This window comes from Bidens hawaiensis, unplaced genomic scaffold, assembly GCF_021521415.1.
Source record: "Bidens hawaiensis isolate Kalapana, Puna unplaced genomic scaffold, B.hawaiensis_p1.1 tig00015891_1, whole genome shotgun sequence".
NCBI lineage: Eukaryota > Viridiplantae > Streptophyta > Magnoliopsida > Asterales > Asteraceae > Bidens > Bidens hawaiensis.
The window spans coordinates 57,449-129,537 of record NW_027492423.1 but is presented as its reverse complement, the minus strand read 5'-3'; the positions used below and the strand labels follow the sequence as shown (position 1 = coordinate 129,537).

General features: G+C 38.1%; 3 protein-coding genes and 1 pseudogene across 4 annotated transcripts; 2 read left to right on the top strand and 2 right to left on the bottom strand.

The window, feature by feature from the left end:
- Nucleotides 1-18,897: 18,897 nt before the first annotated feature.
- LOC143549993 (glycine-rich RNA-binding protein 4, mitochondrial-like) lies at nucleotides 18,898-22,788 on the bottom strand. The gene is made up of 5 exons (XM_077040748.1): nucleotides 22,752-22,788; nucleotides 22,149-22,305; nucleotides 21,996-22,064; nucleotides 20,926-21,032; nucleotides 18,898-19,187 (listed from the first exon to the last, which is right to left on the bottom strand). Exons 2-5 carry the CDS (start codon nucleotides 22,279-22,281, stop codon nucleotides 19,071-19,073), a joined length of 426 nt encoding a protein of 141 aa, XP_076896863.1. The 5' UTR covers nucleotides 22,282-22,305; nucleotides 22,752-22,788; the 3' UTR covers nucleotides 18,898-19,070.
- A 2,438-nt stretch (nucleotides 22,789-25,226) lies between these two features.
- LOC143550000 (uncharacterized) lies at nucleotides 25,227-39,309 on the top strand. The gene is made up of 32 exons (XM_077040751.1): nucleotides 25,227-25,325; nucleotides 25,383-25,524; nucleotides 25,895-25,968; nucleotides 26,093-26,215; nucleotides 26,407-26,564; nucleotides 26,803-26,847; nucleotides 26,960-27,038; nucleotides 27,127-27,200; nucleotides 27,338-27,444; nucleotides 28,041-28,223; nucleotides 28,305-28,508; nucleotides 29,371-29,587; nucleotides 29,669-29,743; nucleotides 29,837-30,394; nucleotides 30,478-30,679; nucleotides 30,767-31,106; nucleotides 31,190-31,370; nucleotides 31,461-31,601; nucleotides 31,688-31,949; nucleotides 32,364-32,759; nucleotides 32,916-33,376; nucleotides 33,459-33,595; nucleotides 33,686-33,867; nucleotides 33,969-34,328; nucleotides 34,416-34,541; nucleotides 34,654-34,719; nucleotides 35,221-36,920; nucleotides 37,271-37,550; nucleotides 37,630-37,863; nucleotides 37,963-38,451; nucleotides 38,678-38,840; nucleotides 38,937-39,309. Exons 3-32 carry the CDS (start codon nucleotides 25,900-25,902, stop codon nucleotides 39,191-39,193), a joined length of 7,869 nt encoding a protein of 2,622 aa, XP_076896866.1. The 5' UTR covers nucleotides 25,227-25,325; nucleotides 25,383-25,524; nucleotides 25,895-25,899; the 3' UTR covers nucleotides 39,194-39,309.
- A 7,350-nt stretch (nucleotides 39,310-46,659) lies between these two features.
- On the bottom strand, nucleotides 46,660-51,372 carry LOC143549999 (uncharacterized; annotated as a pseudogene). The gene is made up of 2 exons (XR_013138244.1): nucleotides 51,301-51,372; nucleotides 46,660-50,527 (listed from the first exon to the last, which is right to left on the bottom strand). The product of XR_013138244.1 is annotated as an uncharacterized LOC143549999 (transcript).
- Nucleotides 51,373-63,645: 12,273 nt separating this feature from the next.
- LOC143549997 (cyclin-dependent kinase inhibitor 4-like) lies at nucleotides 63,646-67,908 on the top strand. The gene is made up of 3 exons (XM_077040750.1): nucleotides 63,646-64,076; nucleotides 66,480-66,683; nucleotides 67,212-67,908. The coding sequence occupies exons 1-3, from the start codon at nucleotides 63,748-63,750 to the stop codon at nucleotides 67,294-67,296; spliced, it is 618 nt and encodes a 205-aa protein (XP_076896865.1). The 5' UTR covers nucleotides 63,646-63,747; the 3' UTR covers nucleotides 67,297-67,908.
- Nucleotides 67,909-72,089: the final 4,181 nt, after the last annotated feature.

Here is a 72,089-nt window from a genome sequence, read left to right as displayed (position 1 = left end):
GGCCCACTCTTAAGATGCGTGGACAACCAGGATGCTGACTACCTCCTAAGGGAGGTACACGAAGGCATCTGTGGAGTACACGCAGGTCCACGCGCTGTTGTAGCTAAGCTAAACAACGCGGGATACTTTTGGCCGGGGATGCATACGGATGCGCTGGCATACATCAGAAAATGCAGGTCTTGCCAGCTCTACGCACCCAACACGCATCGCCCGAAGAATGAACTGGTTCCAGTCACTTCTTCGTGGCCATTTCAGAAGTGGGTCATCGATGTGACAGGCCCATTTCCCACAGCAGCAGGAAATGTTCAGTTCCTAGTGGTAGCCATCGACTACTTCACCAAGTGGATAGAAGCAAAACCTCTAGCCCAAACAACCGCAAAACATATCAAAAAAATTATTTGGGAATTTATTATTTGTCGTTTTGGACTTCCACAGAATTTGGTGAGCGATAATGGCACCAACTTTGCTGACAAGAAGCTACAGCAGTGGCTGAAAGAACTTCAAATCACCCACACCTTTACCTCAGTGGCACACCCGCAAGGTAATGGTGAGGTGGAAAGAGCAAATAAAAGCATCGTCGAAGGCATAAAGAAAAGACTCTTGAAACACAGATCCGGCTGGGTGGATGAGCTTCCGCACGTCCTTTGGGCAAACAGAACGCTGAAGAAGGCCAGTACGGGAGAAACCCCGTTCAGTCTCACTTATGGCACTGAAGCCATGGTCCCAGTCGAAATTGGTTTACCCTCACCAAGGGTCTTGATCCAGCCAGAAGACAATGATGCGGAAAGACGGTTAGACCTTATGCTAACCGAGGAACGCAGAGACTTAGCCGCAGTGCGTGAAGAGAATTACAAACGACAAATGCAAAAGTACTACAACACGCGGGTAAAACTCTGCAACTTCAATGAAGGAGACTACATACTGCGTAACAACGAGGCTTCGAACCAAGAACGCCCAGGAAAGCTGGCCCCGGTCTGGGAAGGGCCATACGTTATCAAACAAGTTCTGGGAAAGGGCGCATACCGGCTCGAAAGGCTCGATGGCACTCCCATCCAAAGAACATGGAATGGAGCTCAATTACGCAAATGTTATATGTAGATCAATTCCAAACTTGTAAAGAAAAGGCCTAAGAGCCACTTCTAATGGAAATGATTCTCCTTTCACAATGTGTTGATAGCCTTACCTTTAACTTATGAACTTCCCATGTGCCGGTATTCACCGCATCAATGTGTGAAGAAGTAAGTAGTTGCGTGTGGAAGGCGGCAAAACCCGCATAAACACAACGCTAAAAATGTTAAAAAGTTCTAAGGAAAACCTACACGCAGGTCAGATGTAAGTAAAGTTTAGCCATCCTTGTAAGTGCAAGTGACGGTCTTACCCGCACAATCACGAACAAGGAAGCAAAACTTCAACCTATCATCTACCACGTTCAAAGGTTAACTTATTCTGAACACTTAGAAAATTTCAAAGGAAAAGATGAGGTAAACTTCCACGCAGGTTAAATGTAAGTTTAGCCATCCTACTAAGTACAAGTGACGGTCCTACCCGCACAATCATGAAAGAGGAAGCAAAATAAACTTATAATTTACCACGTCAAAAAGTTAACTTATCTAAGTACTAAAGAAATTGCTAAGTGTAAACATGCGTAAAATAAACAAAGAAAAGGACAAACACATTCTTTATTCCATCGAAACTCGAATGTTACAAACATTGCTGGGTATATACCCGCATACAAAAGAAATACAAAAGCAAATATCTACGCTAGTGGTGGAAAGGGATCTTCTGGATCATGCTTCAGGACCACTTCCACTTGGACCCGCACCATTAGCAGAGTGTGACGGTTCAAGGAAAGCTCTAAGGACAGCAAGCCCATCATCAGCAGCAGCAATTTCATTCACCTTCTCCACCACCGGATGCGGGAAGGCAGCATACTGGTTCACTGCTTGGTCGTAAATAGTTTCAGTATCCGCATTATACAAAGGGAAGTTGGAAGGCGGGACGCCTTTCTCAGCAAACCCTAGACCAAGCAGGAAGCCGGTCCGCTCCCCATCCTCATGAGAAGCGTTGAGGGCTGCGCTCATAGCATCGTCGTAAGATGTCTCTGAAAAGACCCGATGCACAACCTACAAAGAAAATGTACAAGTGTAAGAAACTTCTGTCGCAAAGGAAAGCGTGAAGACAAAGCTAAAATATCTGAGGCAACGCTTCTCGAATAAGCCATTCCTTGGCAACCAGAGCTTCTTGAAGGGCGGTTTGAGCTTGGGTGCAGGCGCGTTCGGCTTCGCTCTTATTAAGATTGGCAAGAAGCACATCCTTTGCAGCGGCCTCTTCAACGCCCTTAAGCTTCCGCTCGGTGTGCGCAAGCACGCCCCTCTGGTCCAGGATCTCTTGAAGCTTCTTTGCATCCTCCATAGCCAAGGCATCATGAGCCTGTTGAAGAGCCTCTAATTTGGCTTTAAGTTCTTCATTCTCCATGCGGAGAGGCTCAGCAACAGCTTCAGCCTTGGTGGCCCTCTCGGTCGCGTTCCTCGCAGTCTCCTTAGCTAGCCGAAGCTGTTCGTTAACAGCTTGGGCAGCCTTGGAGCGGGCCTCGAGTCGCGCTTGAACCTTAACCTCGAGGGCCTTGAAGGCCTTATCCTTCTCCGCAGCCACTGCGGTTAGTTTTTGGTTCTCCTCCCGGAGAGCACGCGCCTGAGATACTTCTTTAACGCGAGCTGCTTTCAACTTGTCGTTTTCACGACAAAGCAGCTCGACGCGTGGCTGCATCCGGGCCAGGAGAACCCGAAGCTCGTTGGTTAGCCTACCCTCCTGGTAGCTAACCATGGCTTCCCCCAACGCACCATAGGGAGCAGCGTGGCGAGCCCAGTCCACGCACTCCACAGGTGTGCGAAGGGTTGTTCCTCGGCGAATGTTCCATCTTGGAACATACACTTCATTGGAATCCGACACTGCAAAAGAAACAAAGCAGTTAGGAAAAGATGATACAAAAAAAAAAAAAATGTATAAAGGCCAAAAGAACCCTACGCACCTGTAGGGTCGATCACAGGCCGATAGCCACCGAACCCATCACCTGAACCTAAGGGAAATCCATCCAAAAGGTCAGGCAGATGGGAAGGTAACAAAGATTGGCGAGAAGCCTCGCGCGTACCTGAAGGTTCGGCCGTCGAGGCCGATGGCGGAGGCGGCACGGTTTCCGCCGCAGTAGATGGCGGAGGCATGGTATCTGCCGCGGTCGCCGCCGTGGAGGCAGCAGCAACAGTAACCGCCGGCTCCGTGAAGGATGCTGTAAAAATCGCACTCACGGCCGGCGGTGACGTCATCTCGGCTGGAACAGTCGGCTCAAAGGAGTGAGCAACTGGACCAGCGGATGCAGGCGCGGGCGCCTGGGTCGACGCCTCAGGTAGGCTGACAGAGCCTACCATCATTGGCGGAGAGGTACTCCCCTGCGCTCCACCCTGGAATGCGTCAACATCCACGCCTGCACAAGAAGATAAGTTTCAATAAATTTATAGTGATAAATCTACAAAGATAAGGACGTTTGTACTTACGGGTTTTCTTGAGCCTGAACGTACGGACGGGCGGGGACGAGCCCGATGGAGCCGGTCTCTTGATGCCGGTCATCGTCGTCGTCGTTGGTTCTCCGGAGGCAACAGTCGTAGCCTCCGGAGCAGTGGTCTTCTCACCACCGGGGTTCCCCGCCACTTCTTCACTATCTGACTCAGTGTCAGATAGAAGCACTGGATCGGCTGTAGAGGCCACCTTCTCCTTCCCCTTTCCGCCGGCAGCTTTCCTCTTCCGCACCAGCGAAGGACCATCTGCGGATTCCTCAGAAGAAGGGATGTCATGAATTCCGGCAGCGGGTACAGCATTGAGGGATTGAGGATAGAATATCGCCTTACCTGGCCGCCGGTGGCTCAGGATCTCGTGGCCCAACGGATAGACCTCCACAAACCGATCCGCCGTTTGTTCCAGGATGGGCAACTCGCCCTCGTCTAGAGCACGAGTACCCATCCGCGCGGGACCGTCAGCTTCCCGCGGGTACAGGAGCGACTCCAAATCGTTCCCCTCTGAAAGAAAAGAAACAGTTAGAAGACAAACTCGTATCAGCAAAAAAGACAAGACATACCATAAGGAATAGAGTTCAAACCGTATTCGAGAAGGATGGGAACCTGAGACGCCTCCTTCCACACCCGGCTCATCCCCAACATCACCATCCCGGACTCCGCAAACCGGTAAACCGGAGATCGGACCAGGGATATCTTCGAGAACCATTCCGCCTCCTGGTAGTTGGGGGCGTGAAGGCTCGGAATTGCTTGGCCATTTTTAAACTTCATGGCAAGGGGGACGGCGCGGGCGGATATGTAGAAGAACTCCCGCTTCCACGATCGGAGACTGCGCTCGGTCGCGCAAATCTTTAAACCCTTAATACGGGTTGTCAGGGTGTACCACCCCTGGATGCACCTCCAAGTATAGAAGGTCATCAGGCGGTCCACATGGGGCTCGATGCCCAAAATCCGGCACACCCACTCGAAGTGGCGAATCTTGGCGACCGCCATAGGGTGCAGCTCGGTCAAATGAACACCGTGCCTCTCAAGGACACGGTAAACAAACTTTGTCAATGGGAACCTAAGATTCCCATAGACAAAGAATGCTGCATAAACCCCGATCTTGCCTCTGGGGGCATCATACACGGTCTGATGGGGTTCAGGAAACTCAGGCTCGAGAGGATCGAGCATGAACTTCCTAACAACATACCGGTACTGATCGCCGGGCAGAGCACACTAGCACTCGCCAGCAGTACTCCTATCATCGGTTGTAGACTCGAAATCATGTGAAGACATCTTGCAGAAGGAAGAAGAAAACGATTTCAAGGGAATGCTCGACTGAATAGAGGAGTATTCACCGGAAATCGCTGTAAAGATGAAGAGAAAATGTGAAAGTGAGAATTGGAAAGGATCCTCCACCCCCTTTATATACTAATCGCAATTAATGCGGTGAATTTAATGCGGAGGAGAGAGAAATCGAAGGTGCAATGAAACTATGACGCGTGGCAAAAAGCAAGCTGGCAACAGCTGTCAAAAGGACGCGTGCCAGTAATTTTGCGGCCACGCGCCCGAAAAATCGAGCCCACGCGCCTGAAAAAGCGTCTGGAATGACCATGTACTGTCACGTCACCATAACTTCCTGCACGTCCTGACACAGTCAGAAGAAACCGTCGCACGACGTTTCAGATGTTTGGACTGTTCCTATCTTTCCACCAACTCTTCGAATTTCGAAATTCAAAATTCAAAAAGATTCAAAAGTAAGCGGGAAAGTACTTACCTTGGCAACCAAGTAACCATAAGCCGGGTGCGGGTACAGTGCTAAGGCAAAACCCTTCACATACCTAGCACCCGCAGGGAATTGAAGCCAAGAATACCTTGGCAACCAAGTAACCATAAGCCGGGTGCGGGTACAGTGTTAAGGCAAAACCCTTCACATACCTAGCACCCGCAGGGAATTGAAGCCAAGAGTACCTTGGAAGTAAAGTAACCGTAAGACGAGCGCGGGTAGTGTTAAGGCAAAACCCTTCACATACCTAGCGCCCCGCAGGGAATTGAAACCAAGAAGGATCTTCTGGGTAATGCTTGCGGATAGAGGAATAATATCCCCGCATAACGGGAACGTCGAGAATTATATTGTTTGAAACTCCGTGATGGAATTGGTGGTCTTAGCATAATTGATCACTATGTTGAAAACCACCAGAACCCCATGGAGACTATATACAAGTAAGACTCAACGCTCCTGACTTGAGAGAAGGTTACATACTGTGACATCTGCCCTGATCCGACCCGACCCAGGTACCCGTTTCTCTGACCCGATCTCTTTCTTTTATGATTTAATATTTATTTATACTTATATTTTACTTTTAATAATAATAATATACTTTTCCTTCCCGCCTCTTTCTCTCTCTTTCTTTCCGCTGTCCCGTCCCTCTCCTTCTCTCTTTCCGCCTTCTTTTCCCTCTTGTCGCCGTCCCGCCCTTAAGCCTTGTTTCCCTCTTTCTTCTAACTCTTTGCTTGTCCTTTGTTCCTTCCCGCCTAAGGATGTCTGCGCAGCTCCACGCGCCAGACCCCTTACAAGGAATCCTGCGTGAAGACCATCTGTTCCTGCGTTACGCGAGACGAACGCTTCCCGCGACGCGCTAAGGATTTGTAGTTCCCTCGACGCGCGAAGAATTATAGTTCTTCCCGCGGCGCGCTAGGAATCTTAGTTCCTCCCGCGGCGCGCTAAGAAATGTGGTTCTTCCCGCAGTGCGCATGGAAATATAGTTCTTTCCGCGACGCGTTAAGGTTGTTTTTGTCTACCTTCGCGTTCGCGCTCTCTTGACCTTCTGTGTTTGCCTTCGCGCCTTAGCCTTCTCGCGCTGTACCCTTTGAGTTTTCTTGTGTTGAATCTAGCCGTTGCTTTTGTGTTGTCTTATCTTTTGAGCTGTTGACCTAATCTGCTTTATGTCTGAATAGTTACTTTCGGCGCTGCATGCGTACCAACCCCATTGGTTGGTAGATAAAGTGACTGACATTATCTTTTGAGATCTGCTTTTGCCAAGCTTTATCCAGTACCTTTATCTGAACTGCCCATGCCTTTTTACTGTTCGCTGACAGCTTTATCTTGCCCCCTGCAGCTGCCATATCTTTTGATATCTTTTGCTTTTGGAATCTTTTGCTTTTTGAGATCTTTTCCCCTTTTCTAGGATTGTGTTCCCTAGGGTTTCTCTATAAATAATAGCATTATTTTTCCTAACACATCACACACAAACACTTAATCTCTCCTGTTCTCTTGCTCCTTGCTCTCTGCCGTCTTCCTCTCTGCCTCCGTCGTCCTTCCTGTTCTTCCTGCTTTTCCGGTAATATATATTATAATTTACTTATTAATGATGCTAACTTATAATCAAGACTTAAAACAAATCATTAAAACAATAATCTTATTTATAGGTTAACTTGTGCTTGTTTAAAGTTGGTTCTTGCTTTATCTATCACCGCATCGTTTATCATGTGAGTTATCTCGTATCTAATCCCTTTTTATTTTAAATGCTTTGGGATGTTCATGTGTTCATACAAAACTTGAGTCTTAAACTTGTTTATGAACTTTAGTCGCGCAGTATCCCATGTGTTGAGGACGTTTACTTGGCTGTTTATTTGTATGTGTGTATCATTAACCGCTTTGTTCGGCCTATTCCGCAGTTCCGTTGGTACCATTAGTTGAACACGGGAGACCTATCGTTTACGGTTTTCTTTGTTTACACTTGCACAGATGTTTTCTCGTTTTTATGCTCAATTGGGAGCATGGATTGAACTATGATCTATGAACTATCTTAGGCTTGATCACAATCTGATTACACCCTTGTTAAACTCTAGACATACACGTGTTGCGCGCAGATTTACTATGATTATCTATGATTATCTATTAAACTTGATTTCTCACCAACACGCAAGTGTTTGACGTTTATTTTAACACATGTTCAGGTTTGCAGTAGCTGTTTTGGAGCTTGTGGACACGTAGGACGTTTTTACTTTTGGACCTAGAATTAAAATGTATCAAGACAAGTTAATGTTGTTTGAATGTTATAATTTATAATATATTGATTTATGTTTGATTTATGTTCTTTATTTTTCCCGCTGCGAGTGCGCGATAAAATGTGTATTAATAAATATTGACACCAATAGTGTCACGAGTAATGAAACAATATGTGGCGCCCCGATGTATAATCCGCCTTTGGTCGGGGTGTTACAGATTGGTATCAGAGCTCGTTGACTTTAGGATAGGTGGTTAGACGTAACGGCCTAGAATACCTAAGAGTCCCTTCTCGCGCATGAGAGAAATCTCATGTTTGCGCGCTTATTGTTAATTACTCGTTATTTATGAATATGCTCGCGCTTGCGCAGTATATGATTTTATTCCGCGATATTTCGACTTTTGTTGAATTTCGATTTTTATTGATTTTACTTACATATTCGTTTGTTGGGGTTGAAAATCCGAAAAGTCATGGTGATACATGAATAGTTGATTTTCAATTTCCATTTACGATTATGTTCTGAGGTTGGAGACTTGAAAAGTCATGGTGATACATGAATTGTCAACCTCCAATACTCATTTTCTTGTATATTTTATATTGAAGATTGGAAAGTCATGGTGATACATGAATCGTCAATCTCCAATACCCGTTTACTAGCTATTTTAAATTGAGAACTCGGAAAGTCACGGTGATACGTGAATTGTCGGTTCTTGATTCGAATTTGTTACCTTTATTAAGTCTGCATTTAGGATCATTTATTTTACTTTAACTCTTGATAGTATCTAACTCCGTGAAACCAAGCTTTATAAGATTAAAACTTTGCGCTAAAACCAAAATATTAACTAAAATTAAAACTTTTATAGAATGCCTCCGCTATCTCGCCGATTTCAGAGAAGAGAAGCCTCGCGCATGCGCAGACAGCAACGTTCCCAGGAAATGGCCGCCGCAATAGCCCAAGCTTTGAGCCAAAACAATGCTAATACCTCCAGTTATAACATTAAGTCCTTTAATGCGGGTAACCCTCCGAAGTTCACAGGTCTTGAAGGAGCCACCGTGATGCTCCAATGGCTTGAGAAGATTGAAAACACTTTCCTCCATACCCAATGCCCCTCAGAAAGACGAACCCTATATGCTTCCAGTGTCCTGGAATCCAGAGCGCTTACATGGTGGAATGGAGTAGCTCATGCGCGTGGCGCAGAGGCTGCTTCTAGCATGACATGGGAGGAATTCAAGGAAATTCTTACGCGGGAATTCTGCCCTCCCAACGAAGTTAAGCGCCTGGAGGAGGAATTCTGGAACTTGAAGCAATACAGCGGTGAAGCGCGCGAGTACGCGACGCGCTTCCACGAGCTAAGCTTACTGGTCCCTCACCTTGTTACCCCTTCCCGCCGAGCCATCGAGAAATTCCTTGGGGGTCTCCCCATGGAAATTCAAGATTCTGTATGGGCCAGAAACCCAGTAACCCTCCCTGACGCTATTGAGTTGGCCGCTGTGCTCAGCGACAACCATGTCAGAGCAGGAACTCTGTTCCTGCGGGGAACTGAGAAGACCAAAACCACCAAAACTGTCCCTGAACCCGCAGAAACCAAACCAGAACCCTCAAACCGTAACAACCTCAAGCGCAGGCGCAAGGCCTATGCGCTTACCAACCCGCCCATTGTCCAGCAACCCGCTTACCAGCCTCTAGCATACGCCCCTCAACCTCTGTCAGCCTACCCAACACCTCCTATAGGCCACAACTATGCCTTAACCAATCCAGCACTTCCTGCCCCGCCAACTAAGAAACCTTACACAGGAAACCAACCCTTTTGCCCAACCTGTAGACTTCATCACCCACCTCAAGTCCCGTGTCGACAATGTAACCGATGTGGCCGCGTAGGTCACTCCGTTGAGTACTGTAGAACCCCTCCCTCCAATCCGATTGCGCCAACACCACCAGCCTACCCGCAGAACCCACAGCCAACTTACCAAAACCCACGACCCAGATCGTGCTTTAACTGCGGTGATCCAAGTCATTTCCGGAACGCGTGCCCAAGGCTACAAGTGCAAATCACACAAGCGAATCCGGTGAACCAGATTTCAAACCAAGTGACGCGTGGACGAGCTTTTAACATAACCGCGCACCAAGCGCAAGCGAATAATGACGTAGTTAATGGTACATTTTTGCTTAACGGATTTTATGCTTCTATACTTTTTGATACTGGCGCCGATCGAAGTTTTATCTCTCGCGCCTTCGAGCAGAAGCTTGCGCGACCGCGCGATGACTTAAAAGAAGATTTTTCAGTTGAATTGGCTAATGGCGAAACTGTTTTAATAAACTCGGTAATTAAAGATTGCACGCTTAACCTTAACGAAAACGATTTTCTAATCGACCTCATCCCCATGCCTCTTGGAAGCTTTGATGTTATTATTGGTATGGACTGGCTCTCGAAGAATCGCGCCGAAGTTATTTGCGCCAAGAAGTTGATTCGCATTCCTCGAGAAAATGGTGATCTTCATATCTACGGCGAAAAACCCTCCAGTGGTCTTAAACTTATGTCTTGCGCCGAAGCCCAAAGACTCATGCGGAAGAAGTGTATTGCATTTCTAGCCCATGTGGTTAAACCCGATGAAGGAAAGAAGCTTCGCGATATCCCTGTTGTGCGTGATTTTCCTGAAGTTTTTCCTGATGATCTTCCTGGTATCCCTCCCGCTCGTGAAGTCGAGTTCCGTATTGATCTTGTCCCTGGTGCTTCCCCCGTGGCTAAATCTCCTTATCGTCTTGCACCCGCTGAGATGCAAGAATTGGCCAGCCAACTTCAAGAGTTGACTGCTAAAGGATTCATTCGCCCTAGCTCTTCGCCCTGGGGTGCTCCGGTGTTGTTCGTTAAAAAGAAAGATGGATCGTTTCGCATGTGTATTGATTACCGCGAGTTGAACAAACTCACCATTAAAAACCGGTATCCCTTACCGCGTATTGACGACCTCTTTGATCAACTCCAAGGTGCCTCCTGTTTCTCGAAGATCGATCTCCGTTCTGGTTATCATCAGTTGCGTATCCGCGATGAAGATGTTCCGAAGACTGCTTTTCGTACTCGTTATGGCCATTTTGAATTCTTGGTCATGTCCTTCGGTCTAACCAACGCACCCGCCGTTTTCATGGATCTTATGAATCGGGTGTGTAGGCCTTTCTTGGATAAATTCGTGATCGTGTTTATCGATGATGTTCTGGTGTATTCTAAGACCAAGACCGAGCATGAGCAACATCTCCAATTGGTATTGCAAAAGCTTAGAGCCGAGCAACTCTATGCTAAGCTTTCCAAGTGTGAATTTTGGTCCGATGAAGTACAGTTTCTTGGTCATGTTGTAAACAAGATGGGTATTCATGTCGACCCATCCAAGATTGAAGCAATCAAGAACTGGATTACGCCATCCTCTCCTTCTGAGATCCGTTCCTTTCTGGGCTTAGCTGGTTATTACCGGCGTTTCATTTCGCACTTCTCAAAGATCGCTTTGCCTTTAACAGCTCTGACGCACAAAGGTAAACCGTATATTTGGGGCTCGAAGCAAGAAGAAGCCTTTCTAACGCTCAAGCGTTTGTTGTGTGAAGCTCCTGTTCTTGCGCTACCTGAGGGTAATGATGATTTTATCGTGTATTGCGATGCATCCAACCAAGGTCTCGGTTGTGTTCTTATGCAACGAGGCAAGGTTATCGCTTACGCATCAAGGCAACTTAAGGTTCATGAAAAGAATTATACAACTCACGACCTCGAACTTGGTGCAGTTGTTTTTTGCCTTGAAGATCTGGAGACACTACCTTTATGGTACTAAGTGTATCCTCTACACTGACCATAAAAGCCTTCAGCATATCTTTGATCAAAAGGAACTTAACATGAGGCAACGCCGATGGAACGAACTCATCAGCGATTACGATTGTGAGATCCGGTATCATCCTGGTAAGGCTAATGTGGTAGCCGATGCGCTCAGCCGAAAACCCTGCCAACTTAACTGTATCTTGCCGCGCACCCAGCTTCACTTCGCGCCGATTCAAAGCAACCTTGAATCGCGTATTCGTGACGCGCAGCGCGCATCCATCAGTAATGGTAACCTTCGCGCCGAGTTAGCGTGTGGCGCGGAAGCACTCTTTGTCCCTAATCTGAGTGGAATTCTCTGCTATCTTAATCGCATCTGGATCCCTTGCGATGAGAATCTTCGCGCTGATATCCTGAGTGAAGCGCACAAATCTCGGTATTCTATTCATCCCGGCGCTGATAAGATGTACAAGGATTTGCGCATAACTTATTGGTGGCCCGGTATGAAAAAGGATATTGCTGTGTTCGTAGCTAAGTGCCTGACTTGTTCTAAAGTTAAAGCTGAACACCAACGCCCATCTGGTTTGCTCGAGCAACCAGAAATTCCTACGTGGAAATGGGAAGGTATAGCGATGGACTTTATTACCAAGTTACCTTTGACAGCAAGCAAACATGATAGCATCTGGGTAATAGTGGATCGATTGACTAAATCTGCTCACTTTCTGCCCATTCGTGAAAACTACCGTGTTGAGCATCTCGCGCAGCTTTATGTCAAGGAAATCGTCTGCCGCCATGGTACTCCTTTGAGCATCATATCCGATCGCGATGGCCGTTTTATATCTCGCTTTTGGAAATCTCTCCAATCTGCGCTAGGAACTCGCTTGGACATGAGTACTGCATATCATCCTCAGACTGACGGACAGTCTGAGCGAACTATTCAAACTCTTGAGGATATGCTCCGATCTTGTGTTCTTGATTTTGGAGGTAATTGGGATTCACACCTGCCTTTGATCGAGTTCTCTTATAATAACAGCTATCATTCCAGTATCGGTATGGCCCCATTTGAAGCACTTTACGGTCGTAAGTGCCGCTCCCCGATTTGTTGGAGCGAAGTGGGTGAAAACTCAAATCACAGGACCCGAACTTGTTCAAGAGACAACCGATAAAATCGCCAAGATCCGTGATCATCTGCTGACTGCCAGAAGCCGACAGAAGAGTTACGCAGATCGTAGGCGAAAGCCTCTCGAATTTCAAGTTGGTGATCTTGTTCTCCTCAAAGTGTCGCCCTGGAAAGGTGTTGTCCGCTTTGGGAAGAAGGGTAAGCTTGCTCCTCGTTATGTTGGTCCATTCAAGATTCTCGCGCGTGTGGGAAAAGTTGCCTACAGACTTGACCTGCCGCCCGCGCTCAGTAATGTGCATCCAACGTTCCATGTATCCAATCTCAAGAAGTGTTTAGCTGACGAGAACCTTCACATTTCACTCGATGAAGTTCAAGTTGATGAATCTATGCATTTCGTTGAGAAGCCTGTTGAGATTATGGATCGCGAGGTTAAGCAAACCAAGCGCAGTCGTATCCCTATCGTGAAAGTTCGTTGGGAGTCCAAGCGCGGAGCCGAGTTTACATGGGAAAGGGAAGATCAAATGAAGATCAAGTACCCGCACCTGTTCTCTGCGCAACCTACTTCGAGATAAATTTCGGGACGAAATTTCTTAAAGTAGGGGAGACTGTGACATCTGCCCTGATCCGACCCGACCCAGGTACCCGTTTCTCTGACCCGATCTCTTTCTTTTATGATTTAATATTTATTTATACTTATATTTTACTTTTAATAATAATAATATACTTTTCCTTCCCGCCTCTTTCTCTCTCTTTCTTTCCGCTGTCCCGTCCCTCTCCTTCTCTCTTTCCGCCTTCTTTTCCCTCTTGTCGCCGTCCCGCCCTTAAGCCTTGTTTCCCTCTTTCTTCTAACTCTTTGCTTGTCCTTTGTTCCTTCCCGCCTAAGGATGTCTGCGCAGCTCCACGCGCCAGACCCCTTACAAGGAATCCTGCGTGAAGACCATCTGTTCCTGCGTTACGCGAGACGAACGCTTCCCGCGACGCGCTAAGGATTTGTAGTTCCCTCGACGCGCGAAGAATTATAGTTCTTCCCGCGGCGCGCTAGGAATCTTAGTTCCTCCCGCGGCGCGCTAAGAAATGTGGTTCTTCCCGCAGTGCGCATGGAAATATAGTTCTTTCCGCGACGCGTTAAGGTTGTTTTTGTCTACCTTCGCGTTCGCGCTCTCTTGACCTTCTGTGTTTGCCTTCGCGCCTTAGCCTTCTCGCGCTGTACCCTTTGAGTTTTCTTGTGTTGAATCTAGCCGTTGCTTTTGTGTTGTCTTATCTTTTGAGCTGTTGACCTAATCTGCTTTATGTCTGAATAGTTACTTTCGGCGCTGCATGCGTACCAACCCCATTGGTTGGTAGATAAAGTGACTGACATTATCTTTTGAGATCTGCTTTTGCCAAGCTTTATCCAGTACCTTTATCTGAACTGCCCATGCCTTTTTACTGTTCGCTGACAGCTTTATCTTGCCCCCTGCAGCTGCCATATCTTTTGATATCTTTTGCTTTTGGAATCTTTTGCTTTTTGAGATCTTTTCCCCTTTTCTAGGATTGTGTTCCCTAGGGTTTCTCTATAAATAATAGCATTATTTTTCCTAACACATCACACACAAACACTTAATCTCTCCTGTTCTCTTGCTCCTTGCTCTCTGCCGTCTTCCTCTCTGCCTCCGTCGTCCTTCCTGTTCTTCCTGCTTTTCCGGTAATATATATTATAATTTACTTATTAATGATGCTAACTTATAATCAAGACTTAAAACAAATCATTAAAACAATAATCTTATTTATAGGTTAACTTGTGCTTGTTTAAAGTTGGTTCTTGCTTTATCTATCACCGCATCGTTTATCATGTGAGTTATCTCGTATCTAATCCCTTTTTATTTTAAATGCTTTGGGATGTTCATGTGTTCATACAAAACTTGAGTCTTAAACTTGTTTATGAACTTTAGTCGCGCAGTATCCCATGTGTTGAGGACGTTTACTTGGCTGTTTATTTGTATGTGTATCATTAACCGCTTTGTTCGGCCTATTCCGCAGTTCCGTTGGTACCATTAGTTGAACACGGGAGACCTATCGTTTACGGTTTTCTTTGTTTACACTTGCACAGATGTTTTCTCGTTTTTATGCTCAATTGGGAGCATGGATTGAACTATGATCTATGAACTATCTTAGGCTTGATCACAATCTGATTACACCCTTGTTAAACTCTAGACATACACGTGTTGCGCGCAGATTTACTATGATTATCTATGATTATCTATTAAACTTGATTTCTCACCAACACGCAAGTGTTTGACGTTTATTTTAACACATGTTCAGGTTTGCAGTAGCTGTTTTGGAGCTTGTGGACACGTAGGACGTTTTTACTTTTGGACCTAGAATTAAAATATATCAAGACAAGTTAATGTTGTTTGAATGTTATAATTTATAATATATTGATTTATGTTTGATTTATGTTCTTTATTTTTCCCGCTGCGAGTGCGCGATAAAATGTGTATTAATAAATATTGACACCAATAGTGTCACGAGTAATGAAACAATATGTGGCGCCCCGATGTATAATCCGCCTTTGGTCGGGGTGTTACACATACCTACCCGCATCATACCCAAAGATCAAGCAAAAAAATCGGGAATTTTTGCAAGTGACATTAGGAAACCCGCGGGAAGAATCCCCACGGAGAACCTTAAAACTAAAAACCCTTTTCAAAACCCCTTGCTTAAAGTCCAAAAGTTCACCTCACCTTATTAAACATTCATGAGAAGAACATTGGACTGGGGGGACTTGAAGAGGTAGGTCCCAGCAGAGCCCAGTTGGTCCCGCAAGACTCACCTTGAACAGGGACGTTTGCGCAAAGGCCATCTGCTCCCGCAGGACCCACCATGCTCAGAGAACCTTACGCGCAGTACGCAAGCTGTACACGCAGGGAAAGCCTCCCAATGGTGAAGTACCCCGCCTGTTCCCGCAGTTGCGGATACAAGCCATCAGGGAAGGCTACCCGCAGACAGCAGAGCTACACGCACAAGACAATAGATACTTCAGTAGTCACATGAAGGAATGAGCAAGGCGGGAACAATCCCGCCAAAATGAGCCAGTCCGTATGATTCTGAAAGATCTTCTGTACTATACCTACCAAGGTATGGATAGGACAGACAATCTGACCAGAACAGCCCATGAGCCAATCACAGGGTGACAGCTCACCGACAACAGTACGAGGAGGAGCACCCTCTAGTACTGTTTGTCACTATTAGCCGCTGCCTACTCACCAACCCTTACTGTGGGGCATGCGCAGCCTACAGTTGGTGGAATAGTGTTACTGTTGGTCGTAACCTATTCACCAACCAGCATGGCCTGCGAACAATCCACGGTAGGTGGGACGTGCATAATCTACAGTTGGTGGAATAGTGCAGCCGACTTTGTTACTGTTGGCCGTAACCTACCCACCAACCAGTATGGCCTGTGCATAGTCAACTGTTGGTAGAACAGGAATACTATTCAGCCGGCTGTATCTTCTAGGAAACCTACCTTCGGCTATAAATACTCCAACATCTTGGAATGGTAAGATCATCTGCTATCCTGTTATCTAGCAATCTCTTAATATACACTTATATTCAGAGCAATCTAGTCTGATTCTCACGCCGGAGGGTGGTCACAAGGAGGAACCCCCCCTTCTCAGTGACGAGCTTACGGTGTTTGTTTTGCAGGTCCCCTGAAGAACAACTGTCTCTGTTGGACCTCATTCTCGTGGGAAACATTACTTAACCCCCAGATTATCTATAATCTGCACCGGGTCACTTAGTGTTTCTTCAGTTTACTATTATTTCTTTGAAAAAAAAGGAATTATTATTATGTTTTTTAACAATATTGAGTGATCCAATGAAACGAACTATATTAAAATATTACCTTTTCTAGAACGGCATATTGATGTGTTACTAGGGCTTAAAGTTTATTTGTGGTATTTTATAGACTAAGGGATTGCTTATTTCACCTTTTTATACTATAAAAAAAGGTTAAAAGGTATTTGAAAAGGTTAAAAATTATGAAATGACAAGTCATAAGAAGGAGATAAGGGATCCCAAACACCCCTTAAACTATGAATAAAAGTTAAGACTTCGGTTCTTTGGTAGAGACCCGAGTTCGATACTCACTTGTGTCACTTTTGGTAGATGATGACAATAAAGAATTGGAGCTAGGCATTATGAGGTTCTCAGTTTGATTTAACAAATTAAAATTTGAAATTCAGACGACACAACACTCTAAAAGTCTACGTAAATAAAATTTGTTTACGGTAGTTTTTGAAATTCAATTAGAAAGTCTAACAAGGAAAGAAAACAAGAAATAAGAAGACATTAAAGAACATTTAAGTGACATAATTATTTATTTCTTTTTCTAATTTATAACATGAATAGAGTAAGCTTTGCTTGTAATCAAGACTTTAGATAAAGCACAAAATTATGGGAATAATGAGTTGTAAGGTTCTAGTGTGGGTGTGTGACTAATGGAGTAATGTTTAGTGACCCTAAGGTATCTAATAAAACCATTGATGTCGCAATTGCTTAAAGTGGTGGTATGCAATTGCTGCAATTTCTCAATGTGTTTAGCCTTAATTATGTAGTGAAATGAGGAGGAGCCGTGCTTGCTGTGATACCATAACACGTTTAACTTTAAATTATAATACGAAAAAGCTTTGATATCGTAACATGTCTAAATTACATCTTAAATACTTTTACTCATTTTCATTTATATTTATCTTTTTAATTTTTTTTCTGTATTCGATAATAAAGTTACTATGACAGACTATGTATTTTTTTTGTTTCATATACATATCTATCATACCCTCACTTGAACTCATATCTCCATCCTTTGATTTGGCTTTACATAAGTTGAAGCCATGGTTGTAAAAATCTCGCCTAGACGTCGAGCAATCGCTAGTTGGCACCCTACCAACTAGTTGCCAATTAATCGTTATTTGGTCAAACTCGGCCGAAATTGAAAAATTATAATAAAACCTGGTATATATGTGTATATTTAAAAATTACATATAAATTCCAGCCCGATTAATGCATATTATTCCCGATTAATCATTAGTATTTACCTCACCGTCCGAGTAGCGTCTAACGATTTCTAGAACACTCGGAACATAAAAGTTAGAATACATTTTAATGTAACTTGCAAAAGATATAAACCGTTGATAAATGATATAAAAAACAAACAAATGATATATTTTCTTTTAAAAAATACCATAAATATTTTAGATCTGTTAAAACATAGATTTTTTTTTTCTTATCATCCAGCTGTTTTGAGATGGCATCCACATCAAGTTTTAATGTTCTAGTTTTCGGAATTACAATTCTACCCTTTTTGTGTGATAGTAACATGCCAACGACCTATGCATTAATGCCACCCATGTAATGTAACCATCCTATTAACCTTTTCTTTATATAGATTATTATTATTATTATTATTATTATTATTATTAAAAATTTGGTGTTTTAGACTTCTTTTCTTGACTTCCAGGATTTTAAGGCATCAACTTTTATTACTAGACCACTTCTAGCCAATCTCATATCCTTTATTGGAGAAACCTAACAAGGACGATAAGTTTTAACTTTTAAAAGAGGGTGTTTATACTATTTAGACAAATTCACATCAATTACGAATGAACTTGATGAATTTATAAAAATTATCGATGTGTATTTGACGTTTTGCTGAGAATGTGTCAAGAACTTTGAAAAATACCATTTTTAATCAGCCATAATTTGTTCAAACGTTAATATTTAAAATAAAAATTACACCATCAAAATATGAAGTTTTTTCTCTTCAATTGAGTATGATATTATTATATATTATTATAGGAGTCTGGGTTTCCTATTGTCTGTGGCACCTTTATAGTTTTGTAATAAAGCAGCTTTAAGATGCTACTTTTGGTGTTGCTCGTTCTTATCCAGAAGAAGCTTACACTCGGAAGTCAAGTATCAATTAGTTCACTTTAAAGTGACAAATATGTTCCTATATTTTTTTTTATAGACAAAACTTATTATAAAACATTAAAAGACCTATTTGTTTAAACTTATAACTTGAAACTAAACACTTTAAAAGTAGGGAACTTGTTTTATAAACAAAACATATTTAACTACAAAACGACATTGATTTTACCTACTCCACTTCAGTCACCTCATCACTCCTAAACTTGACAAAACCACATTATTCGGTATTTAACAAATTTAATTGTCCTTTTAAAATATCATGTTGCATATAAAAAGTACATATTAATCCCTTTCAAATCATATTTAACAAATTTAATTGTCCTTTTATTATATCTCTAAAGCCTCACTTTATATTCATGTCTATCACCATACTTTCCTTCACATGATTTTAGCACTTTTATCCAACCATTCCTAAAATTATCTCCTATACACCAAACACTCAGCTTTATATTCTTAAATCAAGCACACCATAAGGTGTAATTAAAATTCCCAAACACAAGAAATGACGAAAGAACTCGTATACGAAAGACTTTAGCGCTAATCAGTTCATAAAGTTCTCTACGAGACGTACAAAATCTATAATCTTGTGTTCACATCACGAGAATAAACTTTGTTATGACTTAAAAGCATATTGTACCTAGTACCGCTCATTTCTAGCATCGCCAAAATTACGGTTCGGGCCACGATTAAACCCATCATTACGAGGAGCACGTTCGGTGGCAAGACTCACACGAATGCTTCGGCCATTGAGTTCCTAAACAAGCAAGAAAAAAAGCATGAATCGTTAAGTGTGATGTGAGTATCTTGTTCAAAAAAAGATGCAGAAAAGAAATTGGCATCAAGTTTTATAATTAAATGTAACTAGGTGCCAACTCGCCGCTTTGCGGCGGCAGGCTCGGATTCGGTTGCTATCAGTTAGGTTCGTACCGGTACACGCATTAAACACAAAAAATGAATTGGTAAACACACAGAATAGTAGCGACTCATATAACAATACAAAAAGAAACATCATATTAAAAAAACAACGTTTATTCGGTCAGTAAAATATGATCGTTGCAATGAATCGAGGCAAATTTGGTCAGTATCGGCTATATTTGTTACGGCTCGGAGCTAAACCTAAAAAAATTGTTTCGTCAAGCTATCATATTTAAAACAAAACCCGGGCGTTACGGCTTCGAGTCAACGCAAATTCGATTGGTATCCATTAGGTTCATTACGGGTACAAGAACCAAATTAAAAAAGAGTTGTTTGAGTAGCATATTCTATTTATACCAAAAAAAAGGAAATGAAATAAAACGTAAATGAAAAAAAAAACTAATAATGAAAGCTATTAAAATAACAAACAAAATATTGAATGGCTATCTTGGACTTGGAGGACTCGTTCTTGGGCGGAGGCAGGGATGATCAAATCAAGAAGGTTGGCAAAATTAACAAAGGCCATTGAACCAAATGGACATATTGAATTATCCTTGAAAGCAATTGTATAAAATGTCAAAACAATATCATTAAAACCTTTTGTGGCACCAACATTTGCTTTTTATTTATACTACGTTTAAACCTGTCGCGTTGCGGCGGCGGCTTTATGCAAATTCGGTTGGCATCAGTTAAGTTCATCACAACACATGTACTAAATCAAAAAATTATATATATAGATACCCAAAATAGTGTTAACACATGTACAACTTATGATGAAATTGGCACATGTACAATCAGTATTTGATAGAAAAATATATTAGTAAACGTATAGATTATGATACCCAAAATAATATAAGTAAAAGGACGTTTTTTCGGTTGGAGAATTACAAGAGTTGTGATGAAAATTTGGTCGGCATCTATAGGTTCGCCACAACACTGAAAGTAAACCCAAAAAATAATTTCGAAAAATTGACATATTTAAGAAAAACAAACAAACACGGGCGTTGCAGCAGCGAGTTGACATACATTCGGTCGGTAACGATTAGGTTTGTTATCGTACCAGAAGTAAACATAAAAAGTAATTTCATTATTGGCTAAGTTTGTTACATTACCGAAACTAAATAAACAATAACACGGGTGTTGCGGCGACGATGCGTTGTGTTTTTAGTTGACGTCGCTTAAATTCGTTACTATATCGAAACTAAGTCCTAAACTCAATTTACTAAAATTATTATACTTATAAAAAATCTAGATTGAAAGGACTTTCAAAAATGTGATATCAAATTAAAAGAATAAATAGATAGAAAAATAAATTATGCATATAATGAAACTGTAAAATAATAAATAGATAAAAAAAATAAATGATGTAGTGAAGAGGATTTGAACCCACGCAGCTTAACCACACAAGGAAGTTAGCAAAACATACTTGAGCCAACACACCATCACTAACAAACTTATTAAATGATGAAACTGAATTCCTAAATATTAAAACAGTGGGTTTCTAAAAATGAGTTGTGGCACCAAGATTTGATCTTTGTCTATATATATAAATTGTGTCTCAGATTTCATTTTCTAACCTGGCCATCCATTGCTTTCATAGCCTCGCTTGCTGACTCGTCACTCGTGTAGTTCACAAAACCGAATCCCCTTGACCTCCCAGACTCTCGGTCTGTAATAACTCTTGCTGAATAGTAACAACAAACATACAGTATTAATACCAGAAAGAGCATGAGTTCATTCGATTCAATTATTGGCTAAAATCTAGCATATAACTGAATTTTTGGTTTTAAACCTTATACACCCGGTTGGTTTAGGTCACAAGCAATCCGGTTAATTCAACTGTTAGAAAAGACGGTTTGGTTAAACCGGTAAACCATTAGTTAAGTCCAATTATTCATTTAACTTATAAATGAGAACAAATGACAACTGCTATGTTACTTATATAAAGTTATAACAACACTTTTCTATCAATCACACATTCACATGAACAAAAGACGATTATTTGTATCCAGTAAAAAAATCGGCTATTCATGCACAGATAGCCATAACAGAACCATAGAAATCGATTATCACAAAAACCATAACGAAACAATATGTTTCTCAACTAGTTCAATTATTTCAATTATGAGTTTAAACAATTTTTCCGCTCACCTAAAATCAAATATCAAGAACACCGATATCACAATATGAAAAAAAATCTTAACACAGAGATGCATCATACTAAGGGCTGCAAATGAACTCAGCTGCTCGCAAGCTACTCAAGCTCAGATCGACTATAAACTCGAAACAGGCCGAGCTTTATCGAGCTCGAGCTGATCTGAACCTCAAATAAAGCCTAGTATATTATTAAGTTTTACCTCTTTTGGACTTCTATGTATTAATTTCGCACTGCACTACCGAGCTTAGGATCGTGGTTTTTCTTAAATTTCTTAAAATATATGAAATAATAAAAAACGCATATAAATTAATTCATAAATGATAAACGATCAGAGCCCGGGCTTGAAATAACAACTCACAAACCGAGCTAGAGCTTGAAAAAAAAGAGCTAAAAAAGAGCCAAGCTCGAGCCCATTCAAGCTCAGACTCGGATCATACACTTAAAATTCTGCATATTAGACACCAGATATTAACAGTTCTCAATTCTCACCTTCAACTACATCGCCAAACCCAGAAAACGCCTCCTTCAAGGAGTAGTCATCGGTCTGATAAGAAAGACCTGCAACATTCACCAGTCATCAAATTTCACAATCACATAACAAAAAGCGATTCAGTGATCATTATCTGTAAAACAAGAACGTACCACCAATAAAAAGCTTCGATGACATGCATCGGATAGCATTGAGCATCGATGGTGTCGTTACTTGCACATTTGATACTCCGTTCTGGGAGATAGTTTGCCGCACGAGACCTCCGATTCTGCTGTGGAAAGCCATTCTAACCGTTCGAATTAATATTGCCTGCAAATGAAGAATGAGCATTCAAATACAAATCAGATAATTAATGACTATACTACGTACGGGTTGCAAGTTGCGGTTCAGTTCGATTAATCGGTTATGCAGCTCGGTTATGGTTCGGTTTCAGCTAATTTCGGTTAATTAACAAAGGCAAGTTTGAACTGAAATTCAACTAAATGAACATGGAAAAAAGATCAGTGACATCAAATGAGAATTTCATGCATATTATACATATTCTCAAGGTTTTTCTTTACAAAATTAACACATAAACCAAATCCACATATATACATATACATATATTCATCTCAACACAAACATGACTTGAGTTTTTTCGGTCCGGTTTGGACCGTTTGGTTAAGCTTTTTATAACAGTTAACCGGAAGTAAGTTGCAGTCAAATAAACACACAATTTGTACATGATCTACCGTGATTTCACCGAAATTTCATACCTTGGATAGGATAGGAGGAATAAGAGTTTAGGCGGCTAGGGTTTATGGCAGGCACTCTACTTGTTTATATGATAAACCAAAGAGCAAATATCATTTTCGTCCATATAGTTTGGTCACTTATGCGAGTTTCATCCAAGGTTCCTTTTTCTTTTTTCTTCTACAATTGGGGTTGATGATTTTTGTCATTTTCATCCGGTTTATTTTTCATCGTTAAGTCAGGGTTAAAATAGTCTTATTTTAGAGTCTTTGTTATTTTATTAACTTTTGTATTTCTGGTATCCCAAACCCTTTAATCGATTGTAATTCTTAGATGTTACCTTCCACATGCCTTCCTCTTTATTTTCTCTGTCCATCAAGAACCACTATACCACCCACCCAAAACTTGGGGGGGGGGGGGTATTTGGGTGAGCTTTTATATTTGCTTATTTGTTTTTTTTATTTTGAAGCTTTTGGGGGGAGCTTTGTCAAACATCTTTTGTTTGTTAACAAACAAATAAGTAAATAAACAAGTTTTAGAATATCACCCAAACACCCCCTTAATCACATAACACCAACCACCAACAACAACACACATAGCGGTTCAGCACCACCCCCACCCCGCCATCTCCTCCCCCACTGCCTTACCATCATCACACACTTTCAACTTGATTTTTTTGATCAAACACACATCACACACCACCATCACATCTCAAGATTTGTTCTTCTTGGGCGAGGATGGTAATTGAGTGGTGGCGACTGTAAGTTAGGTTGTCGATTTGGCGGTGTGATTGTAAGATCAAATCTTCTCCAATAATGGATGATAATCGTGAATTTGTCAAAGTATGATTTGCATACTCTATTCATGAGATCCATAGAATAATTAGTGCATTCATTAAACCAAATAACATAACAAGAAATCATAGTGGGTATAAAACGAGTCTGGAATGCAGATTTAGGAATGTAGTTCGCTTGGATTCTCAAACGTTAATACTTTGAGCGTAAATCGATTTTCGAATAAAAGTTTGAATCTTGAAGTTGATCAAATGAATCGTCTATCCTTGGTAACGGATATCATGTGAGTTTGTTAAGCTCATGAAAATCAATGCAAAATTTAAAAGTTCCATATTTCTTTTTGACAAATGAGACCGAAGCTCCCTAAGGCAAGTAGCTTGGTACGATTAATCATCTGTCTAACAACTCTTGCAATTGATTAGATAGTTCTTGCATCGCGGACTGTGCCATATGATATATCAATTTGGAGTTATATATTGTTGAGGTAGCAACAAGCCAGGTAAGTCATATAGAAAGAGTTCAAGGAATTCCAACACAATTGCCATGCCCTTGAGTCAACGCTCCTCTGTCTTTTTCTCGGTGACATAAGGTAAGAGCGCATGGACACATGGTAGCCTTTTCCCAAGTATTTGTGAACCTTCAAGCCAAGTGACCATTCTCATAGTTGTTCCATTCCTTCCACCTTGGATGACTATAATTTCTCCCGATGGAAGCAATATTCTAACCAACTTCTCATGATATTGACTATACATGATTTCTAGATAACCAATCCATTCAAACCACTCTGTAAAAAAAACTCTTTAACTTCAATGGATAATAGATCTATCTTGAAAAACTTTTTTTCCTATATTGTTTAACACATAACACTACGCCCTAACATATAGCCCCTAATGTATACTATATATAATACATGAGACATATGCAAATTAAGACACCTACTTTTTAAGTAACTTACAACTTGTAAAGCATAAGGTATACATTTTATAGCATGTAAGATATGGACAAACTTGTCAATTAGAAAATATGTATAGAAAGAGTTACAACATTCCCCCTTCAACTTTACTCAACTTTTGTAAATTTAAAAAATTAATACAACTTTGAACCTTCATCTTTACCCATGTATTCCTTTTGATTTTAATTGTAACCAACTTCCCATCAATGAGTTTCCAACGGCCGTAACTTTTTCATACGTTAATATATTTTTTTTAAATTACACCATAAAAATTAACATTTTATTGTCTTTAATCTGGGTATAGTATTGCTGTAGTTTTTGTTAATTAAAAAAAAAAGCAACATGTCGTATGGACGTTCACAATTTGGTTTTAACGGTTTCTAAGTTAAACCGTGAGGCAAACCGTTGGTTTGGTTTTTTGTCATTGAAATCCAAAACTGAACCGCCGAAATTTTAAATTGAATCATTACTAATGCATTGAGCTTCAATAATAAGTTTACAACCCGGTCTAGTTTTATATGTCCTATTTTTGGTATATATCGTAAACCGAACTGCTTGATATGGTTTGAACATTCAGAAATGAGCTAATAAAAAGTGGTGATTGGTTTAAACGTTTTCAAGGTTTCAAATGAACCTTGAACATCCGAACTGTTACATGATTACTAGGATATTTGTTTCCTGCCACATCGCGCGGGCACCCGTCTAGTAATATTTAACACGTGAATGTATGGGTGATTTTCCTAAGAAACAAAAAGGCAAGGGACTAATACTCACGATAATATACATAGAGGGACTAAATCGTACAACGCCACAAAACATATATTGATCAAAAGCGGTTATTATTTTGTACCGTGACTATACAATAAGCATAAAATAAGCATAAGCATAAGCATAAGCATAAGCATAAGCATAAGCATAAGCATAAAACATTAAAACCCTTTAAACCCTAATAATCGTATATTCCTCCTTCTTCTTCTCCGTTGCTTCTCTCGCCGGCCATCCGCCGTCCGTCGACTTAGGGTTAACCGGAAACTCTCCGTGATTGTCTCAGTAGGTTTCGATATTGTTATTATTATTATTATTATTAGTTGTCAATTGGAGTTAATTATTTTTTTAGTAGAAGCTGAGTAAACTGTTTTAAGTTATACATTAATTTCAATCGAAGTTAGTTAAGAACTGGCCTTAATTTAGCTTGAATTTGTAAAATAATATGGAGTAGTTATGAATTTGGATTTGGATAACCCTAGTTTTGAGTTTTTGAAGTAATATTTGAGTATGCGGATGAATTAGGATGCAAATTGGAGGTGAATTTGTAGTCTGGTTCTGATTGGTTTGTAAAAGTGTAATGCCGGAGTTTAGGATCTGTTTTTTGTTAATGATATGCAAAGTTTATAAAAATTGGTGCTCTTGTTGGTGACAGATATAATGGCGACACAGTCTCATGCTCAGGCGGTTAAGTCGTTGAACAGTGGAGCTGGAAGAAGACGTTTTGTGGTATGTTTTAACTCTAATGTTTGATAACAATGTTACTCTAGTCATTGGATATTACAATTGGAACATATTGTTGCCAAACTTAAAAGTACCAATGTGACATGTTTACATTGATCTATCTTTACAGTTCAAGACGTTCTCTCAAAGAATTGAAGAAATTGATGTTGATGTTTTTAGAAGTCTTGATCCCCTCAAGCAAGAACCCTCTGAAGGTTCATCTTTTTTTCGGGACTGCCTTGTTGAATGGAGGGTATGTTAGTCTTTTAGTCAAGTTTTTAGATCACTTTTGGTAGTGAATTTGGCCTATAAGTTAATGTTTAAATTATTTGACACTTAGTCACTTACATTGGAGGGTACACGACATGTTGACCTTACAAGTTGTGTATTATGCTTTAGAATCTTATACTAAAAGGGAATATTAACCTTTTACTATGCATCCAGGAACTTAACACCGCTGAGGATTTTATATCGTTTTATGAGGAAATGCTGCCGTTGGTACAAACATTACCACAGATTATCCTTCAAAAGAAGATTATACTTTCAAATCTTCTTTCTAGGTTGGATATGAAAGGGAGATTATCACTTGAACCTATTTTAAGGTATTATATCATTATTACTTTTATCTGGTTTGCATCTCTGTTCTTATATTGCATTGCTGATACAAATAAGTGTAAATATACATGCAACTGCACCACGTCTCAGTAACAATGAAAGCTCTACACTACTGTAACCGAACAGCCCAACCTATGTTTCTTGGTCTTCCATTCGGCTTTTTTGAAAAAAATCACACACATACTTTTTTTCTATCATTTGATAATCATAACTGTTTACGTGCAGGTTAATAGCAGCGCTATCTAGAGATATATTGGAGGACTTTATACCGTGAGTTTATAACATTTTAACACCCAACTTTCTTTTATTGTTTTTATCGGGAAACCAACTACATTGGCATTTTTTTGCCTTATACTTACTCTCTCATCTTGAATTTCTACAGCTTTCTGCAGGAGGTTGCAGATTCTATGGTTTTGCTTCTCAGTAGTGGCGCTGACAGGGAGTCGGATATAATTGAGCAGGTCTAATAAACAGTAGTTGTATAAGTTTTTTCTATTTCATACCCATATGCCTAATAACCAAGAAACTCAAAAGTTTTTATATGTGCAGATTTTTACATCGTGGTCATGCATAATGATGTATTTACAGAAATATCTAACGAGAGATGTTGCCTATGTCCTGAAGTAAGTAACATGCATTTTGGCTGACTTTTTTTTGGTGCAGTTTCATTTTTAATGATGACCTAATCTGTGTATTAGCATTTCATGTTGAAAGTTTTTTCATTTTATTGCTCATTTTTATTTCTATTTTTATTTTTTAGAATTACAATAAAGTTAAGGTTCTACCCGAAAGATTACATTCAGGAGTTTATGGCCGAGTCTGTTTCCTTCTTGTTGAGGAATGCACCTACGAACCAGATTAATAAAGGTACATTATAAATATGTAATATGGAACACGCCAAAGTTAATTTTGATTACTAATGTTTATCAAGTGTATCTTACTGTGATACTCTTGTGTGAATACTGAATGGTAACTCAAGCGGTGACATTTTTCACTTTTTTTGTTTGCTTTACTCAAAAAATAGTTTATGTTTCATAATTGGTCTACTTTATTGTTTGATCAATTGTACCTTTTAATTGAATGTTGCTTTTTATGGTTTTTTTTACTTTTAACATTTTTGTGTTTTTTGTAAGTTATAAATGCTGTTAACATTAGTTAATCTAAGTTTAAAATATTCAAATGTGTTTTTTTAAGTAAGTTATAAATGCTTGTTAACATTTTTTAATTTAAATTTAAAATATTCAAATATTAATTATACCTAGTTTATTGTGATTTTTTAGGGTGTGGTTTATTGGAACTTTAATTGGTTTGTAAAGTTTATTTTTATTGTAATGTTTTTATCTTTTATATCTATTAGACTTCCATAATCAATTTCTTCAATGAAACCACAATGATTTTGAACACGCTATTAGTTAATTGTTGTCAACACGTTCTTATATAATTTTGAACTTCAAAACTTACAGGTGTCAAGAAAGTAATGTCTGAAATAGTCACGGAACCTTCGGTAACTAGAAAATCTGGAGTGAGTGCTTTGTTATTTTATGTTATGAAAGGATTCTCATCGAAGTTACACTCGAGAGCTGAGCAAGTGCTTAAGTTATTACTTGACAATGAAGTTATTGCAAATGGTGACAAAGACCCTGAAGGCAACTTCTTTTACCTTATTTATTTTGTGATCATGTTGGAAGCTTGTAGAACGTTCTTAACCATCTATCTGTCTGTTACAGGTTCGAATCCAGTTGTTGAAGTTGTGACCACAGTTTTTCAACGGTTATGTGAAGAGCTGCAGTCCTCGGAGTTGAAATTGTTGTTGCAACGTGAACAAAAGGAAATATCTGAAGCTGTTTCTAATGGACATTCTCACCATCTTACTTATCTTCTGTCCCTGTTTATTTCCACTCTGGAAACTGATAACATGCACAGGATAATAGGTAACATAAATCTCCTTTTTGTTATTATCATCTTTGTTGTAGCCTAATAACCTGTGTGTCACTTGCAGCATAAGGTAAATAATCGTGTAGTAATAAAATATGGATAAGATTTATAACAATTCTTCTTAAAATTATATTTAGAAGTTATAAAACTTGTGTAGGTGCTAATTTCATTAGTTGATAATATAAGGTTAGTGTATTAAAAGTTTTGTTTTTTATTATTCTTTTATGATTTATGATTAGATATCAAAAAAATTTAAATGCTAATAGTTAGCTAATTTTGAGTTTGTTTAAAGGTGTTGGTATTGGTATTGAAGATAACTTTTAAATGATGCAACTTGTTTAAAGAAATATTTCTTTTTGTTTTGTATATACATGTGTGTGTGTATATATAAAACGTTAAGTATTAAATGGAAAATACCATAAAAAACCAACTTACTTTTTCTTTTTTCCCATAAAAGTCCCTCAACAATTTTTACACGTTTAAATTCTCTGTATGTGTTAATTTGAACACATTTGTGAATTTATTTTAAACAACTAACCACTAATTCATATAAATCAAAGTGATCATCTTTAAATTACAAATGAAGGGATGCAAGTACTTTTACAATATTGAGATTCCTTGTTTGATTTAGAAGTTTAGTATAAATACTGTGAATCACAGTTGTACGATTCTTACATCGATTTTGTATATCTACAATTTTATTTATCGATCTCACTTAAAATTCATTTCATAGGATAATAGATTTGACCATGCTTAGTTGATTGACGTGTCAGATCTAGTTCAAGGATTACATCATCATTAATTACATATATTGGGTTTTATATTCCATTAACACATATATGAATCTTACTGCTGCAGAGTTTGAACAAGTGTTTGAGCTGGTTAAGTTGCTTATTGAGGCGTTTATCAAACCTTCTAGCAAGCAGAGCACTGGGGAACAATCATCTGAGGTTATTGATAAAATTTTGCAATTGATGCTTTGCATTCTTGATGGTCTTCATAGTTGCACGAATGTTGGAGCTCTTGCTGTAGTGTCGATGCAATGGGTTCCTGTATTTGAGATGAGGAATGAGAGGTATTTGGCTTTGTTATGTGAATCTGTTATATATATTTCTACCACTTGAATGGTTTTAACTTCGAAATTTACTGGTTGCAGTTTTATGAAATTTATTAAGGAATTATTATCCAAGGACACTTCCATAGTCCAGATTTTCAGAACCAGTATTACAAGGTAATAATGACATGGTTCTGCTGTCTTAACGGATTCTTGATATTAGTTTACCTTGATTGATTGTTTGAATTAACTACATTTACAAATTTTCAGTGCGTTGACTGATTTGACAATGACTTTGGAGGATGAAGCTATGTATCTTCTTGTGAAGTTCTTCGAGAAGCTACAATCTTTAAGTTTCTGTCTATTGGAAGGGAAATCCAAACAGGGGATGTCAAAAGTTTGCAACTTTCTCCAAGAAAACATTACTAGCTGGATTGGGAAGATTAATGATGCTGTACATAAGCATCCAACATGCGTGGAGTTTAAGGATACAGATCTAGCTCATATTTGGGGAACTATCAGCTGCTATTCATACATGACAGACTTCGAAGCTAATCCTCAAGTACTCATGGAGTTTGTAGAAGCTCTTGACCGCCTTTTGATGGTCAACTCCAGTATGATACTTTCAGCAACAATTGCAGGGTTGCCTAGAAGGGTTTGGGAAAGCCTCATTGGAGCTGGTTTGGCTTCTTATCAGAGATTGAGCTTCAGTCAGACAGCTAAGCATGATGAATTACCAGTGGATAAATTCTTGTATTTTGCTAAAAGATACAAGTGTTCAGTTCATATATTATCTGCAGTTGCTGATTTCTTGGATTCTTTAGACTCGTATGTTTTCAACTCTTTACCATTCTGGGTTCGTGCTGTAATTTCTGTGCTCTTATTTTGATTTTTTTTATTGGCCAATGCAGGTCCACCACACAAGAAGATGGCATACATAAAAAGTACCCTACAGAGTTAGAGGCAGGAAAAACCATTGATGCGTTTAATATTTTTTCTGAAAACTTATGCCATGCTGACAAACAGATTCGTCTTCTCACTCTACGAATTTTATGTCACTATGAGTCTTTATATTCTGAGAATGATATGATAATCGATGATCACGGTGATAATGTGCGTACCCTTATCTTGCTTTAACCATATTACAATGAAGTTTCAGTTTGGTTAAAATTTTGTTTTTTAATTACCCTCCTATTTCAGGTTCTCCATTCATTGCTTGCCATTGAAGGAACGTCTCTTTCTATAGCCACCAGCAGGAAAGTTGTTCAAATGTTATCAAAGATACAAATGGATATCTCAGCTAAAAGAATCCGTGACGCTTACATACCCCTTGTTTTTAATGCTGTTATTGGCATATTTTATAACCGATTTAGTTATTTATGGAATCCCGCTATGGAATGCTTTGGTGTTATGGTTAATGATTATCATTTACTAGTGTGGGAAACGTGCATGAAGTTTTTAGATAAGTGTGTGTCTGAATTTGCATCACATCGAGAACATTCTGATCAAGGAAACAGTGAATTTCATGGCAGTCAAAATGGTATGGCTTTTAGTTTCTCTTTTATTTGTTGTATTAATTCAGGAACAAAACAAGATTTTTGATACCTTATATGTTATTTTCAGAATTGCTTGGTTGTTTTAACCAATTTGTTGGCTCTTCATGTGATGACATTCCAACCCCTACTGTTTTATCACTGCTGATCAAGTCATTACAAAAAGTATCAACTTTTGTGGAATCACGGTCTCGGCAAATTATACCTTTGTTTTTAAAGTTTTTGGGTTATGAGGTTGCTGATCTTTCAAGGTAAATCTTTTTGATTTATTATTTCGCTTTCTGGTGCTGATAGCGTTAATGATATGTTAATACACCGGTTTTTTGTTTGTGATGTTACAGTGTGAGATCATTTAATTTGAAAGCTTGTAAAGGGAAAGTATGGAAGGATGTTCTTGGAGATTGGCTAAACTTGCTGAAGCTGATGCGCAATTCAAAGGCCTTCTATCTGAGTCAGTTTCTGAAGGAGGTTTTACAACACAGGTAGTAATAGAAGCTAAGGATATGTAGTATTTTATTATAATATGATGGTTTAAAGCTATTAGATTAAAGTGTAAATGTGTTTTTAGGCTGATTGATGAGAATGATTCTGAGGCGCAGTTGAAGGTTCTTGATTGTCTGTTGAATTGGAAAGATGAGTTTCTAGTCCCATATGCTCAGAATCTGAGAAATTTGGTCAGCCCCAAGACCCTAAGGGACGAACTTACAAGATGGAGTTTATCTAGGGATTCTCATTTAGTTAGTGAACAACACCGAGACAGCCTTGTGCCACTTGTCATTCGGCTTCTTGTCCCCAAAGTTAGGAATTTGAAAACACTTGCTTCTCGAAAGGTTTGTTATGCCCACCATTTAACGAGAGAATAACCTTTTTCATAACTCCACTCATGTATGAAAACTACTTTACATGCAAGCTAAGTATCTATCTGGTCTCGTTTAAACAAACTGTGGCCAAAAACTTACCAAATGATAAAAAAGACTAATTTTAACCTTTTAACTCGTTGTCACCTTATCAAATGTATTTCTGTGTTCTCAAAAGTTAAAGGGGAGTTTTGTCAATCGTCCAGTTTTGGCTCATTTTTGGTGTAAATGAAACGAGATACGTTCTTGATTGGCTTTTATAGTAGTTTCATCATATGAGTGATTTAGTGAAAAAAGTTGTGTAAAAGTGTTGGCTTTTGCATCAATTTTATAATTTCCTTATTATTCTTTAGAACCACACATAACTAGTGTTACTATTTTTTTCAGGCTGCAAGCGTGCATCACAGGAAAGCAATTATTGCATTCCTAGCTGAACTTGATATCAATGAGCTCCCTCTGTTTTTTGCTTTATTAATAAAGCCGTTACAAATTGGTTCAACGGGTGTTGATGATGTGAGCGAGTTGATTTGGAGTTCACCTAAAACTCCTGCTAGTTTTGATTCTTCAGCTGTTTTGAGACATTTTACCATGGATAACATCAAGTCATTATCTTCAAAGAAAATCTATGGGTTTCTACATGTGACAGAAGACATTCTTGGAGTTTTTGACGAGTCACGCATTAAACCTGTTCTTGATACATTAATGGGAAGTATTGTTCGCATATTAGCTAGCTGTGCATCAAGTAATGATGAAGAAGATGATGTGGCAGATAAACAATCCATGGTAATATTGTTATGTGTGTAGATTTTTTATCCATCATACAGTTTCGACCTCTTTACTTATAAAACTATATATATGTAAAGCACTTCATAGTTTGTATACATATCTTGTAGTGTTACTTGTTACATATCCTGATAGCTGTTTGTTTTTGAGTTGCAGGCAAGCTTGCCTCCAAAACAGCTAAAAGATTTGAGATCTTTATGTCTAAAAATTATATCTTTGGTTCTGAGTAAATTCGAGGATCATGATTTCGGTGTGGATTTCTGGGACATCTTTTTCTCAGCGTTAAAACCATTAATTGATGGTTTCAAGCAAGAAGGTGCCAGCAGTGAGAAGCCAAGCTCATTGTTTGTTTGTTTCCTTGCTATGAGTAAAAGCCACAAACTTGTCTCCCAATTTCACAGGGCGAATAATCTTGTCCCAGATATATTCTCGATATTAACAGTCGCAACAGCTTCTGAAGCCATTATATCATGTGTTCTTAGATTTATCGAGAATCTTCTTAATCTTGACATGGAGGTGTCAAATCATGATTCTAATGTCAAAGGAATTCTACTTCCCAATATAGATACCCTTGTCTGCTGCTTGCATCACCTATTTGCAAGCAAAAATACCAGCAGGTATTTATTTTTTTGTAAAAGTTTTGGACATATATACCCCTTTTCCAAGGTTTAAAATTTGTTGTTTGAATTGCTCATATAGGAAATCTCTCAAACCTTCTGGAGGGAAAGAGCTTAACATTTTTAAATTATTGCCTAAGTATATTGAAGACCCGTCACTCGGGAACAAATTTGTTGACATTTTGCTTCCGTATCTAACCAAGAAACCTCACGACTGGGGTTAGTATATTGTTTTTTTATTGGCATTGCTGTAATATGCCCTCTTTATAACTATATGATTTGCGTATTAACCTATCATGTGTTACACAGATTCATGTATCGAGACTTTGCATGTTATTCAGAAGATGGTACCAAAGTCGGGAAGTGAAGGCAGTTTAAGAATGCTGAATGCTATCTCTCCACTTCTTATTCATGCCACCTTAGATGCCCGGTTGGCGATTTGTGGCATCTTTGATCTCCTTGCTGAAAGTGACCCTTCCTTAGTCCACTTGGTAATACTGATCTTTAAGCGTTGATCATATTACTAATTCTTTAAGAAAATCTGAACATTTTGACTCCTATATATTTATTCACAATCATGGTGTTTTTGCAGGCAAAACTTCTACGAGAATTAAATGCTACATCTACCATGGAGATAGACGTTCTTGATTATGATGTCATAATTGGTGCTTATGAAGCAATAAATATGGATTTCTTCTGCAGTGTAGGACAGGAGCAAACATTAATCATCTTGTCACATTGTGTACATGACATGTCATCCAATGACTTAGTTTTGAGGAACAGTGCATATAGACTTATGCTTCTGTTTCTTGAATTCTGTCAAAAGATCATTTCTGGTGATATGAAACCTAGTGTCGGTTGTTGGACTGAATCATCCATTCAGAATACAATAAACAACTTCTTTTTGAAGTACATGGGGGGTGCTATGAACAGCGGAACTTCTGTTATTAAGGTGAAAACTCAGTTTATTGTTTTTATTTTGCCGTTAATACTTGTTTCTGGAAGATATATTATTTAATTTCTTAAGTTAATTTTGTAGGTTTGGTTGGATTTACTACGGGAGATGGTGGTGAGGCTTCTTAATGTGTGTAAACTTGAATCATATGGTGCCCTCTGCCATGTAGATGCAGAACAGGATTTCTTTACCAATATTGTTCACCTACAGGTTCACTTGTTGACACATAATTACAATACTTACCGTTTATTCCTTTATCTTGTTGCTGATAGAAAATATGATAATTTTACGTTTTGTTTATATTTGGCTTTCATGAGTACAGAAGTATAGGAGAGCGAGGGCATTGATGCGCTTCTGCAGTGTTGTCCGTGATCACCAATTATCAGAGGTAATTTTTTTATTTGGTCAATGATGAATGGGGTCAATGGAGCCACGTTAGAAAGAAAATGAGTCAAAATGGTTAAGTGGGCGTATTTTCAAATCTCCATATTTTTTCAATCATGTACGAAATAATGTTCCCATCTTACTGAAACCTTTAAAGGTAAGCTTTCAAAATGTAAAAAGATAAAATTTGAAGAGCATGTCTTTTTTTTTCACAAAATAGAACTAAGAGTAAATATTTATGTTGTAATAACTAAAATAATAAAAATATGTTTTTTTAGGAGAAAGTTTGCAAAATTTGCAAGGTCAAGTAACATTGCTGAATTTTTTGTGATTTGACTAAATAAGATAAACAAAAATAGTGATCATTAACGCTATCTACTAATTCTTGGTGAAATATTTTAAGAGATCTGGACAAAAGGTGTTTTTCGGGTTCCAAACTGTATAGACCCATACCAAATGACGTTTTGACCATCTACTTACCCTTACTGTTATATTGACTGTTCAGGTTATTACAAATAAAGTGTTTCTCCCGCTGTTTTTCAATATGCTACTTGAAGTAAAAGATGGAAAAGGAGAGCATCTTAGAAACGCTTGCATTGAAGCCATTGCGTCTATTTCTGGTTCTATGAGTTGGAAACAATATTATGCACTCTTGAACAAATGCTTCAGAGAAGTCAAACTTAGACCCGACAAACAAAAGTTCTTTTTGAGACTCATTTCCACGATACTTGACCACTTCCAATTTAAAGAAGTCAAAGTTGAAAATCCAACCGTCTTGGTCAAATGTACAACAACAGATAAACATTCTGATATACAAACTTCTCTTCACAAAAGCATCCTGCCAAAAGTACAAAAGTTGTTGAGTCTGGATACTGATAATGTCAATGTGAACGTGAGCCTTGTTGCACTCAAGTTGCTAAAATTACTTCCTGGAAACGTGCTAGAGCTTCAACTTCCAACTATAATCCACCGTGTTTCAAACTTTTTGAAAAATCGTCTCGATAGTGTTCGTGATGAAGCACGGTCTGCTCTTGTTGCTTGTTTGAAAGAATTAGGGTTTGAATATTTCCAGTTTATTCTCAAAGTGGTGAGATCGACTTTAAAAAGAGGATTTGAGCTTCACGTGCTTGGATATACAGTCAATTTTATTCTAACAAAGTGTTTGTCCGGTACCGGTTCTGGGAAGTTGGATTATTGTTTAGAAGATATTCTCTCTGTAGTGGAAAATGATGTTCTTGGTGATGTTTCTGAAGAAAAAGAAGTTGATAAAATTGCTTCAAAAATGAAGGAGACCCGAAAAACTAAATCATTCGAGACCTTTCAGTTAGTTGCTGAAAACGTCACGTTTAAAACCCACGCCTCGAAGCTGATGTCATTCATTACATGTCATCTGCAGAAACAGTTAACCCCAAAGTTGAAATCAAAGTTACAAACTATGTTACATCATATAACTTTGGGTATTGACCGTAACCCAACCGCAAGCCAGCAAGATATTCTTATTTTCATCTATGGCCTCATTGAAGATGGTTTGAACGGAAATGGTGATGCCAGCATTACAGGAAGTCATTCTCGCTCACATTGTTCACATCTAATTACAGTATTTGCTCTTGGAGTTTTGCATAGCCGCATAAAGAAAATGAAAATTAAACAAAACCAAGAGCAAGCAGTGTCATACTTGGACCCTTTTGTTGGATTATTATGTGGTTGCTTGAGCTCCAAGTTTGAAGATATCATATCTTCATCTCTTACGTGTCTTTCACTTCTTGTGCAAATTCCATTACCGTCCCTGAAGTCTCAAGCGGATAATATTAAAACCGCACTCTTTGTTATTCTACATGGTTCAGTTAATGCAAGCACTCCCTTGGCTGAATCTTCTATTCGGTTATTAACGGTTCTTTTAAAAAGCACGAGTATTACACTTTCATCTGATCAAATGCATATGCTTCTACAGTTCCCGCTTTTTGTTGATCTTGAAAGAAACCCGACTTTTATTGCACTTTCTTTGTTGAAAGCAATCGTGAGCCGTAAAGTTGTGGTTCCCGAGATTTATGATCTTGCTAAAATAGTTGCGGAGTTGATGGTAACAAGTCAAGTGGAAGGAGTACGCAATAAATGCAGTAGGATATTTTTACAGTTTTTGCTCGATTATTCAATCTCACAAAAACGGTTGCAACAGCATCTTGATTTCTTGCTTGCCAATCTAAGGTAACTATTGGTCCTGTAAATGCTAATTTTTTTGTGTTAAGCTTATTATTTAGGGCAATACCTTACAAAATCAACTTAGTTTCTGATTTTGCAAAAAAGTCCCTCAACTGAAATGTTCATATATTATTTTCTGACGGCGCAAGCAACTGCATTCATCATTGTTTCTGACTTTTAACACGTTTAAGTACATTAGCATGTCAGTTATTGGTAATTGCTTGTTACTTGCAAAGTCAGCACCTGTAAATTTTGTTTAAGTTTAACAGTATTAGGGCGTTGAGCCAAATTATAGTTTTTGTGACAACACTACTTCGATTTCTATACTAAAAAGATAAAATTTATGTTTGTTGTAGATATGAGCACCCTACTGGAAGAGTAGCAGCGGTTGATATGCTCGGTGTTATTATTCAAAAATTTCCACCCCAAGTTGTGGATGAGCAATCACAAACTATATTTCTCCAACTGGTTGTTTGTTTAGCAAATGATTCCGAGAAAAAAGTCAAAACTTCTACTGTGAAAGCTTTAAAGATTCTGATTGGTCGTGTGGGGTCACAAAGTCTCCACTCTATTTTAGAGTACACAATATCTTGGTATTCTGGAGAGAAGCAGGGTTTATGGAGTGCTGCAGCACATGTATGGTTATTAATTTATTTGATTATTATTTAAATTGTTGTGATTAATATATTTGATGGTTACAAAATATCTTATACAGGTATTAGCACTGTCAGCAGAAGTAATGAAGAAAGGTTTTGCAAAGCATATAGATGCTGTTTTTCCTGTAATGAGACGCATACTTTTATCTGTGGTCAACATCTTCAAAAATGGTCAAACGGATCTTTCTGGTGAAACAACAATTCCTTTATGGAAGGAAGCTTATTATTCACTGGTTCTTTTTGAGAAGATGTTGCTTGAATTTCCTGATTTGTTATTTGGAGAACATTATGAGGTACTTTATACATTTACTGATGCACTCGATTTGTGTTTAGTTGACCACAGGGACCATTTGTGAATTTTTCTCTATTTTATATTTTCATTTTGTTTACAGGACATGTGGGAAATAATTTGTGAATTCTTGCTGCATCCACATATTTGGTTGCGAAACATCTCAAACCGTCTTATAGAGTTGTACTTCAAAAATTCAAAGACAACTGCGGGCAGTTTCTTGATGAGACCAAGCAGACTGTTTTTTGTAGCAGCTTCTTTCTGTTCTCAGTTGACAGCATCATTAACTGGAGATGAAAGCAAGCGTCTTATCGAAAATATTGTATTTACAATTCTTCGGTTACATTCAATGTTAGGGCAACAAAATGAATCTCAAGTTTTCTGGTCAACCCTAGAACAAAAAGATGAAGAGATTCTTTTGAGAGGTTTTGTGATTCTTGATTCAAGGAAAGGAAGAAGTATGTTTGCATCTCTTGCATCGGGGCTTAATGGTCATACTGACATTGAAAGTTGTGAGAAGCATCGGTCTTTGCTAATTTCTTCTTTGATTAAAACAATGGGGAAGATTGCACTTGATGTGGAAGATGATCAGGTTTGTAATAGTATATGCTCTTTTTATAATTTGCATTGCGCTTTTTTTATATTTTATAGATTGCTCGAGAGTAAAGCTCGTGCTTAAGATCCCTTTTTATACAACCCAAGTTGACCTTTTAATACAACCCAAATTGACCTCTTAGGACCCGTTTGAATTGTTTGACCCATCAGCCTTGTCTTCTCTGGGGGTTTTATATTGCTGACAGTTGTTTGTACTATTGCAGATGGAAGTCGTCTTTAATATTTTAAAAGAAATATCACCAGAAATCCTTGATAAAAATGAAGTTATGGAAAAGGATGACCAGAAAGACGGTCAAACTCTTGTTTATCATATTTTGCTTCCTTTATACAAAATATGTGAGGGATTTACTGGGAAAGTTCTCTCCGGTAAGTTCTCAGCATCTAATATAATCAGATTCTGCTTTTAAATTTAGTTTTTTTTCTTCTTTTACCCTTACGAGTGTTGCATATGTTTGTGTTCAGATAAAGCGAAACAGCATGCAGAAATAGTGCGCGATAGCATCAAAAAGGACGTAATCGGGGATCTGAAGTATGTTCAAGTTTGTCATTTGATTGGTAAAAATCTGAAGGCGAAAAGAGAGAAAAGGAAACAGGGGGTAAAGATAATGGCGGTTGTGAATCCAGAGAGAAATGCAAAGAGAAAGCTTAGAATTGCTGAAAAACATAAAATGAACAAAAAGAGGAAAATAATGTCTTTGAAGTTTGGAAGAAGATGGTAGGTAGATATGACATTTTATTTATCACCCAATTTTGTTAGTGTAACAAATTATTTTATTGCATACCAACAAATGAATATTGTAAAAATTATTATTATAATATTTGCTCTGGTTAAATTAAGTTTACTAATATAATTCAGTTGACAAAGTTTGAGTTGGTGAGTTTGGCTCGTTTGTACTAAAGCTTATGTTAAGCTTTTTTCACTTAAATAACTTTTGATATGAAGTGGATTATCTAGAGATGAGCTCGATACGTACCGATCCCAAACAATCCCAAAATTTTTAAATACTAGTTGGTACTGGTATGGGACTTCAAGCAAAAGTTCGGTAAAAAACGGTACCAATCCTGATTTTTTTGGTTCAATACCCGTACCTGGTACCATCTGCTACGTATGTCTATTATAAAACTAAAATTTTGTCACGTTCAGTTATCATACATTCATACATATCAATTATGCTGAAGAGCTTCGCAAAGTTACATTTTCGAAGATGAGAAAGTTGTTAACCACTTTAAACTTGAGTCGAAGATAACCGCTCGTGTAATGATGTCATGACAGAATTTGCTTAGTTCTTCGGCATGGCATTTGAGCTTTGGCTTGAACTTTCTTAGTTTCCATCTGTAGCTAAACTTCTTTTGTTTTGACTTTTTTTCTTTTAGCATTTATCTACATTTACATTGTCGTTGGTTTATATACTTACTTTTACTTTTCCAATAATATTATTTTCTTCTCTCTATTTATATAATTTGTTTCTCTAAATTTTGATTCATAATTAATCTTTACTTTTATATGTAAGAGTATGAAGAATTAGATGTGAAAGCTAAATAAATAAAAACTATACTTTGCATCATATTTTAGAAACCTGTTAACCGTTTAGTTTTGATCATACTCTCCACCTTTATAGTTTTTTTAGAATGATGACTTTCTTGTGTGTTAGGTCACCGCACTCTCCAATTTGGAAAGGTACGTTGCCTCCACTATGACCAGACTATGTCGTCTTAACCGGGGTCACGTCGGCTTCAGAGTTGGGCTTGGGCGTTCCCACGTGAAACCATACCGCCGACTGCCACCATAAGAGCAGAACTCTCGGGCGTAACAATTGGTACACGAGACATATGCACAGTGGAACTAAAACCCGGGCAGGCTCGGGATTCAAACTGGCAACCTCGCAAGGCTTAGCTCAAATATTTCATGTCAATATCTACCAAAGTATCATAAGTGGAAATCGAACTATAGAACCCAAACATCTTACCACTAAGGCATAAGTGAAGGATTCCATCTCTACGGTTGATACTTGATACTCCTTATAATGTATAATTGGGTATAATTAGTTCTTTTTTTCAGTTGTATATATTCAATACACTCTTAGAAAATTAAGATGTTACATAAGGTAAGAATTGGTACACGAGACATGCAAATGTTTTTCTCCATAATTTCTCATAAAATGAATTTAATGCTCAAAAGAATTGGTGCACGAGACATATGCACATGTCTTTCTTCATAATTTGTCATAATTGAATTTAATGTTCAAAAAATTGGTGCTTCGACTATTTTACATGTCTTTCATCATAACATACACAAATTGAGTTTAACGCTCAATAAAATGGTTTTCCAAAAATGGTTTTCCGACATTTATAAATTGCTTTACGGTGTAAGAGATTTCCCCAGTTGGTATAATTGGGTATAATTAGTTTTTTTTTCAATTGTATATATTCAGTACTCTTAGAAAATTAAAATGTTACATAATGTTTTCCAATATGGATGTTTTGTAACACGCTAATATCTTTTATTTATGCATTGATATGTTCTTTTCGTGTATCTATATTATTTTTATTTTCTTGATAGTTACGAATGAACATGATATGTTGTTTATGTGATATTAGTCCATATGCGATTATGAACTTTAGTAGCTTATGATCTCTCGTAATTCTATTATATCAACTAGTTTCTTATTGAGAGTTTGAGACTCTTGTAGTCACTAGTCAGGGCCGGCCATAAGGTGTGGTCAAGTGGTCGACGGTCACAGGCCCGACACCACGTAGGCTCGATTTTTTACTTTTTTTATTTTTTGTAAATTATATATATTTTTATTAAAACAATATGTATATTTAGTGTTTAAACCCAAAGGTTTTGGTATCTACTCTCATTTGAGGCATGTTTAAACATTTTTGTACAAAAGTTTTTTACACAACCCAATTATAACCAAGTAAACCCATTTAAAAATTATATTGTTTAAATCCAACAAAATACTCCTTTTATTAAGGCCTAAAAAAATTTCGCATTCGACCCAAATTTTTTTTTCTTTCTCGAAGCTGGCTCCGCTTGTGGTTAGTAGTTTTTAAAAGAGAACACCCATGTAGATACACATCTTTTAATATGATTATTAATTACGTAGACTTGTTGGTTATTTAGTTATTTTCTTTGGTTAATACGTTGTTGACTCCTTTTATTATAAACATTGTATTTAAGTACATTGTTACTCGTAGAATTGATTTATGATTGGGTTTGTTTAAAATAGAAGTGCACAAAAAAACCGGTTCCGGAACCGAACTGGTGGAACCGACCCGGAACCGGTTCCAGTTCCTACCCGATGGACCAAATACCCGGTTTGGGTATTTTTGTACCCGAAAATCATACCCGGTTCCTCTATTTGTATTTCTCAATCGGTTCCAACCCGGTTCCTAATTGTACCCGGTCCGGTTCCTACCCAAAATAACCAGTTCCGGCGGTTTTTTTTGAAAAGGTCAAACACAGGTCAAACTAGCCGTTGTAACCGGTTCCAACGGTAATATAGCCGTTGGAACCGGTTTTTAAGAAACAAAAGAGCCGTTGTAACCAGTTCCAACGGTAATATAGCCGTTGTAACCGGTTCCAACGGTAATGTAGTCGTTGGAACCGGTTCTTGTGGCCCAAAACCTATATATAAGTTGTTTTCCATTACTTGTTTCACCACCAAACTCAAAAACAAACTAAAATATTTCTCCTTTAGCAAACCCGACCATCCAACTAAATATTATTATGGCACCCATCAAAAAAACTAACAAGAAGGCTAAAAAGAGTGTTTTTATTGAACCCGTTCGTGCTATGGAGGACCCAAATGTTCTTGCGGTCGTCACCCATAATCGCAACCAAGACATATGGAAGAATTGGGATTTGATTGTGAATGCCGAAGGTAAACAAAAGGCTCGTTGTAAACTATGTGGAACACAATTAAAGCACGATTCTAACTCGACTTTGAGAAAGCACATCGAGAAGCCATATTGCAATGCCTTGAAAGGGATTGGCGCGACCGATCAAGTTGACTTGGGTAAAGATGGTACGCTATTTCGTTACAACACGACTCAAGTTCAAGATAGAATGGCAAAGTTCGTTATTTAACGAGGTTTGTCGTTTAACCACTTTGATGACCCGGATTTGACGCCGTTGATTCGAGAAACTCTACAACCGCGATACACACATGTAAGTCGTACTACCTTAAAACGTCATTGTATCAAGTTGTGGGAGTGTGCTAAAAAAGAGTTAATCGATTTTTTTCATTCTTTACAAGCGATGGTTAGTTTAACTACCGATATTTGGTCGGCACCACACGGGTTGCCCGAATCATACATATGTGTCACTGCTCATTGGGTTGATCCGGTGACATGGCAATTGATGAAACACACCATCGCTTTTGAAAACTTCCCGTTCCCACATATCGCCGAAAAATTGTTTGAATTACTTGATGAAGTTATAACGACTTACAACTTGAGAAATAAAATATTTTCGATTTCGTTTGACAACGCTTCAAACAATACTAAGGCGGCCGAAAAATTTATCATTAAATATTCACCACCTTGTTTTGGGGATTTTTTTTCATGTTCGATGTGTTGCACGTATCATCAACTTGGTTGTTCAAAAAGGTCTCGACAATGAAAACATCTGTGACGATTTAAAATTATTTAGACTTATGTTACAAGATGTCTTCAAAAACGGTAAAAGAAGACATCTTGAATATAAGAACTATTGCAAGTCGGTTGAAAGAAAGTATTTGGGGCCGAATTGGGACGTTCCAATCCGTTGGAACTCAACTTGTCATATGTTAAAGTGTGCTTTTGCCCAACGCCAAACTTTACAATCTTTTCATAAAAATCTTGTTGATGAACGCGAGGCTGATATGCTTCCGGAAAGTGTTTGGGTCAATGTCGGTATTTTGTTGGAGTATCTTGACGTGTTCAAAAACTCAACAACAAAGTTATCGGGAGTCTATTATCCTACTAGCTGTTGGGTTTTGCAAGAATTGTACTACATGTCTTGCACTTTTAAAAACTTTGCGGAGAAAAACAAACTCTTCAAGAATATTGTTGCGGTGATGAAGGAAAAGTTCTTAAAATATTTTGAAAACATACCGCCGGTCTTTACTTGTGCCGCCGCATTAAACCCCAATTGGAATGTTCATGGGGTTGAGACAACGATCGAGGAAATATTCGACAACATGGGTATGCACGAGATCGACCCAAAGTTGTCGACGGAAGCGAAGGAAAAGTTCAACGAAAACCTTCAAGACCTTTATAACTATTATTTTCAAATGTATGGTCCAAGCACGAGATCGTCTTTTGTGAAAAAAACAACTAGTAGGCCGTGCAATGACCCACTTATAAACTTGATGAATGCGGTTCGTGAATCGGTATCTAAGAGGCAAAGAGGAAACACACCAACTAGCGAACTTGGTCGATATAGTGGAGCAAACTATGTTGAGGGCGCAACGGTTGACGAAATTCGCAATATTGATTTGTTGGCTTGGTGGAAAGGAAAAAAAACGAATTTCCCATTCATCCGCCATGGCTCGTGATTTGCGTGCCGTACAAGCCTCAACGGTTGCTTCCGAATCGGTTTTTTCTCTTAGTGGGAGGGTACTATCTATGCGAAGAACAAAATTAACTCCCGAGTCTCTAGAGGTTTGCATTTGCCTAAAGGACCATTTGGATGCGGTGGATCATGTACAACACAAGGTGAACTTTGAAGACGAAATACCAATAGAGCGTCCTATTCATGATGAGGAGGCGGAGGACGGGCTTTCTTCCGATAACGAAGACGAGGGTAAAGACGAGAATGAAGACGATGGTGAAGACGAAGAAGAGTTGTAATTTGTGTTTTTTATTTGTTTTAGTAAAATTATTTGTAACAAGTTCAACTAATATTTAGTTTTGATTTGTTTAATAATAACTACTTTTGTTAGTCATGATTAATTTTTTGTTATTTTTTTAATAACGACGGGCATTTTATTTATTTAAACAATAACTATTACAAAAATTATTAAAACATAAACGATACTAAACATAACAACGAAAACTAAAAAACAAAGTCCGGCGTTTTAATCCGGCGTTCTACAACGATTAAGCGTTGTCACCGGCGGTAGATGCTTTGGTTGTAGAGTCGGACGACTCTCCCACTTCCGCTTTTTTAGCATCCAAACTTCTTTTCTCTCGACAATACTTATTCGTATGTTTTCGTAATGTCGAGTTGGACCCTGCTTTAAGAAACTTCAAGCAATATTTGCAACAAGCCATCTCTTGTGAGTAGGCCTGTTCAACGGGTAAGACCCTACCCTTTTACCTAATACCCTACCTGGACCCTTTACCCTTTTAGGAAGAAACGTGGACCTGAGACCCTATCCTCTAAACAAGAAAAGGGTTGGGTATAAATAAAGGTTTTAAGGGTCCAACTCTTTACCCTTTAAGGCAGTAATCACATCTCTTTTTCTGCATTTACTAGTTGCATATCTTATATATGACTTTAATATATGAAACCTAGTACAATTATACTTTCATTTAGTAATATAGTAAAGTCTAACTTTGAAAGTTAATCATTCATTTGAACTTATGCATAAAATATTCACATTTACAAATTACATGTAGAGAACAATTCAATGATTTCCATATATGTGTTTCCAGTCAGTAGTATGACCCTTTATTTTTATTTTTCTTTGCAATTTGGAAATTTCGGATGAATCTTATATGAAATATAAATCTCTCATAAATTTCAGATTAAACGCGATTCTCGTATATATCTAGAAACTAGTAAACGGGTCAAGGGTTTGAAAAAGGGTCGGACCCTTGAAACCCTTTTACCCTTTAAGGTGAAATTTAAATACCCTTTACCCTACCCATATTATATATTCGGGTCTAATTAAGGGTTTTATGAGTCGGGTAATCGGGTTTCAAGGGTCCGACCCTTATCTTGCTCACCCCTACTTGTGATTCGGTCATGAGACAAATCGTAATGAACCCAGACATCGGGGCATCGTGTTGTTTCGATCAACATAACAACGTCGTCATTAGTTGTCATTTGTTGTCGGTTTAAGCTTAATTGTGTTTTGGAGTGTGTTTTATAGTTTTGGAAGTGGTATAACAAGTACACACCATACCTTGCTATTTATAGAATGTAAATAACCTAATTATAGTAAAAAAAAACCGGTTCCAACGGTCAAAAACGGCTATATAGCCGTTGGAACCGGTTTGTAACGGCTAGTTTATTTGAAATTCAAAAAAAACCGACGGAACCAGTTTTTACGTAATAACCGGTCCCGGTTCCTACCCTACCCGGTTCCTAAAAGTTGGCATTTCGGGGCATCGATTCGGGTCGGGAACCGAACCGGTTCCTGATTGGAACCGGTGCCATTTCCTACCCGGTGTGAAAAAACCCGGTTCCGAACCGGCTCGGGTTTTTCAACAGTACCCGATTTGTGCACGTCTAGCTTAAAATGCACAAAAATTATTCTAATAAACACTTGATGTTAATCTAATATATATAAGAGAAGAAAACCGGACGCAAGTCTTTATGTTAGAAAAACGGACGCAAGTCTTTTTTAGAAAGATATATTATTACTTGTCCTTATTTTATGTAAGTGAACAACTCTCCATGACTATAATATGGCCATAACTAATGGAACAATATTGTATCTCATATGACAGGCACTGCCGAGAGAAAATATGGTATTTTTAGTTTAAATGCGGATTGCAATCACCGACCACAAGCAAGCCTTTGTCGCTTTTTATGCGAGGAAAGCTCAAAGCCAATCCTTAGTCACAAGAGTCATAGAGTCTTGTTAAGTGTGTAATCGTTTACATGAGCCATGCAATAAACCTCTCAATCCTAGTTTAAATTCTCATGGTTAACATGGGGCACCACTTAACCAAAACCATCTCTAGATTCCAACACTCTTCACAGTCACCAGGGAAATTCTAGGTCAGACCGCTAACTGCCGATTTCTAACCATTAATTGTGGGTTGGTTTACACAAGCGGGTTGTTTCAAACCGAATCTAACCATTTGAAGCTCAAACCGGCCACCATGTTTCAGTCTGGACAGTTTCAACAGTGTATGAACACGGAACAGCAATATCACAAGTTACCGCTTGATGGCCATAACCGCTTGCGGCTGCTGACTAACCCACACCCCTTCAACCGCGTTCACCAGATACCTACAATATATAAAAAATACAAAAAGAAATTCACATAGATCCCAACAATGAAAAACAACTGCATTAACTCCAGACAACATATCAATTCAGAAACAGCAGCATCTAAGTCAAGTAGTTCAAAACACAACAAGAAAGAAAACACGGTTTATAACGAAACAAAAGAGATTCAAACAAAGTCAACCTCAAATAAACATAGTCAACTCGGGCCGACTGTAAACATTATCGCCTTCGTCCTCAAGCACAGGATACGCCGCCACAAGTGCATCTTGAGCACCAATATAAAGCGAGTTATAGATCTTCCAATAAACTTCTCGAACCTTCCTTGCCGGATGAAACAAACCCTGCAAACAGTAATTAAGCACCACAGCAGCACCCAATGCCACACGCATCCCTTCGATCGCTTCCATAACTGCATTAATAACATGGGGTGATGTCTCAAAAATATTGGGCCACACATAGTTCAACAAGTGGACCAACGCGTCCTCGCACCCAAGCCCAGCAACACCCAGAGCCATGTGCTTAACCGCTGAGGCTGCGGTCTGTCTGTGAACCAGGTCCCGGTCCATAAGTGCGTCTTCAAGTAATGGAGTCACCGCATAGATGTAATCCTTACCCATCTCACCAATATACTCAAACAGAAACGATAAAGATTTCAACACACCATTTTGCACGTTTAACTCCGGCACACGATATTCATTCATTAACGCGGGTAAAACCGTGAATGGTGAGCATGTTTCCACAACAATGGCTATAGCCACAGTCGTGCAAACATGGTTTTGTCTTTCTTGGACTTTAAGGTTGTTTAAAAGGGTGGCTAAGACGTCTTGTGGCCCAATGGCTTTAGCTATGTAACCAAACGTGTTAACAGCGGCTCGCCGAATCCCTTTTTTGTGGGCTTTGAGCATTTCAAGGAGCTCGAAACAGATTCGCATCCATTCACGAGCGGGGACAAACTCGGCACCACGATCAGCAATACGGCCCACCAAGTCAATGCAGTTTTCTTGAACCTTTTCGTGTCGATTTTTCAAAATTGGCGTCAAACGTGGAAGCAAGTCTTTTATTGGTGGGGTAATTTTGGTCATACCGATAACATTCACGATTGCTTTCAAAGCACCCAGAATTGAACCAAGAACCTCGGGATATTCTTCTCCTAAATATTCGTATAACACGACACCGAGATGCCCCATGAGTTGTTCTTCTTGGCATTGTTTCATAACCACTGCGATTCTTGAAATCAGATCTGCAGCTTGTTGTCTTACTTTTGCACTTTTGTTGTTTAACCGCCATTTTATGGTACCACATATTTGTGGAAGGTACGGTTTTACCCTTTGACCAAGAGAGTTGACCACTGCACCGAACCCGTTAAGCATAACGTTTGCATCGTCGCTGGTTTGTTCTTGGAAGGCGTACAGAATACCATCGATTAAAAGCTCTTCTAAACGGGAATCGATATCTGATGCGCCTAAATTTGCTACAACCTTTTCAATTGTTTCCATCACCATTCTTCTATACGGTTCACTTTCATCTTTCAAATCTTCAACGATTCTTGCTATAATATCAGGAACACCAACTTTGTTTACAATCTCAACCGTTGTTTCAACAAGTTGCTTATAATTTCTTCGATCCAACGCCATTCTTCTAACCCAAAAGTTTCTGAAAAACTCTGGAAGAATATCACTTCGAATGTAATCAGCTTCAACACCTTCAGTGCTCACACACTGTTTCACCACTTTCAACACAATCTTCTTCATTTCTTCATCAGGAGATTGAAACTCACGAATCAAAATAACCATAACTTCTTTTGTGTAGTATCTAGCATAAATGGCATCCATTAATGGAATAATAAAACCGATTGCTTTCAAAAAAGCAGCCAAAACCTTCCCACGGTGGGACCGAATACCTTTCCATAAAGGCTTAAGAAACGAATCAAAGCTTTCAATACCGTACGGAGCAGCTGCCTCAGCAAGTGCCGCCAGTGACAAGGCGGTGATGGTTCTAACCTTTTGATTCTCATCATTGAGCCCGTGTTCTATAATTTCAACAAGTGATCGTAAATGAGGAAGAACCGCACACCCTATTAAAATAGCGATTTGTTGAACAATTTTAATTCCCGTGTGTCTAGCTTGCCATGACTTCTTACTTTGGCAAACAGCTTTCAGAAAAGGTAATAAAGCAGGTATTCCAAGTGCTGATGCAACAACACTAAAAGCTCTTGCAGTTGTGTTTCTTACATACTCATCAATGTTATCAATATCAGGTCGCATAGCAGCTATCATAGTTGCTAATCCAGCTGCTTTGCTGAGATTGGATATGATTTCTCTGCCTTCCACACGAGCATAATAATCTTCATCAATCAATAAAGGTTCTATCACAACAAGAATTTTATGAACATAAGGTCGAACAAGCTCGTCTAGCTTGTAAAGAACTCGGTCAATGACTTTAACCAACAGGTGTCTCTCTTGGTCTTCTAAAGTGGGCTGCATAAGTAATGGAAGAATACGGTTGAATAACGGACCAGCACCAAATTCACGGGCTTTGTCTGTTAACTGTCTCAAAGCTGTCTTCCTCTGTGGTGGGGTGGGGATCCCGTTCTTGACCTTGAGCAACAGTTTCATGATCTTTCTCTCTTTTTGTTCATCTGGTGATAACTCTTCTTCATCTTCTTCATTTAACAAGGCTCCAAAGTACTGGTAATCTTCTGGTTTCATGAATGGAAGTCCACCTGGCATTTCTTTGGGAACATCAAACTGTTGACCTCTGTTTTCTTCAGGAATGGCGTATAGAGGCGTTCCCAAAGGAGTCGGTGTAGCAAGCAGCTTTCTTGCAGGAGTTCTAATGGGAATATAAGAAGCAGGTGGTTCCAAAATCTTGTACCCTTCTTGTGGAAACATTGAATCGAGTTCTTCATCAGTTAGTGGACGGTTCCTACCCTCAATAACCGGCTGCAGGTGTAGCACCACCAGGTGTGGCACTTCCCATGGTGGCCGGTGTTTCATCCCACCTTGATCTTTGACGTTTTGGTGTCGGGGTAGCAAGACCAGACAGCTTTGGTGTAGCATCCCATGTCATGCCAGCTGGAGTAGCGCCAGGTGTCACTCCACCAGCTGGTGTGGCGTCTGAGTCAGCTAACCGACCAGGTGTAGGCGTTTCATCCCACCTGTTTTTCCTTGACATTGAAGGAGTTGCATCACCAATTCTACCAGGTGTTGGAGTTGCATCCCATCTTCCAATCCCGGGAGCTGAATCAGGCATATCCCAATCAGAACCAGTTTTAGCCTTCTTTGAGCCTGAATCATCTTGAGACTGATCCCATCGGTTCCTTCTTTTCTGAGCAGGATGTGAAGCAACTGCTTCCTTATCTTTCCCAGCTGCCTTATTCTCCTCTTCTTCCTTCTTCCTCCTAGCAATCACTTTCAAAGTCTCCTCTTTCTCTCTTTTCAATGCAGCTTCCCTCATAACATCAGCATAAGTTCTTGTTTCAGGTTTAGGAGTTTTATCGCCACCAGCAAAAGCATCATGTCTTTCTGGAGAAATAACCTGATTCAACCTCCTCCTTCTGTAATCATCTTCTCTATCAATAATCCTTTGTGACTTCTTAAACCCAAGAGCCTCATCATCAGCGCCCATTGGCATATCATTCAAGAGAGATTTAGGAGCAGTGTAAGAAGCTAACTTCCTAGCAACCTCATTATCCATAGCATCAGCGTTATCTTCATCATCATTAGCAGGAATCTCCCTGTTATAATCCTGAAACCTATTGCTTCCATCATAAAGATCAGTATCAAAAGTGATAGCGTTCGGAGCTAGTGCTGCCTCCATTTTCTTCCTTTCTTCCTGTGTCTTTGCAATCTCCAAATCCACTGAACCCATATTTCCAAATCTACAAAAATTGAACCAACAAACAACATTAGTACGGCACATATCAATTAAAATCCAAAATAGCTCAAAATCAAAAGATAATCCACATAAGCATACACGAAATACGCCATAAACCTAGCACAGACTAAAATCCAAAAATACCTCAAAAATCAACAAATAATCCACATAAACATATACGAAAATAAACCGTAAACAAAGCACAAACTAAAATCCAAAAATACCTCATAATCAACAAACAATCCACATAAACTTAAGCGAAATTAAACCGTAAACCTAGCACAAAGTAGCCTAAATTTGCACCGATCAATTATCATCCAATATACCTCAAAATCAACAAATAATCCATATAAACATACACGAAACTAAACCGTAAACCTAGCATAAATTAGCCTAAATCAGTTACAGATCTATTATCATCCAGAATACCTCAAAATCAACAAATAATCCACATATCCATACACGAAACAAAACCGTAAACCTAGCACAGACTAGCCTAAATCATCCAATAAAATCAAAAGCACTAAAACAGCAACGAAAACCTAAATATCTTTCTGGAAAGAATAAACCGACGTGATTAAATGCCTAAGCACAGAAACTACAAAATAACAGTATGAATCGTTGGCAACGAAGATATATAGATCGCGTAAAACCGTACGTAATCGACTAATAACACGCGTAGAAATTATTATGAATACCAGAAACGATTATACTAATTATTATTATCAGAGATAATTAAACTTATTGCTGAAGAAAACGAAGCAGAAAGAAACTTACTAGGGTTTGTTGTGACGAACAAATCCGACGAGTGTGTGGATGCGAATAAGAGAAAATGAAATTGGGGATTTTATTTTGTATAGTATAGTTAGGGTGGTTCAGGATTGACCGGATAAATACGAGTCGAGTCAGCATTCTAGAAACCCAAATAACTACCAAACCAGTCCTTCAACTATTGGGTGTCTTTGGGTTATTCGGTCTCAATCTGGTTTGTTTTTGGTTTACAGATGAGTCGAGCTACTCGAGATCGAATCAATAAAAATCTAGAAAAAAAACGAGTCTTAGGGATCCCAAGCCGAGCTTGAGCCATATATAAAGCTCGTTTAGTCATCGACGTTTATGCTCTTCGAGCCTTATGTGTTTACTATAGAGTTTAACTCTTTTGGACTTCTATGTATTAATTTAATATTGCACAACCGAGCTTGAGCCGAGCTTTGGCTACATTAAGGTTGATAACGTGAGTATTCTTACCCACTCATAATCATAAAAGCTCGGAATTTAAGAAGATACAAGCATAAGCTCTCAAGTAAAAAAACTTATAAGTTTGAAGCTTCATCACAACATCTTCTGAATCTACAAGCTTAGTGGCATATTGATATAGTCGCGCTACAATAAACCTAAGAAGTCAACTATGAAGACATAAGGCGAAAGTCTATTGAAAAATAACTATACAGATTGAAAGTAGATTACACCTTTCACAAAAAATGGATAATTTACTTGCACATGTTAAGCTAAGAGATGGCTCTTTACCACATAAAGTTGTTAGTCTAACCAGGGGAAGCTCTTAGCTCGTCTATAAAAGGAGTCACATGCACTTGTTATTGTTATTACTCATTCCATTTTCTCTCTTTTTTTTCTCTATGCTTTATTAACTCTAAAACACGTCTCATATTTATCACCTCTTGATCCGGTATCTTACTCACACGTTGGTGGCTGATCACATGAGACCCCCTCGTGCAGTGAGGCTTAGGAATAAATAGAAAAACCCAAATAAAAATCTTAATAGTATTTATGTAGTGAGAAATTGTAAATACCCCTCCACTTTTCTACTTATTTGTCTTATTATAAACGTATGGTTGACAAATGACAACTCATGCATCCATATGCTAAAAAAACGTGCATCATGCTCGGGTTAGGATCATCGGCTTGGTGGTTGGGCATCCTTAACATGTGCATGTAGGCCATCTTGCTTAGTTTGAAATTAACATCGTTTGGGTAGTTGGGGTCGGTTGAGTCAGTTAGGTGGTGATCGGGCGAGGATCGGTTGAGCCATCGATACAAATTGGCCGCAAACGAACTTTGAGTGGTTGAATGGATTCATATTGGGTTGTTTTTTTGTTTTTTTTTTAAAAAAAATTGTGAAAAGTTTTGTAGAGAATGAGAAATAGTTGTCGTGTTTAAAAAATTGAGATGGACTGAGTTTAAAAAAGATTTTGGTTTTAACATAATATATGATTTTACTTTTTTTTATTAATATAGCTCTTTTTTGAAAAATGTGCAACCCATCGAGTTTGGCACGGGCAACGCTTGGTACACCGTACACATGGCCTAAATACAGAGATTAGATAAAATCCATAATTTAGACTGATTCGGAAAAGCTTTTGATAACCCGACCCGTGTACTGTCGGGTGAGATTTTTCAGAAAAGATTGTGGTAATGACACATGAGGGAGTCATTGTTCTTTTATTACATTAGGAAGATTACTAGACTTGAAAGAAACAATGGTCGGCTTCGAGGGGACGAAAATTTTTTTTTACCAAAGGCGAAATAATTTTTGGGCCTTAAGTAAAATGAACATTTTGCTGGGTTTAAACAGTTTAATTTTAAGTGAGCTTACTTGGTTATAATTTGAATTGTGTAAAAGACTTTTGTATAAAAATAAACTTAAAAATGTCTCAAATAAGACTAGAACCCACAACCTATTGGTAGATGTCATACTTTTTTTTAGTTTTTAATTAAATTCAAGACCGATTACAATAATGTGGCACTAGACCAAGCTAGTGGTTATGTAACTGTGTTAAAACATTGATTATACATAATTTTTCATAAAAATACATATAATTTAAAAAAAAAATTCGGGTCTAGCAAGTTGTCAGCCTGTGGCCGTCGACTACCTTGTCACACCCTTAGGCCGCCCTGAAAGAGACTTTTACCTCTCTAAGTCCATATGTAGTGGGAACATTATATGAGTTGAAAACGACAATACACGGTCTTATAAATATAGAAATATTTATGTTGGTGCATTTTGTGACCGTCGCTATTAAATTCTGACCAGCAGAGACGCCATAGGCGAAGTTAGAACAACTTCGCCATAGGCGAGGTTAGAACAACTTCGCCTACTGGCCCAAGCCCAAGCCCGCGAAGTTGTTTATCTATATATATGTGTGTCTTGTTTAGGGTTTAGTATCCAGAAAGTTAGAGTGTTTTGGTGATCAGTTCAATTGTCTAGAGAGAAACAGAGAGGGAGAGTCGTGTGGGACGACCCGAGGTAGAGCTCACCTCGGGTCGGCCGTGTCTTTGTTTTTGTTCGGTTTGTAACGTGGTTTGGTCATTATATAAAAGATCTGCAGATTCGTTTATTCCATTCGTGTGTTTGTTCGTGTGTTAGTTTATGTGTAATCGTGTTCTTCGTCTTCTACACCTTAAACGAGCTAGGAGGATTCCGCACTCCTAGACCTCGTGCGGATCTCGTATCGATCAGCGACGCCCCGGGGGGACTTACAATTTATAAGCTAATAAGGAAACCCCCGTAAACTTCCTTACAGTCCCCACGGAAGGGAGATCCACTCTACGACCGGCAGATTTGCTCGTCTTTGGTTGGGCCGGGGGGAAACACGCTTGTGTTGACCTCACAGGGGTATCTCCTTTAGCTGGTTTGAGGGATAATGGGTTTGTAGCTGGGCAAGCAATGAAAAGGGCTGAAACGAAGATGGTGGAGAAACATGCTAAAGCCTGCGAAGAGAACCAACATGTTTTTGTCCCCTCTGGCTTTTGATACCTTTGGCTCCTTGGCACCGGAAGCTATCCGTTTCCTAACCAGGGTTCAACGGGTTGTGCATAGCAATGTATCGACTCCAAAAGGGGCAGAGGTATGTCTTTAGCAGGTTAGGGTTTGCAATTCAGAAAGGGATGGCGGCGCAGCTTGTTGCCCGCCTACCTGCTATGTTGATGTAATATCTATGTTTCTTTAATGCATTGAATCAAATTTTAAATAGAAATATATATAATTTTAAATGAGTTTCTGCTATAGTTGGTTGTACAATATGCTTTATAAGTGGTTTATGCAGTGTGTCTTATACTGTATGCTACTGATGTTGTACATAGGCTTTTATAATGCATCGAGTGAATGTTAAGACAGTGCATTACCTTCAGGTATATTCGGATATTCCTATTGGTTTGATCCTAACAATTTGGTTTGTTTATTATCAAAGAAACCACATTTGTGTTGGATTAATTTCTATTCCGGGTCACAAGTCGGTGAACCGGGCCTAAGAGGCTTTAACAAGTCAGTTAAAGTCTAAGGGGTATTATGAAACATTCTTTCATTTGCTTAGTGACCAAGTTCACCTTGTTGGCCAAGTTGATCTTGTTGCCCAAGTTCAACTTAGTGGCCAAGTTGAGTGGTGGACACATATTATGCTTGGTGACCAAGTTGGGTTATTAGTATAAATACATGTACAAAGTTAGTGTTAGATACAACAATAACAAACAAAACAATCACCACCATCACTACCAAATATATTGTAATCAGTTTTTTAAGTTATATTTTCTGGTTATAATATAAGACGGTTATTTTTAAGTTGTGCATTAATTATCGTTTATCATTCTTGAATTTGCTTATAAGATGTGATGAAGTTAGAAGTAATACTAAATAATACTATATATAGCCCATAGTAATTACTAATTAGGTTGCAATTTTTTTCTTTCTTGACAACATACAATTGTGTCTATTTCATGATAAACTATGTTAGAGGAAAATCATAGAACTTAGGTGTTAATATGATTGCTACTTGGAGTAATAATATATGCATGCACATTGATGCATGTATAAATGTGCATACAATAAGCATGCGTATTTCACAAATGTGTTATGACTTAAGTAACATATAGGAAAGACCATCATAGCTATAAAAAAGTTTGGTGTCCATGTAATATAAAATGCACAAAGTAAAAAAGTAAAAGTGATTCAACCCTACTTACTTAATTAAAGATAGGTTGCTTTGTTTAGAGGGTACGTGTTCGGTTGCATCTAAGTGAATTTGAATTTGTTTAGTGTAAACATTTAATCAACAAATTATTCCAGCCCCAAACACCCTCAAAAGAGTTAAACTAATGAAAAGTGAAGTTAAATGAATAAGCAGTTTTAACCATATCAAAAATTAATATACAAGTAAAAGTCAAATAGGCGTGTTATTAAAAAAGTTAGTTCATTACTACTATTTTTTTATAATTAGGTCATGAGGTATACTCAAACTCATCTTAATTCCACATAAGCTTCACATCACTTATTTTTTCTCTTTCACTCCATGTCATACAAAGGAAATGGTTCAACTCATTTAACTCCATCTCTCTCCTATTAATATTTAATTTAAAATCAAACATTTAGTTTAATTACAAAAATAAATAATAACAAATCAATTAGTAATTAATACTTATTTAATACATATTATTCCTTTTAACCCGTTAAAAGCATAATCCATGGGCCATTTTAACATACTTAACATAAGTGGGGAGTGGTTTAATCTATCTTTAAAGTGTCATGTCATGTTAACCCATGTAAGGGTTAAAGTATACCCATGGCCTTATATTGGTTACCTGAAAATGTTATTGAAGGTGCTTGAGCGTCGTTGTAGATCTGATGCCTACCAAAATGGTAAGTTTGTTTTCACTAATAATTCTATACTTATCTTTGTTTTGTGTTAACAGTTTGAATGATAATGATAGTAACTTCAGCTGCATCTTTTGGCTATCCGATTTCTCTTAGAACATCAACTTCATCAGTCACAAGATATTGAATATCTATGTTGTTCCTATTTTCTTTTCTCCTAAATCTTCAAAATGTCTTCTAAAGGTTTGTGCATTTCTTTTATTCGTGTTAATTTGCGGTTCGTTTTAAACTGTTTGGCGGTAACGAGTCAAATAATTTGTATGTTCTGGATTGGGTTATAACAGCTAGTGGTAATTTTACATGGGTTGATATAGGCATGTTCATTGAGAAGTAGAAAAAACACATTTTGAAAACATGGATTATTTAGAAATTACATAAAATTTGAGCTGAATCGATTATATGTTGTTAACTACGATGGCAAACTTCTTTTAGTTATCCATCTTGTAAGCTTATGCATGCTATTTATCATCCGATGGACATACCAGTTAAGCTTATGGTCGTTCCCTAGTTTATGAAAATAACACTTATAATTTTTGTTGCAGATCGTGTGGTGAACCAAAACTTGAGTGATTTAACTTATCATATTATGACGGGCATGGTCCCCGTGGAGGATCTCAGGTATTTCTTGAAGCCCTTTTAAGTTTATGATTTCATTAATTCAAGTATATTTATATATGGGTTTCAACTATTTCTCCGTCTAGGACGCAAATTACTGTCGAGATCATATCCATATTGCTTTATAAGAGGAACTGCATATTATGAAGAAAAAAATTGGTCAAAGTGGTTGTCAACGACAGTGTAGAGGTCGGTTGGAAGAAAGCCCTCGCTAATTGCAGGTCGGTTGGAAGAAAGCCTTCAATAATTGCTTTCGGAAGGTAGATGATGAACACAGTAGTACCGCGACATTTGGTACGGTTCAAAACGAGTTGGATCGATTGGCACCGAGACACCTTTATCAAAATTGTATATTATTAAGATATAGTTATGTGTCAAATGGTGCAATTTTCTATCCGTTTGTATGAAAACAAGATGACATTACGGGTCCAATGCTAATTGAGAATGCTAAATAACATTGTTAGCCTTGTTCAAAACAACATTGTTTAATTGGGAATGCTGAAGTTCAATATATTCATGGTACTTAAAGAGGGCTACGTAATACGAGTTCTAGCACTACTACAAATTTCGCAATACATGAAATAAAGTGCCAATATAAAGTTTTCAACACACATATCTACTAGTGGCCTCATTCGTAATACATGAAAAAAAAGTGATAAACAAACAAAAGAAAATAAAGGCTTCAACACCCCTTGTCAACTCAATCGGCATATCCCGATAAACACCTTGTTTCCAAAAGCTTTAAACTGGACAAAATTATAAAAAAAACACAAAGTCACAAACTTGCTTCAATTTACAGTTTTCAAACAGTTTTGGTTGATAGTCTCTTTAATTTAAACAACCTAAGAGGCTGCACTTCAATGAAATATCTTTGTAAATTAAAAGTTGTGTTATACATTACAATAACAATATTATCAAAGTTTTAATATAAATATTTATATGATAACTATTTAGGAGGCTGGAATGGATTAAAAGGTCTATCGATTTGACTTTTATAAGTCAAAGTCAATAAAACTTTATAACCCATTTGTATTTTGGTACATTCATGCCATTACTAACCTTTATTATTATGAATGAATACAAGAAAAATTGCAAGAAAGAAACAAACACAAGGGAAAGGAAATCAACTTACCTTTCACTTAATGAAATTGGAGAACTTAGCCACTCAACATTTCTCTACAATTTAGATAAAACCTGCAATCAAAATGCATTATGCAAATATATTCATTATGAAACCAAATTGCATCACAACGTAAAAAAACCATTGGCTACCCCCACCTTTCAAGGAGGCCTTTATTAGTTTGTCAACTTCATCAGAAACTTTAGCCTCCACATGGCAAAGCTCTCCTTTCAATTCTTCAGATCTAAGTGAAAATCACCAAACATACAAACACATGTTCACAATGTTTAGTTTTCATAAACTTGCAGGAAAATTGTTGTATAAAATTTACATGTATGTTGCTGGTACAGGAGAGATTAGGGTCTCAACAAAAGTGCATGTTTCCCAACATTGAGCCAAGTCTTTAGCTATAGTACACGAGTTCATGTTGAGATCGAAAACAACTAGATGCGACCCCATCTGAAACATAAACTTTATGTTGTCTGAAACAAACAATGGAACTGGAACCCGAACTGAAAATAGATCCAGATTCGTTGCAGGATCAGCTACATAATAGATCGAAGCTATCTTGGTCCACGATTCACATACCCCATATATCTTATATAGCCAGACATATGTATGATGACCAATACTAGAATGATCAAAAACCATACATAATTGACCATTTAACGTTCCTAACGTTAATTCCTTTTCACCGTTAGCATCAAACGGTTGTGAAATATCTGCAAATGCCTCCTTTTCCAGGTCAAACTCAATGATTCCTCATGATAATTTTGATCAAGAGGTTTTGGCTAAGGCCCAATAAAGGGCCCCATTAAAGTATAATGGAACCGAAAACCTATAGGACATACACTAGCATTACTCCACCTTCCTTTTCTTAGTGCGTATGCCGTTACCAAACTAGTTGGTTTTTCATCCTTAACCTCAAAAGTGCAGCCGACTATCTTGTAGTCATCAGCTGCTTTTACATATCCAAACCCGTATTTAACGTAACATCCACCACCCCGTATCTTTAGACCACAAAAGGGTACCGACTTAGCCTTTCTAACGACCGGGTTCCAAATAATCAGATCTATATCAGATTCATTGGCTAGACAAATCATCCTGTTGCATGAACCAACTATTTTAACGAAGTCCTTCATGTCATTCGAAGGGTAAAGAAGACGTGTAACGTTGTTACAAAGGACGTCAGCAACGTTACAAAAGGTACGATTTGATTTTGGCCCGAAAGACGGAAATAAGTCATGTCGGTTAAGTGAAGTCCGGGAAACTAGTTGATTGCGATGTTCATTGTTGGTAGACACACTGAGATGAGTTCTAATGAAAAAAGGGTCAAATGTGGACGCATACCATAAATTGCAGACAGTGGCATGATCAATCTATCAACGGGTAGCTTCATCAAAATCCAAAGATGTTGTAAGGTCCTTACGTTTGGAAGGACCTTTGGTATCAACCGTTGTGGCAAAGCCGAAGGGGTAGAAGGTTCAGAACTCGTTTCCAAAGCAACCAAGAGCTTGACAAATTCAGCAGTTTTCAAAGACCCTTCTTGAAGAATCTCTTTCAAACTCATCTCTGCAGAAAAGAATAACACAAAATATTATACATTTGAGGTATGCATAGTCAAGTAAAAGAGACTAAAACAACCACCGACCTCGATCGCCCACAAGCATGGCCGGACCATATTCGGCTGAACCCGGCTAAGTACAACAAAGGCTTAGGGTAAGTTGTGGCCTCCGTTGGGTTCTCAAACAACAATTTGTATAACTTGACTTGGCTAGTGAGTAGACCGGGGGCGGGATCATTAATTTTAGATGAAAGAAGGCGATGACGAGTAAGTCCAGGGGTGAAAGATAAAAACACGAAAAAGAAATTGTGTTTCCATTCACGAGGGTAGAAACCGGTTGGCATTTTAGAATAACAAGGAGGATGATTTTCCCCTGATCGGCGTTCAAAGATAAACCAATCGCCGTCGGCTTTCAAGCGATAATGGCAATTTAGAAATAACTAATGATGTTTCATTGTTTGATTTGAAAGAGTACTTACTGTAGAGCTATTGTTCAAATTAAACAAACTTTAAATTTTCATTAAGACCGGTTACAATACAAATGCGGAGGAAAGAAAATTGCTTTGCATAAAAGTAAATCATGTGAAATGAAATAAGAAAACATGAATACTGAAATAAACAAAAGAAAAATAGAGCAGGTGTCTGAGTATTTCTGTTAAGTAGAGGTTCCTTAAAACAGATTTTGGGACACTCATGTGAGCTCGTCTGTCTCCCAGTGTACAACAGCCGAAGCAGTGTGTGTTTCCGGGAATAACTTAGCACCCAAACTATACTTGAAATGAGGGTGACTAGATATACTTTGTCACACCTCAACATACGGCAGAACATGCTGGGGCGTGACTAAGATAAACAAATTTAAACATTCAATATGTGTGTTTATGATCATGGTTTTTGTGCTTAAAATGCAAATTTGAACTAAATGTTTTAGTCGCACGACATGCTTGTTTGTGTGAACTCAAGTACTCAACACATGTGTATGTGTTTGTAGTGAACATATTTTTTTACCATGATATCGGGAGAGGTTAAAAACAAAACATGTGTATGTACTGAGGAAGTTAAAAAATGTTTATCCTAAAGTTAGTGTGTTCATCCAGGTTATCACATGTTAATATTTGTTTGTTCATTCACAAGTCTCATCAAGATCATCATATGTTTCGGATAGGATAATGTTATAGACGAGTTTGTCGACATACACATGCTTCATTTTATTTTCTATATATTAAATACTATAATCTTATTTCAAATTATTAGTAATCAGAATATTACTTAGTCTCTGTCTCTATTTAGAGCGTACGTAATATGCTTGGGTCCAAGTAACATGTAAAAAAATGTGTTTGGATTAGTGAGAAGGGCCTAGACGGATCAGAATATTAGCCAAAGGTCTATAAACCTGTAAAACACCATAATTTAGATGACTATGGTCTGGTTTGTCAAATTCGATATAAACTTTAGACAAAACTTTTAACTAAAATTTTAATAAACAGTAAAGAAAAAAATCAACCAAGTTGGATGTGTCGTATGATTAGCCGATTTTTATTGGTTTCACAGTTCGGTTTGACGGTTTGAGTCATATATCTTTTATTTATGTTTTTATAATAATTACTTTACATTAATCGTGTAAAAATGATTATGGACTAATGGTTGTTCGTTATTATATATATATATATATATATATATATATATATATATGTATATGTTTTGAAATTGAAGTCACAGAAAGACAAGTGAGAGTAAGATCGAAGGCATGATTGGGTTGACGGTGGTGGGGTGACTGATAGCCGAGGGGCCGTTGTTAGGTGGAGGGTCTCCGGTCAAGACCCCTCCCTCACTCTCATTTATGCTTACTTTTATATATCACTCATTTATTTAACAAATTTATAAATACATGCAGTAAAATAACTTTAAATCATTTAACCAAGTTAAATCCTTTTTCTATATTAACATTTAATAATTAAATAACTACTATTCAATTAAAGAGAAATAAATTGTTTTTATGCAGGTTTCTTATAATGTTTTAAACTAGTGAGTAATGAAGCTTGTTAGATCATTGTATTTCCCAATTAAGTTCTCAAGCTAAAATTAGTATTTGAACTAAAAGGTATTTTAAATAAACTTCAAATACTTCTAATAGTATTTAATAAGTTTTTTTTAAATAAATCTTTATGAAAAGATCATTCAGTTTAATTAATTTTGTGTGTAATTTCCAAGATTATTATTATTATTATTATTATTATTATTATTATTATAAGCAGTGTCCGATACAATTTATATTCTCAGTTTTGTTGTAAGAGTTATAAGAATGTTCATACAATAAAATTTGCGTTAATCATTAAAACTTACTAAAGATGAATATGTATGTCTCACGTAAATGTAGTATTCTTCAACAGTAGCATTAAAACTTAAGGTGGTTGCCTCATGCATCTTTTGTAACTAGGCAACACGTTTTTCGTATTTGACATGTCAGCTAACTTGTATTGTCAGTTAGTAAAGTTTTGTTATTAACTAAAATAGTGAAAAAAGAAACCCGACATTTGTCCAAAATAAATAAATAAACCCGTGGGCCGGAAAGTGCGGGGTAAAAAAAAACTATTGGTTTACTTTAATTAATTCAATTCACTTTTCTCCCTTTATAAATAATTTACAACTTACTAATTCAATATCAAATGATAAATACATGTTTGTCTGATTATTGTTTTGTTATTCTAAATCTACTAATTCTTGTACGTTATATTTCTTTGTTTCCACTATCGACACATTAAAAAATTTTAAGTAGACGTAAATAACAAATTTTGAGTTTATATTTAATTGTAAAAAAAAGCTTTACGTGGACTTTATGAGTAAATTTTAACGTTTGTGCATATTTGACGTTAAAAAATACATCAAAAAATTTAACTCTTTCTAACTTTAAATCCTAACTTTGGTCTAGGTGTGTGTGTGACAAGAAGTTGAATAAGATTTTATATTATTATTTAATAACTCACTTAAGTTCCAACTTTTGTAAATATCGTCACACTATTCGACATTTGCCATTAAAAAAAAACTGTTGAATGCACCTTTTAAAACTGTTGAATGCACCTTTTTAATAAATTTTCGTATAAACATTAATATCAAACATTAAATCTCTTAAAATATTAGTTTAATTCAATTAATTTTACTAACCTTTTGTCTTTATATTTTGCTATATTTATGATAGTTACAAATTTTTTGAAATTTAAATAAAAAATACATCCAAAAATAAAGTAATATTAAGAAAAACTAAATAAATACAAACACTTTTGCTTTAATTATCATTAATGGTACTATTATTACAATTTAAAAGTTTTTTTAAAAAATAATTAAGAAAAAACTGATATCACTACTATTACTACCGCTACCACTATACCATAATTTATCTATTTTATTAATGTTATGCCGAATAATTACAAATCACCACATGCTAATTTTATATTTTATGTTATGTTATTCAACTTTTATCGCTTGTGTTAATATTTTAACATTTTTCTATACAAAATAAAATTCGAAAATGATGTTTTATTGAAAGATTGATTTGACACCGAAGGATAAAAATGAAAAATAAAGGAAAAAAATTTAAAAAATAAAATAACACATTTACTTAAAAAATTCGTTTTAGTAAATTTATGTAAGATCGAAACGAAAGATAAATAAAAACATTTTCTGAGAATACATTACTAGAAGAAAAAAATATAAAAATGAAATGCTGACTTTAGATAAAAAGCTAATGTAAAAAGAAAACCTTTTATAGAAAAAACCAAAAAATATAATTTTTATAAAGGTGTTTTTTCATATTTTAATAACGAGTCTAGTTCGATATATTATTTTAAACAACTTAATGTTACTTACGTGAATTTACGAGAATTGAAGTATTGAACCCATCAAAGGGAGAACGACCTGATTTGATATTAATAAACCAAACCGAAAAAATAAATTAATAATGTTTAAAATTACAAATAATTAATTATTCTTTTAATAATATTAATTAATAACAATATTAATAAATAAATAGATAATACATCTTTCAAAGCATTTAATAACAAAACAATATTATAAAATAATCAAATTAAATTATAAAAAAACATACATTATAAAACGTTAAAACCCAAACCCAAACCCAAACCAGAAATCAATCACTTTAAACCATCTCTTTCACACACACACCTCTCACATACCAACACCATTCCGACCATATTACAACCAACTACTCACCGTCGTTACAACAATAACAACCCACCGGAAACTACCATGGGCAAGTACATAAAGAGTAGGAAGTCCAAGTCTTCTTCAAAGGAAGCATCTTTAATGCAACTTCCATCACTCGGTGGCGTGCTTACTCGTGCTAAAACCCTAGCTCTGCAGAAAGCTGCCGTGGGTTCGTACATTCAGCTGCGCAGTCGGCGGCTCCTGAAGCCGAATTCGCCCAAGAAGCAGCAGAAGGAGAGTTGTGGTCCGACAAACCCTAATAATAATAAGGTGCGAGTGGCTAATTTGGATAATTTGAAGCCTGTTGAGAAATTGAGTGATGATGAAGGTTCAATTGGGGAAAATGTATTGGAGATTGAAGCTAGAGGAAGGTAAATTTTTATTTTTTGTCATTAATTTCATTTTTGATTAATTTGAAATTTATAATTTGTTAATTTTTTATACAAATTAGGTTTTTTTTAACAATTTTTTAATTAATTGACTGTCCTGAATTCATTATTATTATTATTATTATTGTTGTTGTTGTTGTTGTTGTTGTTGTTGTTATTTTTGTTTAATGAATTACATTAATTAGGGTTTCTTGATTAAAAGATCAGTTTTTTTTTAATAATCATGCTTATTTTTGGTTAAGAAGCCATGTAACATCAACATTTCATCAAATTTATGGGAAAATTGAATGTGTGAAGTTTTGAGTTATGAATTGATAAACATGCCTAAAAAGTCATGCTTTTTTATAATTTTTTTTTGCTCTCATAAATACATTTTGGTTAGTTTGTAATTAACAATTTGCTATTTTTTTATACAAACTAGCAAATTAGGATTTTTCCACCTTCCTGATATGAAATTTCATTATTAGAGGTAGGCGCTGTTTACCTTTTTTTATTATTATTTTTTTATTTTACCAAGTCTTCTGCCAGATTTTGATTCTTAAATCATAATAGAAGAATTTTCTATTAAATGCGTGTCGTGAATTTTAATTTTTACCTTTTTGCTCAATGGAATACAAAAGTTACTGTTTCTTGATTAAAAGATAAGTTTTTTTTTATTAATCATGCTATCTTTGGTTAAAAAGCCATAAAACATCAATATTTCATAAAATTTATGGAAAAAAAAAATGTGTATAGCTTTTACATAAGAATTGATAAACATGCCTAAAAGGCTATTTGTAAAAGGGCTTTTCTGTTCTCTGTCATCCTCTGTTTGTTTCCAGAGTCTGCTTAAAGGAAAAGAAAGTGAAGTAATTAAAGTTATCTTTTTTTCATTATTATTTCTCCCCGTGTGTTTAAAAAGTTCTGGATTTTCATGGAAGAAATGACATCTGTTTTCTTAGTACATCAACTCTGTTTTCTGTGTTCATTTAGTGCTTCAATCATTGCTCCATGATTAAGAATAAAAATCATATTCAGCATGAATTTAGGGTTCATGTAGGTACAAGTTTCTGAATTTTCTGATATTTGATTGTTTCTTCTCATGCTGCAATCTTTATTGATCTTGAATTAGTGTTAAGTAATCATGCTTTTGATTACTTAATAGGAAAAATGTTGTTAAGATTGGTTGCATAACATTATTAGTCTTGATTTATGTTACTATATTACCATTGAACCTTCTAATTTGTCTGTTTGCTTTGTTTAATTGTGTTGTGAAACTTGCAATTTGGCTTACTGTAAGAACTTATGTGAATGATCTAACAACATTAGATTATTAGTTTTCATCTATAAAGGCATGTTTCATTGGTTTCTTTTTGTATAGTATAAATTTTGGTTCTTTATTGTCATATTTTGAATTGTATATATGGTTATAGTTGAATTTAGGGGTGTTCATCGAATCGAATAACGAATTTTCAAGTTAATCGAATCGAATAATTCGAATAATTTATTTTTTTGCTAGTATTCGTATTCGATTCGTATTCGTTTAAAAGTTGGATTATTCGATTCGTATTATTACATCCCATATTCGAAATTCAATTATATTCGTATTTGAAACTCGAATTCAAATAAATTTGAATTGATACAAATTCACATATGTCAAAAACTTCAAAAATTATAATCATCAATGTAAAACACATAAATATAAGTTTAAAATAGCTACAATACCACATGAAAATAAGTTCAAAATTAAGTATTAGCAAAATTAAGAAATATCAGTATGGGTTGTTGGGATATATTATTATGTTTTGACATTTATTATGTAAGATTTGACCCAAATTAATAAATTAAATATATATTAACATATTATATAATTTGAATTCGAATTTCGAATCGAATCGAATAAAAAATCATGAATTCGTATTCGATTCGTATTCGATTACTATACTCGAATACGAATCGAATCGAATTCGAATATTTTGAAATCGAATTCGAATCTTCATATTCGAATTCGAATCGAGTCGAATTTCGAATGTTTCGAATTCGAATCAAATTTTGAACACCCCTAGTTGAATTTGCTTAACTCATACTTGTGAAAAAATTTCCTGTGTTGTCTGTAATGTTTACAAAAAAACCTCTTTGGAACTTGTTATTCTCAGAATATTATTCCTTTCTTGTGATGCTTGTTTGTCTCTAAAGGAAAAAAACATTCTACCAACTATTTAACCTTCTATTGTGCTATTGTCTGCATGTGATATTCTTGTTGTGTCATTACATATTAATTTAACTTTGTCTTTAAATGTTCTGAGGATCTTGTTTAACTATTTCTGTTTTCTTAAATGTCGTTCTTAATGAATAAGTGTTTTATAATGATTAAACTTTATAATATTGGCTGCATTGTGATTATAGGACTACTCGAGAGACCACACCGTGCAGTTTGATTAGAGACCCTGATGCCATCAAGATTCCCAGTTCGTCCACCAAGTCAAAGAAGCCTGTCGAAACCAAACAACGAGTGCAAAATACAACATACATGCAAATCCCATCAGGCAGTGAAATGGACGAGTTCTTTACCGGCCCCGAAAAGCTGCAGCAACAGCTCTTTATTGAAAAGTATGTTTACTTCTTAATCTTAAAGTTCACAAAGTGGGCTGGTCTGGTGGATTATTCAACGGGTCAAAATGAGTTCAGATCAAAACGTGTAATTTTTTAGCTTGTCGGTTTGATTTGACGGCCAGAAACACTTTTTGTACAAAAATTTATTTTTTTATAAATAAGCCATGATTTATATGAATACAAAAACTATATTTTTTATTTGTTATGAAACACACTTTGTGCGAATTCTGACCCATTTCTTTCTTTAGCTAATTCTGTATATTTGGAATTTTTTCATAAATATCACTACTTCCCCACTTGGTCAATTCTTGTGTACATCTAAAGCATTAAAGATGGGTTCTTGTCATGTTTGAGTCATCATGTGGACTTTTTGTATCGTTTGGGTCATTATGAACTGTAAAACTTTTTGTCGCGTTTCAGTTATCATTAAATGCCTATTTGACTCGAATTGACCCGTTCGTAAGTAAATGGGTCGAAATTGTTCTCTATATTTTTCCAAGTTTATTTATTTTTGTATTTTTCTAGGTACAACTTTGATCCCGTGAATGACAAACCGCTTCCTGGACGTTACGAATGGGTGAAACTTGATGATGCCAAGAAGAGTAGTTAATTAACAGCTAATCAGGTTTCATTCCGGTTTAGCACAATTGAATATATGGTTAGGGTTAGATTTGTTTAGATTTTAATCTTAATGTGAGGATAGTAGAGTCATTCTTAAACTCCCTTTATTCTTGTTTTCTTTGTAAAGAAAGAAGCGGGACCCACCGAACCCGAGTGCAAAATGTAGATTAGAAGATCTGTAACATAAGAAAAAAGAGCTTCTAACAGTAACAGATCATCTACTAATAATTATGATAATAATAATAATAACAATAATGATGATGCTGATGTTAATGATGATGATTGTTATCATCTTGTTCAAAGGAGGGATCCAATGACTTTAGAATATTATTTTGTCTTTGTGATAATTTATATCTTGTACTGTTGAAAACTTTGAAAGATCCCTTTTTTCCTGATAAAAATTGACCTTTTTTCCCAACCTTTTCTATCTTGTTATGATGGATTTATATCATTAAATTCATGTGCATACAAAAAACACAGAACACAATGCATCTTGAAGCACTGTTTGTGTTTATATGTGACCTACCAGGCCTTTTTATCAGCTTGTGAGAAATGGTTGGTAATTGTGGGGGTGGTGGGGTGACTGGGAAGAATCTTGTTTTCTCAATTATTGTGTCAAGACTGTACTTTTTATTATAATTATTATCTTTGTATTTTTCATTTTATCTTCTTAAGCTTATCCACCATATGCATGTTTGCTTGCACATAACTTATGAAGAAACACTAATCGACCCCAGGTAGATTACGGATAATCTGGGGGTTAAATAGATGTTTCCCACGAGGGGTTAGACCCGGCAAAGATGGTTCTTCTGATAACCTGCAAAACAGACACCGTGAGCTCGTCACTGAGAAGGGGGGGTACCTCCTTGTGACCACCCTCCGGCGTGAGAATCAGACTAGATTGCTCTTGAATATAAGTGTATATTAAGAGATTGCTAGAGCAGATATCAGGTATAAGATGTAAGATACAAGATAAGATGAGATGATCATACCATTTGGGGTATTTATAGCCGAAGGTAGGTTTCCAAGAGGGTATAGCCGGTTGAATAGTATTCATGTTCTACCAACTTTGGCCTACGCACGTGCCATGCTGGTAGTTGGTGGGTAGGCAGCGGCTGACAGTGACCAGGCCTGCTGTGTACTATTCCTTTTCCACCAACTGCAGGCTATGCACGTGGTATGACAGGAGTTGGTGAGTAGGTAGCGGCTAATAGTGACATACAGTATAAGAGCATGCTGCTCGCCATACTGTTGTCAATGAGCTGTCGTATCTCTGGTCAGATCTTTTGCCCATACCTCGTCAGGTACAATACAAAAGATCTTCCAGTATCGTACGGACTGGCTCATTTGGGCGGGAGTATTCCCCCTCCCGCCTTTGTGCGGGATTGTTCCCGGCTTTGCTCATTCCTTCAGATGACTACTGAATTATTGAGAGCTAAGTGCCTTGTGCTTGTAGCCTTGCTGCGCGGGTGGCCTTCCCTGATGGCTTGTATCCGCAGCTGCGGGAACAGGCGGAGTACTTCACCATTGAGAGGCATTTCCTGCGGGAACAGCTTGCGTACTGCGCGTAAGGACGTCACGTCTCTGAGCATGGTGGGTCCTGCGGATCCAGTTGGTTTCTGCGCAGACGTCTCTCTTCAAGGTGAGTCCTGTGGGTCCAACTGGACTCTGCTGGGACCTACCTCTTCAAGTCCCCCCAGTCCAATGTTCTTCTCATGAGTGTTTAAGTGAGGCGAACTTTTGGACTTAAGCAAAGGGTTTTTGAAAAGGGTTTAGTTTTAAGGTTTTCCATGGGGATTCTTCCCGCGGAAGTCCTTATGTCACTTGCAGAAATTCCCGACTTTCCTGCTTGATCTTTGGGTATGATGCGGGTAGGTCTGTAACCTCCTCGCAAGTCAGGAGCGTTGAGTCCCACTTGTGTGGATTCTCCATGAGGTTTTGGTAGTTTTGAACATAGTGATCAATTATGTTAAAACCACCAATTCCATCTTGGAGCTTCAAACAATGTAGTTCTCGACGTTCCCGCTATGCGGGGATGTTATTCCCGTTTCCGCAAGCATTGCCCAGAAGATCCTTCTTGGTTTCAATTCCCTGCGGAGCGCTAGGTATGTGAAGGGTTTTGCCTTGACACTGTACCCACACTCGTTTTACGGTTACTTCCAAGGTATTCCTGGCGTCAATTCCCTGCGGGTGCTAAGTATGTGAAGGGTTTTGCCTTGACACTGTACCCGCACCCGTCTTATAGTTACTTGGTCGCCGAGGTATTCTTGGCTTCAATTCCCTACAGGTTCTAAGTATATGAAGGGTTTTGCCTTAACACTGTACTCGCACCTGTCTTACAGTTACTTGGTTGCCAAGGTAAGGGGTATTTTCCCGCTTACTTTTGAATCTTTTTGAAATTTTGAAATTCGAAGAGTTGGTGAAAGGATAAGAACAGTCCAAACTGTTGAAACGTCGTCCGACGGTTTCTTCTGACTGTGTCAGGACGTGCAGGAAGTTATGGTGACGTGACAGTACATGGTCATTCCAGACGCTTTTTCAGACGCGTGGGCGCGATTTTTCGGGCGCGTGGCCGCGAAATTAATGGCACGCGTCCTTTCAACAGCTGTTGCCAGCTTGCACTTTGCCACGTGTCATAGTTTCATTGCACCTGCGATTTCTCTCTTTCCGCATTAAATTCATCGCATTGATTGCGATTAGTATATAAAGGGGGAGAGGGTCCTTTGTAATCCACACTTTCACTTTTCTCTTCATCTTCAAAACGATTTCCGGCGAATACTCGCCTTTTCAGTCGAGCATTCTCTTGAAATCGTTCTCTTCTTTCATACCTGCAAGATGTCTTCTGCTCACGATCTTGAGGCTACAGCCCAGGAGGCTGGGGTGTATGCCGAGAACCCGTCATCCACGTCCGACAAGGATGACAAGAGTACTGCTGGCGAGTGCCAGTGTGCTCTGCCTGTCGATCTATATCAGTACATCGTCAGGAAGTTCATGCTCGAGTCTTTCGAGCCTGAGTTTCCTGAACCTCATCAGACGGTGTATGATGCCCCAGAGGCAAGATCGGGGTATATGCCGCATTCTTTGTCTATGGGAATCTTAGGTTCCCCTTGATGAAGTTTGTGTACCATGTTCTGGAGAGGCACGGTGTACACCTGACAGAGGTACACCCGATGGCGATCGCAAAGATTCGCCACTTCGAGTGGGTGTGCCGGATTCTGGGCGTTGAGCCCTTCGTCGACCGCCTGATGACCTTCTACTCTTGGAGGTGCATCCAGGGGTGGTATACTCTGATAACCCTGATCAATGGTTTGAAGATTTGCGCAACCGAGCGCAGTCTTCGTTCATGTAAGCGGGAGTTCTTTTATATCTCCGCTCGCGCCATCCTCTTGCCATGAAGTTTAAGAATGGGCAAGCACTCCCTAGCCTTCACGCCTCCAACTACCAGGAGGCGGAATGGTTCTCAAAGATTTCCCGAGTCCAATCTCCGGTTTACCGCTTTGCGGAGTCCGGGATGGTGATGCTCGGGATGAGCCGGGTGTGGAAGGATGCGGAGGCGTAAAAGATCCCGATCGTCCTTGAATACGGTTTGAACTCTGTCCCTTACGGTATGCTCTGTCTTCTTTGTTTATATAGGTTTGTCTTCTAACTGTTTTTCTTTTATTTCAGAGGGGAACGACTTGCAGTCGCTCCTGCATCCGCGGGAGGCTGATAGTCGCGCTCGGATGGGTACTCGTGCTCTAGATGAGAACGAGTTGCCCATCCTTGAACAGACGGCGGATCGGTTCGTGGAGGTCTACCCGCCAGGCCACGAGATCCTGAGCGCCAGGCGGCCAGGTAAGGCGTTATTCAACCCTCGACCCCTCAATGCTGAAACATCTGCTGGAATTCCTCTAATCTTGTGTTCTGATGAGGAATCCGCAGATGGTCCTCCGTTGGTGCGGAAGAAGAAGGCTGCCGGCGGGAAGGGGAAGGCGAAGGTGGCCTCCACTGCCGATCCGGTGCCTCGGTCTGATTCAGAGACCGAGAGTGAGGAGGTGGCGGGGAACCCTGGTAGTGATAAGACCACTGCTCTGGAGGCTGCGACGACTGTCACCTCCGGAGAGCCCAGGATGACGACGGTGAGCGGCGTAAAGAGGCCGACTCTATCGGGTTCGTCCCCGCCTGTCCGCACCTTTAGGCTCAAGAAAACCCGTAAGTACAAACTTCCTTTATTTTTGACTTCATAGCTTTCCATCATTAATACTTATCTTCCTTGTGCAGGCGTGGATGCTACCGCATTCCAGGGTGGAGCGGGGAGGTGTACCTCCGGACCCATGACGGTAGGCTTGGTCAGCCTACCTGAGGCGACGACCCAGGCGGCTGCGCCTGCTTCAGTTGCTCACCCAGTTGAGCCAACTGTGATGACATCACCGCCGGCTGTCAGTGCCATATTTACTGAATCTTTCACTGAGCCGGCGGTTACTTTTTCTGCGGACTCCGCAGCGGCGACCATGGTTGTGAGTTCACCTACGGTGAGTTCACCTCCGTTGGTTTCTACTAACGCGGCGGCCTTCACCATGCCTCCTCCGTCATCGGCAACGACGGTCGATCCTTCAGGTATGCTTGGGGCTTCTCGCCAACCTCTGTCACCTTCCCATCTGCCTGACCTCTTGGACGGATTTCCCTTGGGTTCAGGTGACGGGTTTGGCGGCTATCGGCCTGTTGTCGACCCTACAGGTGTGTAGGGTTCTTTTGGCCCTTTTTTTTTTATCATTTCCTAACTGCTTTTTGTTTTTTGCAGTG

Coding starts and splice junctions, on each gene's coding strand:
- LOC143549993 (XM_077040748.1), bottom strand. CDS start 22,281: ATGGCTTTCCACAGCAGAATCGGAGGTCTCGTGCGGCAAACTATCTCC. Junction 22,065..22,148: donor ATCGAAGCTTTTTATTGGTG/GTACGTTCTTGT, acceptor TGAATGTTGCAG/GTCTTTCTTATCAGACCGAT. Junction 21,033..21,995: donor GTTTGGCGATGTAGTTGAAG/GTGAGAATTGAG, acceptor GTTACTATTCAG/CAAGAGTTATTACAGACCGA.
- LOC143550000 (XM_077040751.1), top strand. CDS start 25,900: ATGGCGACACAGTCTCATGCTCAGGCGGTTAAGTCGTTGAACAGTGGA. Junction 27,445..28,040: donor TACGAACCAGATTAATAAAG/GTACATTATAAA, acceptor CAAAACTTACAG/GTGTCAAGAAAGTAATGTCT. Junction 33,868..33,968: donor ACCCTTCCTTAGTCCACTTG/GTAATACTGATC, acceptor GTGTTTTTGCAG/GCAAAACTTCTACGAGAATT.
- LOC143549997 (XM_077040750.1), top strand. CDS start 63,748: ATGGGCAAGTACATAAAGAGTAGGAAGTCCAAGTCTTCTTCAAAGGAA. Junction 64,077..66,479: donor GAGATTGAAGCTAGAGGAAG/GTAAATTTTTAT, acceptor TTGTGATTATAG/GACTACTCGAGAGACCACAC. Junction 66,684..67,211: donor CAACAGCTCTTTATTGAAAA/GTATGTTTACTT, acceptor GTATTTTTCTAG/GTACAACTTTGATCCCGTGA.